This window comes from Nicotiana tabacum, chromosome 21 (assembly GCF_000715075.1).
Source record: "Nicotiana tabacum cultivar K326 chromosome 21, ASM71507v2, whole genome shotgun sequence".
Taxonomy (NCBI): Eukaryota; Viridiplantae; Streptophyta; class Magnoliopsida; order Solanales; family Solanaceae; genus Nicotiana; species Nicotiana tabacum.
This window is the reverse complement of record NC_134100.1, coordinates 27,695,335-27,767,423: the sequence shown is the minus strand read 5'-3', so window position 1 is coordinate 27,767,423 and position 72,089 is coordinate 27,695,335.

Here is a 72,089-nt window from a genome sequence, read left to right as displayed (position 1 = left end):
TAACATAAAATAATGCAAGATTCCCCCTTTAAATTAAATCTTGTCCCCCCTTTATATTAAATAACCATATCACAACCCACCCCATTTTATTTTGTCCCCCATGCTTCATATAAACAATTACAAAATGTACAATTCCTAAACTACCCCTCTGATCCTATTGCAAATTACTATTTTACCCCCGAAAGTACTATAAATTACCAAACTACCCATCAGCTATAACACATCAATTAATCAAACTTAACCAAAATATAGACAATATGATCAATTTCTAACAATGTTCAAACAACAATATGAACACGGATGAACATCATAACAACAATATCACATGAACACGATTTTAACATCATTTCAACAACAAATCACATGAACACAAATTGAACAACAAAGAACAACTAAAATTTGATTGAACAATATTTTAGCAACAAACAATCCTATTTTCGGATTCAACAACTACAACAAACAAGTATATTTAGATTTCTAACTTCAATCATATTGAACTTAAAATCAATTCTAACAACATTACAACAAACAATTCCTATATTAAACTTAAACAAGATTATGAGACAAATTCAAGAAATAATCATAAATGATAAACAAGAAATCAAACTATACAAAATTCGGATTCAAGACCATCCAAACAAAGTATGAACATGAATGAATCTATTTTAACACAACAAACATGACGGATTAAACGATTAAATCAATATATTTCATTTAACACAACTAAATTCTTTTAGACAAATAACAAGATCGACGTATAAACAATTATGAACTTAAGCTTGAACTTAACAATATTAACAATTTCTAACAATACATAAACTCATGAAACAAATTGAAGAAATAGTTAATTAAATTTCAATTTGAATCTAACAAACATCAAACTAACAAATATTCACTTAAACAATAATACAAACATGAAATGAATATGAAAACAACTAATTAAACTTCTATTTTGAAATCTGAAAATTAATTTAACAAAACAACATGAACACACTAGAAAATTATTTCAACGATGAATCAACGAACAAGACAAGGATTATCATTTAACGATTTTGGATCCGAAAAATATCCAACAAAAATATGAACAAAAATAAAACTTAGAACAACTAACCTAAGATGAACAACGACGAACTTTGATTGTAAACAAATCTGTCCGAGCCTCGACCAAAGCTGGAACGAAGGACGACGAAGACGAAGAAGAAGTAGAAGCAACCCGCAGCTACTGCCACGACGAGCAGCAGCAGCAGTCCGTCCAACACCTGCTGCGACGAGCAGCAGCAGCACGACATCGAGAAGCAGAAGCAGCGGCGGAGGAAGGAGGAGAAGCAGCGGCGACGAAGGAGCTTTGTCAACGGACTATGGTGAAGCAATGGCGTTTGGTCGACGTTGAACAGCAGCAGCAGTGGGGTGTCGAGCAGCAGCAGTGTTGACGCGTGCCAGCAGCAGCTGGAAGAAAACGAAGCAACAGTGGCATGACGACGATAGTCGTTTGGAGTGAAGAACGAAGAAGAGCAGCCGCTGCGTGTGTGCTTTTTCCGTTGTATATGTGTGTGTATGTGTTGACGTGTGTGTGTGGCATGAGGGTGATGGGGAAAGGGCAGCCATGGTTGAGCTTTTAAGTAATAATTAAGCATAAAATTGTATATTTGGACATTAAATGCTAAAAATGCAAACGATGCCTATTTTTGTAGTTTTTTAATTTTTGTAAAACAAATTTAATTACTAACAATTGTAGAATTAAATCCTACATGCAAAATGCGACATATTTTTGTATTTTTTATTAATTTAGCAAATAAACACGCATAGACAAATACAAATAATTATTCAAAATATCACAAAATTGCACACCAAAGAAAATCATTTTATTTTTGAATTTTTTAGGAGTAATTCTCATATAGGGCAAAAATCACGTGCTTACACCAGTCGAGTATTCAGATGACTCCGTATGAGGCTTTGTACGGGAGGCGGTGTAGATCTCTGGTTGGTTGGTTCGATCCCGGCGAGGCTAGACTATTGGGGACAGACTTGGTTCAAGATACTTTAGAGAAGGTGAAGGTGATTCAGGAGAGGCTTCGTATAGCGCAATCGCGTCAGAAGAGTTATGCGAACCTGAAGGTTCGAGATGTGTCCTATATGGTTGGTGAGAAGGTCTTGCTGAAGGTTTTGCCCATGAAGAGTGTTATGATGTTTGGGATGAAAGGCAAGTTGAGTCTGCGGTTCATTAGGCCTTTTGAGGTGCTTAGGAGGATTGGGGAGGTGGCTTATGAGCTTGCTTTCCCACCCAGCCTGTCGAGTGTGTATCCGGTATTTCATGTTTCTATGCTCCGGAAGTATATTGGGGATCCGTCTCATGTTTTGGACTTCAGCACGGTTTAGTTGGATGATGATTTGACCTTTGATGTGAAGCCAGTAGCTATTTTGGGTCGCCAGGTTTGGAAGTTGAGGTCAAAGGATATAACTTCAGTAAAAGTGCAGTGGAGAGGTCGACCCATGGAGGAGGCTACCTGGGAGACTGAGCGGGAGATACGGAGCAGATATCCTCATCTGTTTGAGGCTTCCGGTATGTTTCTTGACTTGTTCGAGGACGAACGTTTGTTTAAGTTGGGGAGGATGTGACAATCCGGCCAGTCGTCTCATGAGTTACCGCTCTGTTTCCCCTATTTCAGCTTCTTTACGCTTTGTTATCCGTGTTTTATGTGATTGGTTGATTAGTTCGAGTTCAGAGAGGATTTGGTAAGAAATGAGACACTTAGTCTCTTTTAAGAAAGTTTAAGTTGGAAAAAGTCAACCGGATGTCGACTTATGTGTTAGAAGGCTCGGAAGTGAGTTCTGATGGTTCGGTTAGCTTCGGGAGGTGATTTGTGACTTAGGAGCGCGATCGGAATGGGTTTTGGAGTTGTAGAGAAGATTTAGGCTTGAATTGGCGAAATTGATATTTTGGCAAATTATGGTTGATAGGCGAGATTTTGATAAAGGGGTCGAAATGGAATTTCGAGAGTTGCAGTAGCTTCGTTGTGTCATTTGGGATGTGTGTGTAAAATTTCAGGTCATAAAGACGAATTTTGATAGACCTTTTGATCGAAAGCATAATTTAAGAGTTCTTGGAGTTCTTAGGCTTGAATCCTATGTTAAATTAGTGATTTGATGTTGTTGTAAGCGTTCCAAAGTGTTGAACAAGTTTGAACGATGTCATGGGATGTGTTGGTACAATTAGTTTGAAGTTTCGGGGGTCCCGGGTAGGTTTGGGGATGTTTTAGGCCGAAAATCATAGCTGTAGCAGGTCCAGGACGGTTGCAAGCCCCGGAACTCACCCACGCGATCCGCACAAAAATGAGTGTGCCTGCGGTGAGTGCTTGCAGACCTCACAAAAGCGGGCGCGGCCGCGGTAGCCGTCGTCCGGACCGCACAAAAGTGGGCGCGGCCGCGGTGAAAAACCTTCCCGCTGGTCCAACTTCGGAAGCTCATATCTTTTGATCTACAAGGAATTTTGAGGTGATTTAAAAACGAAAGTTGTAGCCCTTCATGTCTAGTTTCCGAAAGGTAAAGATATTGCAATTTGGACATTTGTAGAAAACGTTATGGCCAAAATACTAAATCCTGTCACTGCAGAGGAAGGCCTGTGCGGCCGCGGTCATTTATGCGCGGACCGCACTGGCTTGTGCGGATCGCGGTTGATTTGGTGCGGCCCGCGGTAGCTGAAATATGAGGGGTACCTGTGAGCACGTGATTTTTGTTTCGTGGAAACTACTCCAAAAGAAATCGGAAAAGAAATAAAACAAGTTACCCCCGGGTACAATTTTGAGGATTTATGTGACATTTTGATAATTGTTCTGTCCGTAAATGCTCGCCTCGCTATAGTTAGAAAATACAAAAATACATGCTGCAGGCATTTAGGAATAATTGGTGCATTTAGGAATTAGTTAATTATACTTTGGTTGTTTAAAAGCGAAAATCACAAAATACGCATTTTTGTTGTCATCGTAATTTTATTAAAATGTTTTAATTCGTGTGATATTTGTTTTTAGGTATTAATTAATATTTGTATGTTTAATTTTGGTTTTTAGGAATTTTGTCTAGTTGTAAAGAAGGAAAATACCAGATTTGGGCCAAAATTTAAATGAAAATCAGGCCCAAACTAATTTGCAATGACCTAGTCCAAACCAGGTCTTCTGAGAGACGCCCCAAATGATGCCGTATTGGCATCATCCTTCTGAGCCATTGATTTATTCAGAGGAACGGCCCGGATCAGGCCAATCACTTACCCAAACGACGCCGTATAGGGCTGTCTAATCTCAACCGTTAACCCAATCCTATCCAATGGCCTCGGGCCATTCCCATATGCCCGACCCGTTTAACCCCGGACCAGCCCGACCTCCTTTTAGGTGGAACGACACCGTTCCTCATTAAGTGAAAGATCCTGGCCCTCGATCTCACTTCATCCAATAGCCAGGATCTAACCACCCACTACGTATATAAACTCAAACTCTTACCCCACGCCCCCATCCGAACACCCCCCTTCATCGTACCAAACCCAAACCCAAACCCAGACCTCCCAAACCCTAGCCGCCCTAAGCTTCCTTCGCCTGAAACCCGGCGGCATCTACGCCGCCGGTCACCCCTCTAACACCATAGCACCTCCTTCACTCCCTGAACCCAAATCTGTTACCCCCTAACCTTGAATCATCCCCCTTCATCTTGAATCTTGATTTGAAGACTCGATCCCAACCCCGATCTACACCAACCCACCCCGGATTCATACCAGTCATTATCCTGCCCTCACTCGTGACCAAACCAAGCTTGGTTTGGTCCGAATCTACCCACAAATCCTCGAGCCCCAAATCGGACTGTTCGAACCCTAGAACACAAGAATTTTTGGAATCCGGCCAGATTAAACGGAGGGTTGGGATCTAATAGACCTTAATCGAAGTGTTCTCGGTTGAGAACACCTCGATTAAGGTTTGTTCGGCCTCAAATGGGCAAATCCAGTCAAAGTTGGGGTCGTTTGTTGTTGAGCTTTCAGAGTGAGTTCCCTCTTTCCTTTCTCTTTTTGTTTAAATGTTGCTTGAGTTTGTCAGCATGTTTAGTCAGTTTGTTTGTTATTTCTATTTTTCTGTCAGTTGTTCTCCATCTTCGTAAGACCTTTTATTCGGTCGATTGTTATTCTGTTTATGTTTTGAATGCGTATGGTGATATACATGTTCGAGTTAATTAATGTCATCGAATAGATAATTCATATAGATTCCCTGTGTCGTGCAAAGTTGTTGAAGGCAGTTGATGCACCGTTCGTGTTGTTTGTTGGGTCAACTGATTATTCCATGTCATAATTAGTATAGTCGATTAGATAAATGATGTCGATTAGTTTCATAAGACTGAATGTACAAAAATTCTGATTTGTATAGCTTCATATGACTGATCGAATCATTGTCGTTTAGTTGATTGCTTGACATTATATGTGAATGGATTGTAGCTGCACTATAATAGCTAGAATTCAGTTTGGGGCAGCTTGAATTTGAACTTGCAGAAGTTCAAAATGTCCTACTGCTGCAGTGGGGTAATACAGTAATAATTAGGAGCTAACAGGGGTAGTTTGGGGTGTGAAAAGAGCATAAATGAGTAGTTTAAGATGGGCTGACAATAAGGTACTAAAATAGCATTAAACTAATACAATAGTGGGGAACCAAACTTGGTAGCATAGGGGTAATTAAAAGTTATAGGCTGCCCATGCCTTTGGGCAGAAAGCAAATGCTAAGGGGCTGTCAGGAGGATGGGCATTGGGCATTTTTTTAGTTTTAAGAAGTTATGGGCAGAATGTGAGGGCTGGGGTAAACAAGGCAGTAAGGCTGGCCTGTATTTAGCCTATAAATAGGTTCATTTGAGGGAAAAAAAGGGTTAGAGATCAAAGGTAAAAAAAGAGGTTAGACATAAAAGGATAAAAAGAAAAAGGCTGGAGATCAGAATTGAAGGTTAGAAAAAATCATATATTAAGGTGGAGAAAAAAGACTTTAGAGTTGAGAAGAAAGGAACAAGAGTGTTAAGGTTGTTTGACCCTCATTCCATGTTGAGCTTTACATCAAAGATCTTCAACCTTATCTTTGCCTTTGAGTGTTTAACAAAAGATCAGAAATCACTGCTTTTTGCACCTGTCTGTGTGCTGTTTGTATTACTGGATTTTCAATTTGGTAGTCCCCAGTTTTTCTATTATTTGAGTACTGTCCCATTAGGCTACTCCTGGGATTCTACTTTGGTTTTAAAAATCTGTCGCTACTGGTTATTCCTATTGGCTTCTTTAGGTTGTTGCTGTTTGGGTTGGCCTGAAATTGTGGTTGGATTTTCTTCTAAGTTTGCTGCTGGGTTTGTTTGGTTGCTGAGTGCTGCTTGTGTTGTTGCTGCACTGCTACTATCACTGCTGACATCTTTTCCTACTGTATCTTTGTTCTCCTACCAGGTACACAGTTTGAATCTGGTCATTGTAGCTTTTTTGGAAATGGAAATGAAATGAAATATTTGCTCAATCGCTCCTGGAATTCTATCTGTTTGAATTATGTCGCGTCAACAGTTGAATAGGCATCCAATGTATTAGTTTAATGTAATTCGAATGTTGATAAACTCTAGACTGCTTTTAGCTTGAGAACCTTTGAATGCATTCAATGTATTCCTGGAAGAATGTGGCTTCTGTGATTAACATGCTTGATTATGTGTAGTTCAGAGTAGTTGTGGAATCCCAGTAAGCTTTCATATGAGCTTAACTGGACTGTGTTTGAATTATTTTAATCTGTGATCACCTAGCTATAACTCTTATATAGTGAGCACTTGTTTAGTTAGTGCCCATTTCTGTTTTTTTTTTTTTTAAAAAAAAAAGAAAAAAGAAGGCAATAGATACATCTCGTTTTGGAAATAATATACGTCTTGTATGCGGAAAATCCACTTCATTTCCAGCCTTTTAAATGAAATTAGCGCCCATGTCTGAGTAGTGAAGTTTTTTGTGCAATTCGTTTATGGGTTTGCCATAGGCTCAAATCGCTCATCTCATTCTAAATGAAGCCTGTTTTGTGTTAAATCACTTGTGAAAGGTGTCCCATTTTATTCATTCAGTTATTGGGCCTGGTTAGTTGAAATTGAATTATAAGAACTAGGCCCTCTCACATATGACAATTAATTAGGACTGGCTTTTATTTTAGAGACGAGTTAAGTAGAAAATTATAGATTGCTTTAGGACTAGCCTTTAAATAATAAATGAGACGAGCCTCGCCAAATATAATGCAAAATTGCGGGGCCCTCGGTAAATAATTATAAATACTTAGAGTTCGGGATGGACTGTTTAGTGAATTTCACTGCCTTCCTAGAAGACAATAACGCGTTAGACTCTTTAGGCGCGATTTAATAATCTTACCTTCTTAAACTCGGGTGTGCATTTCATGCGACCCAAATCCAAATCCCAAAACATTGAATAAAAATGTGTTCCGTATTGCGGGTGCATTTCATGTGACGCAATCCAAAGACATGTTTTAAACGATGTTCACATTCCTTTAAAAATATAATGAAAGCGGTAAAGAGTTAAAATTTGCACATGAGCTCATAATTGTATAAAATCAGATAAACAAGCCGAATATGACAGTTGAGCGACCATGCTAGAACCACGGAACTCGGGAATGCCTAATACCTTCTCCCGGGTTAACAGAATTCCTTATCCGGATTTCTGGTTCGCGGACTGTTAAACAGAGTCATTCTTTTCCTCGATTCGGGATTAAATTGGTGACTTGGGACACCCTAAATATCCCAAGTGGCGACTCTGACATAAATAAACAAATCCCGTTTCGATTGTCCTCTAATTGGAAAAACTCCTTCACCCCCTCGAGAGGGCGGAAAAAGGAGGTGTGACAGCTCTGGCGACTCTGCTGGGGATAAGGAAACCCAGAACCACTGGTCTAGGGTTAGAAATCGAGCTTAGAATAAATTGTTATGTTTGTCTTTATCTGATTTCGTTACATGATTTGTGCTTAATGTGCTAACTAACTGCTTTTACCGCTTTGATATTTTGTGAACTGTATATAAATTGTGCCGAAACCCATCTTCTCTCTGAGTCTTCTGAATCATGAAGAAGGGTGTACTTCGTATGACTTCTTTTCTGTATAGTGTCAAATCCCAATTTAGAACGAGGTTCGGACAAGTTGCTAAGCCGGTGAAGCTTCTGTATTCCCGGTACGCTGCCCCCCGGCTCGAGCTGTCCGCTCGGGTAAGCCAGGTCTAGAGCAAACACCCAGGTTCTGAACCTAGTATAACAAAGCCACGTGCCGGATCCCTAGTAGGAACGCTTGTCTGCATCATGTGCATTTTTTGACTTAGGGGACTCAACACAGGGGTTGGGTCCGTCTAGGAATAGCAACCTGAAACATAAAAGACCATCCTGATGCATCTTACTCAACGCTGTGCATTTATTTGTTTTGGACTTGCATGACGACCGGCTTTGAATATGAAAAAAAAAATTATTAGTTTTGAGAAATAGCAGTGTATAGGTTAATCTTCTGTTTAAAAAATAACAATGTCCAAATAGCGTCGAAACTCTGACAAAATTTTGAGAAAAATATTTTACTTTTAATATAGTTTGTTTTATTCAAAAAAAAAGAGTCTATCATTTTTAGTTTGTCCGATCTGCAGAAATGAAAAAATGAGAAAAATAACTTGTTTTGTTATGGGAAAAGAGTCTTGATTTTTGTTTTAGTTTATTTGCCAACAGAAGCAAAAATAGGTTAAAAAGAAAAAAAAGAAAAAATATATATATAAAATAAAAAAATCAAGGTAATAGTTTTTTTTCCTTATTTTATTTATTTTTATTTTTATTTTTCTTAAAGTACTTCAAAATTGTTTGTTTAATTAGGCGAACTACGCCGGTTTGATTCTCACCGGATGTGAGATACGTAGGCAGCCCTAATCGGGTTCAACTTCCCCTTTTGCTAAGATAACCAAAAAAAACATTTCAAATGCTAATCTCATCAGAAATAAATCTAGTCAGGCTGTTTCGCCATAAATAACCAAGTACTCCCGAAAGGGACGCCGGAAGGCTTGAATTTGCACAGACGGCCATTTTTGTTGATTTTTTGATCGGTATACCCACACAGCCTTAAAATCTTCGTCCCTGAAGTGTTGAAAGGCCGTATCTGAAAACCGAGTCCTTCATCTTCAAAATTCAAAACAAAATCAAATATAGATAGTTCTGTTTTGAGTCTAATAAAAGTCTTCTTTCTTTAATTACCTTAATAAATGTGCAGGATGAGCACAAATCAAAATGAACCATTCTCAGTCTTTAGCGAGGTCCCTCTACAACTCCACATATGGTGGAACGATCTGGAAGCCGATAGTAAAGAGATAGTGGGAAGAGTATTGGGAGGTTTTGTCAATCTACTAAACATCAAGCCAAGGACAGATATCCTCGAAGCTCTAATACCGTTCTGGGACCCAACCCGCAATGTATTCCGTTTTGTTGACTTGGAACTTTCACCTACACTAGAGGAAGTCGCCGGATATGCGGGATTGAATGGGAAACTAAGAGGACAGTATTTACTTTCACCAAGGCCAGTATCTCCGCACGCGTTTTTGGATTTGCTAAGCATTAGTCGGAAGGTGCAAAATGATGATTTGTCAAGAGGATGTTGTGCTCTCCAATTCCTATATCAACGGTATGGTACTCCTCAGGGTTTTGAAGAACCAAACCTCGGACTAATTCATGTTGGGAACAGAAACAAGTGGGAAGCAAGACGTACTTTGGCATTCATCACGGCATTCCTGGGAATCGTGATTTGTCCCCGCAAAGATAAGAAAGTAGAGATAGCCCTTGTGGGGATGGCCGATGTTGCAATCAAAAGAACTGACAGCACTGTGGTTCCTTTGATTTTGTCTGAAATCTACCGAGATTTAACTATATGCCGAGAAGGAGGCAAGTTCTTCCAGGGATGCAATTTGTTACTCCAGTTGTGGATGCAAGAACACCTCTGTCACCGAGCAGGATACATGAACCACGGGTTGACCGAGAGGAACTGTATCACCGGTTTTGAGAAACGAATGACAGGCGTCGTATTCCCCGAAGGTGTCAAAGCATGGCTTACACGTTTGAGGTCAACAACAGCCGACCAAATTGAGTGGGCATTTGGGTGGTTGACCGATACGGAGGTAATATACATGGCGGCCGAGGAATGTCATATTCTTTTGATGGGACTTCGCAGCATCCAACCATATGCTCCTCATCGGGTATTGCGCCAGCTAGGAAGAGTTCAAGTAATTCCCACTGATGAAGATCTAAGCAAGCACGCCATTGAGCTGAGCCCAGGAGTCATACTTCCCGAAGGAAAGATTAGAAAGCTGTGGCACGAATGTAGATTCTTGGAGCCCAAGACTATGGTTCGAGAACTGGCTAAGGGTGAGGTAGACCCAAAGTACGATGTTTGGTTCGAGAGAAGGTTCCAGATTTGTCAGAGACCTGCTAAAAGAGCTCACGTCCAACAATTTACGGATGATTCGCAGGAGCAGTGGGGCTGGTTAAGGAGGGAGGAAGGCTACCGGGCTGAAATCGGGAAGCTAAAGCGACAAGTTGAAAGGATTATATTTGAGAACAACGTGCAAGTCGCCTCTGATCAGGGTGAAAAGAACAAATTAGCCAAAGAAAATCAGACACTGAAAGCCCGCATTTGCCAAGTCAGTAAGAGTAACAGCGACCGACAGGAACGTCGCTCCGACGAAAGATTGATAGCAGAGTTGAGAAATCAAGTCAGCAAAAGCCGAGAAGAATTAGAGAGATCGGAAGCTTGCATAGCAAGAATAAAGGTCAGATGGGCAAAAGGTACATTGGCCCGGAGGAAGCATCTGCAACAAGTCATAAGGGATTCTGAAATGAGCATCGGAATATTAAGGAAAACGAACTCCACTCTTCAGGAGCGGATCTTCAAACAAGCACGAGATGCCCAAGCTGACAGAAGGCGCTGTTACGATACGATGACCAGAATGGAAAGACAAATGGAGAAGTTCCAGGATCGACTCGCCGACAATGCTCAAGCACTGGGATTAAAGAACCGACGAATAGAGCAATTGTTCGTTGAGAGGGACAACATTCGAGGAAGGATTGATGATATTGGGCACTACATATACATGAGATGCCTAGCATGTGAGCAAATACCTCGGGATACCCTCTTTGCTTCCATCATGGGCTACGTCCACCGGATCATGAATGAGTTGAAGAGCTTGCAGAGAGGCCTTACACCAAAGTCTGCAGAAAGGTCGAACGATGCCTCGCGATCCCCTAAGTTGGAATTTTAATGTATCCCTAGTTCGAGTCTTGTTTGTTGGCTTTATTGTCTTCCCATATGTTGTTTTCTTTTTCTTTTCATCGAGTCAGATTAAGAACTTTGGAATCTGTACTATTGTTGTTCTTTGTTTGAGATAAGTAATTTGTAATAGCAAATTTTGGTGATGAATTGAATGATTCCAAAAGAATTTTTGTGCCTTTACTTTGTGGCAGAACTACGCCCGGTCTGATTCACGCAGGGACGTGATACGTAGGCAATCCACAAAAGATTCGACCGCCACTAAAAAGAAAGGAAAAAATAAAGAGAAAGAAAGAGAAAGAAAAGGAAAGAATAATGGAAAGAAATACAGGGGTTCCCAAAGCACTTTAAAGGTGCAAATAAGCAAGCCGGGATGACACATGCGTTTGAAGCAAAGCATGTTAGAAATGGTTAACTGCCTAGGAGCATTGCATCCCTAATGTGCTATTATCAAATCTGTTAAACTCTAACGCTAACAAGTTTGTTGTTTTCCACAAATACCAGACAGTTAGTTGTTAAAGCATTCTGGCAACACACCCTTATCAAACCAGATCCAAAGGACCAGTACCAACAAGCATGACTACTTCAGAAAATAATACCGAGGAAGAAAGACCGGTAAGCCAGTTGTTGAAAGAAGCGATGGAAAAAATAGAAAGGATGGGACTTTAGATGAATGCAATGCAGTTAGCTTTGGCCAAAGCACAAAAGAGCCCTGAACCACTAGGGCATATGTCGGAATACCCTCACTCTGGCCCTTCAACAAGCCTCCCGAATCACTGCTATCATCAGGAGAGAAGCCCCCATGATTCCCAAGCTCCACCACCCCATCAACCTCTCCCAACACCAAATGTTCCCACTTTTATGGGACCCACATCAGCCACCCTGCAAAGATCAACCAGCGAGCCGTTATTTCAAGCTCACGATACGCAATACTATCCCCCTGAACCCACATTCAATGCCCCAGAACCCCATACCTACAATCTGCACTTAGAGGTACCGGCGGAGATTGAAAAGCCGGTTAAGGTCCCAGAGCAAGATGAGGTAATGAGGAAGTTCAAAAGCCTGGAGCAATCCTTCAGGAGCCTGCATGGATTGGGCAACCAGGTCAGTGTGGCCTACAAGGATCTATGCCCTTTCCCGGACGTCCAACTCCCGGCTGGGTTCAAGATGCCTAAGTTTGATTTATATGAAGGGCACGGTGATCCCATGGCACATTTGCGGGGCTTTTGTAGCAAAATGAGAGGGGCAGGCGGCAAAGATGAGCTACTGATAGCTTATTTCGGTCAAAGCTTGAGTGGATCGGCATTGGAATGGTATACCAGGCAGGATTCCAGCAGATGGTACACTTGGGATGATCTAGCGCAGGCTTTCGCGGGTCACTTTCAATACAATCTCGAGATAGTCCCTGACCGTCTCACATTGCTGAGGACCGAAAAGAAACCTGGGGAAAGCTTTTGCGAGTTTGGTTTCCACTGGAGAGAACAGGCAGCCAGGGTTGATCTTCCCATGAGAGAGGGAGAAATGGTGGACTACTTCCTGCAAATGCTGGATCCAACTTACTTTGGTCACTTGGTGACGACGGTTGGAAAATCCTTCAATGAAGTAGTAAAGATAGGGGTTATGATCGAGGAGGGGCTGAGGTCTGATAAAATCCTGAATTACTCAGCACTCAAGGCAACGACCCAGGCTATTCAGAGCGGCATGGGAGGTGCGCTGGGGAGGAGGAAGAAAGAAGAAGTCGCCACGGTTGAGGCCGGCAGTTGGTCCAGGTCCGGCAAACCATACTACAACCAACCCAGACCCCACAGGCCAAATTACGCATATAGCCCGCCACAACACTACTATCCAACTCAAGAACCACACTTCTCCGTGCACCAAGCCCAAATATACACTCAGCCTCCGGTTCGCCCGCAATGGCGCGCGCCAGCCCCCCAAAACACATATGCACCACCACAAAACACATACCCTCCACCACAAAATGCCTACCCTCCACCAAGAGCATACAGGAACCCTCCAGGGGCGGGCTTTCGAGGAAGTCAAGCTGCTAGAAATGACAGGCTACAGAGACATAGAGCTTTTACTGAGTTGGGAGAGACCTATACCGCCGTGTTCCACAAATTGAGGCGGCTAGGTTTGGTGAGTCCTGTCGAGCCTAGAGAGCCAAACCCCCCACCCCAAAATTTGGACCGATCGATAAGCTGCGAGTACTGCTCAGGAATGCTGGGGCATGATACCGAAAAATGTTGGAGGCTGAGGCAGGCAATACAAGATCTTATTGATGCCAACAAAATCGAGGTCCAGGCGCTGGAGGCGCCCAACATCAACCAGAACCCATTGCCAGTACACCACGAAGCTCACATGATCGAGTTGGTATATGAGGTAGGAGAGCCAATGAAACCATCAGAGACAGTTATGACAATCCAAGCCGCTCCGAAAGAAGAATCGACCGGTGGAAGACCAGGGGTACAATTGCAGGAGGAAGGTGTAAAGCCGGTGGTGATATTGGGAAAGAGTTCGTCCACCGCAACAAAGAAACCAGAGCCAGCCAAATTGGTAATATCAGGGACATCACCCACACCCGTAGTTGTGTTGAAAAGGGTATGCAGGGAACTGGTCACCATAAAGCCGGTAGTCCAACTGCCAATGATTGATAGCAAGGCCGTGCCTTGGAAGTATGAAAAGACAGTGGTGATGTACAAGGGAAAACAAGTAGAGGAGGATAGTTGTGAGGCGCAGGGACTGACTCGATCAGGACGGTGTTTTGCTCCAATTGAGTTGAGAAGATCCAACCCAGCTGTGACAAAGAAACCTGTGTCAGAAGAAGAAGCTGAGGAATTCTTGAAAAAGATGAAAGTGCAGGATTACTCCATGGTCGAACAGTTAAAGAAAACACCGGCCCAGATCTCGCTGTTATCATTACTGATCCATTCGGATGAACATCGCCGGGCCCTGATGAAGATACTGAATGAAGCCCATGTGCCCAATGAAATTTCAGTGAACCACCTTGAAACAATTGCCAACAAAATTTTTGAGGTGAACAGGGTAACATTCTCTGATGATGATCTGCCAGTGGAAGGCACGGAACATAACAAAGCTCTCTACTTGACTGTCAAATGTGAAGATTCGGCAGTTACTCGGGCACTGGTGGATAACGGCTCAAGTGCCAATATTTGTCCACTATCCACCCTGAATCAACCGAAGATCGACCACGGTAGAATCCACAAGAACAGCATTTGCGTCCGAGGATTTGATGGAAATGGAACAGCCACCGTGGGGGATATTATACTTGAGTTGACCATCGGTCCAGTCCAGTTTTCCATGGAGTTCCAGGTATTAGATGCCGCGGTATCTTATAACCTTCTGTTGGGACGACCATGGATCCACGCGGCCAAAGCGGTGCCATCCACATTGCATCAAATGGTCAAGTTCGAATAGGACAGAGAGGCGCTATTGTGCCCTTCATAGAGACTAATGATGACAAAGGTCCCTGGGTTTACCAGATTTTTGATGCAGTGTCGGCAAACAAGATTCCTGAGGGTGAGATCATTCAGCACCCTAGGATAGCTTCCGCAACGGTCATGATGGTTTCAGAAATGCTGGGTAATGGGTTTGTGCTGGGAAAAGGCCTGGGGGCTGAGCTTCAGGGGATTGTCCAACCTATCTCCTTGCCCAAGAATTTGGAGACCTTTGGACTGGGTTCAAATCGACTGCGGCAGATGTAAAGCGAGCGCGGAAAATGAAGAAGAGAGTTTGGTTTCTTCCCAAACCAATATCGCGTCTCTCAAGATCCTTTATTAGAGCAAGTGCCAAGGGGTCACCGGTCCCAAAAATTCTCGGACCATTGATTGGGATGGACGGGGATTTGAATCAGAGTTTCGAAAGGTTGTTCGCTGATGTCAATATGGTAGAAGTTGGAGAGGGTTCCAGCAGAGCAGACATACAGTTTGTGGGGCCTGAGGCCAAAACCAGCAATTGGATGGTTACTGTCACACCTCCTTTTTGTGCGCCAGGCCCCGAAGGGTTAAATGCGCGAGTGGAGTTTTTCCAATTTAAGTGACAATATTCGAAATGGGATTATTTATTTAATTCAGAGTCGCCACTTGGGAAAGGTTTGGCTTTTGGTGTCCCAAGTCACCGATTTATCTTGAATCCCAAATCGAGGAAATTTTCGACTTTTCCAAATGAAGTCTGCGAACCAGAAATTCTAAGTAAGGAATTCTGTTGACCCGAGGGAAGGTGTTAGGCACCCTCGAATCCCGTGGTTCTAGCACGGTCGCTTAAATTGTTATAATGGCTAAATATCTGATTTAAATACAGGTTGTGACTTATGTGCTTTTATTAAGTTTAAACGCTTTTATTATTATCATTTATTTTATAGAATTACAACGTCGTGAAAATGCATCTCGAACCACGTCACAATCAATGCACCCGTAGTTGTTAACACATTTTGACTCCGTTGAGACTTGGATTTGGGTCACATCAATGTGCACCCGATTTTTAAGAATATAATTTACTTAAAGTCGCGCCTAAAGAATCTAAACGCGTTATTATCTTTGGGGAAGGCAGTGGAATTCACTAAACAGTCCGTCCCAAATTCTAAGTATTTATCATGATCAATTATTGAGGGCCCCGCAATTTGCATTTTTATTCGGCGAGGCTCGTCTCATTATTTTAGAAGGGTACCCTACAGTGGCTACATTTCTACTACGTTTATCTTTAAAGAGAAGGACGATGCCGAACTTTGCTTGTTTGAACAAATACAGACTGAATCCTTATTATGTTTGCCGAACCTAAACTTGTTTGATTACCTGATTGATTGTTCATGAGGTGAGGGTTACCTCATGCTTTGTCTTCATCGAGTGAATACGCTTATTAATTTGCTAAGTGAGATTGCAACAAACTAACAACATATATTGAGTTATGTTTAACGACCTCCAAGTTCTATTTTAACACTCTAACCTATTTGAAATTGATAAACGAAATCGGCTGTTTATTAGGAAAATTACTACTAAATGAACTCAAAATGACTATTAGTTTCTCTCAACAATCATCACATTATTTCGAAACAAAGAATGTATACCGAAACCCGATATCGAACTTATATTGGAGCACATAATCTGACAGTAAAGCTGGCCTTCATAGCCAAACTCTTAATGTGACTGCATGAGAGTTTGTTTGGGATACATTTACCCCGGACCTAGTACCACAGATTTGTCAATTCAGTGGTCTAGGAAAAATACATACAAGTGCTTACCATGACTCTATGTTATACAGTCATAACTAAACCAAACAAGTGTTATACTGAACTGAATGTATACTAAATCAAACATGCTGTCTATGTCATACTGTCATTACTGTTGAGCCATGCTATCTAACAGTTCATCTTAAACAGAATGTATGCTAGTTTATACAGAATATTTGCAGTTTGCAGTAAAAATACAGGCTCAACTAACATTCGAACTATCTTTTTACACCAATGCTATAACATAAACTGATATTCATTTCTTTATTTCTGCTTCAACTTCAAACTTTCAACAATACATGGTTCAAAGGTTGTGTACCTGGGAATATTTGCAATTGAAGAAGAGGGCAATCAGTAGAGTAACAATGAACAAATGCAGCAGCAGTAACAGCACTAACAGTAGCAGCAGGGCAGTATAGCAACAGCACTAAGAAACAGAAGAGTAGCAACCACAACTCACAAAACAATTGGAGTGAGATCAACCCCAACTAAACCAAACTTTCGAGTAGAACAAACAACAAATAAGCAGACTCAGTTGTGAGAAATCAGTGTTGCACAGAACAGGTCCAGATTTAGTGAAGTCAGAAACAAAAGGAAAGGAAGCAACTTCTGGTTTTGTCTGTCTGAGTTATCAGACAAAAATTCTTTTCCAGTTTTCTGTTTCCAAAAAATTTGAACTCTCAGATGTTCCCTCTTAGTATCTCTCTCTATCTCTGTGTGCTCTGTCTGTGTGTCTCTATCAGTGTGTATTCCAGCTCTCTCTTTCAAAGAATTCCTCACAGTCTATCTATTTTTCTTTTTCCCCTCTGATCCTCTCTATATCCTCTGATCCTCTCTCTCTATATCTCTCAATGTGCCCCTCTTATAAGCCCCAACACCACCCCTTTTAACAGCCTGTTTAATTAGGTATTAAAACCCCATCCTTCCCTGGCAGATTTAACTTTTCCATTTTATTAACTAAAAGCAAGTATGGGCAGTAGAATATGTCTGACAGCATGTGCTGTCAAACCATTTTAAAATTAAAAGCCCTTTTATGCAGGAAAACAGGTTGTGCACAAAACACATGAGGTGCACCAATACACATGCTGCGCACAAGTGCACATGCCCTCTGATTCAGAATTTAAGCACTACTGATCCAATTCAACAGCTATAAGTAAACAAAACTGGTTCTTAATTGATTCAACAAATGTTCAACAGAAGCAAATCGATTTACTTTGCTCAGACAGTTGAAACTAATTGACGACACATGTCGACTCGACTATATTAGCATTAACATACACAATCGTAGCCAAAAATCAGACATTCAAAAGTGTAGGACACATGACTCGACTTATACTAATTAAACAGAATTATACTTCAAGGAATCAGTTAGTCAGTACAAATTTGGAATACAACCAATACACAGGCCTTATCAGAATAGGAGGGGGGATTCAGACAAACACAGAGGTTCAAGTAAAGTGGACAAACAAAAGTCGATAAAATTTAAAACAAATATGAACAGACTCTTAAAACAAATCACACGGACTGAAACAAATAAAGGAAAGAAAGCAGACTCACCTTAAACTTGAAAAGTTAAAAGTTTGAACCCGGATTTGGACAGTCCTCTCTTAAGGCTGAATGGACTTTAATCGAAGTGTTTCTCAGATGAGAAACACTTCGATTAAGGTCCATTAGACCTTAATCTCTTAGGCTCGGACGGACATGGGTCAGTGATGAAGAGCTACAAAGTTCCAAAACTCAGATCCGGGATTCATGTTTCCCTGGTCAGATTCGGACCAAACCAAGTATGGTTTGGTCACGAGGAGGGTCTGGGGAGTGTCTGGTGTGAAGCTGGGGTTGGTTGGTGTAAACCGAGTTTTGACTCGAATCTTCAAATGAAGATTCGAGGACCTAGGGGATGATTCGAACTACATGGTTAACAGATCCATGTTCAGGATGGCAAGGGGGTTCTAGGGTGTTAAGGGGAAGGTCACCGGCGTTCATGCCGCCGGTTTTCATGGTGGGGGATACAGGGGCGGCTCTAGGGTTTGATGAGGATGAGGTTGAAGACGGAGGCTGGGTGTCGGATGGGGGGGGCAGGGTAAGGATCTGGGCTTATATAGTTAGTGGGTGAATTGATCTCAACCGTTAGATCAATCTAGATCTACGGTTTGGATCTGATGGTCTTAAGTGAAACGGTGTCGTTTCAAGTGTTGAGGGTTTGGGTTCGGTCCGGGTGTAAACGGGTCGGGTTCCTCAGTGGGTTGTGGGGAAGTGATCTTGGCCGTTGATCAATCTGAGATCAACGGCCCAGATCACACTGGACTAAAACGTCGTCGTTTGGACGTCCTGGGTATCAGGTGGTCTGGACCGGGCAGGCCTGGGTTTTGGGCTGTTTGTTTGGTCCAATTTTGTTAAAATTGGCCCAAGTCCGGAAGAAGAAAGGGACCTTTTCTTTTCTTTTTTTTTTATTATTATTTTTTTATTTCTTTTCCTTATTTAAAAACAAAACTAAACAAAAAATCAAAAATTAAATACACACTCATTACAATTATTCGCACACACACTAAAATATTTCAAAACAAGTAAAATCAAACAAAACAAAATCACGGACAAAGATGCCTGTTTATGCCTTTCTATTTAAACCATGTTACGGTTCAGATTATGCATGACACGTACACATTTTTTTTCAATTTTGTTTTAATAAAGTAAATAAATAAAAATGGGCCAAAGTCACAAATAAATCAACAAAGTGCCGCACAGAAATCTGGAAATTGTACAGCAGGGCCAATTATTATTTTTTATTTCTTTTTGGAGCGATTGTCGTGCGAAACAAAAATCACGTGCTCACAGCTGCCCCTCTTTGTTCGGAAACACGAAGAGTTTTCGTGCAAAGATAAAGTGAGCGTGTATGAGCGATTTTTGCCTATGGACCACTCCGTATGAAGCATGTTTTTTTTGAAAGATCTGACCGAATCTTGCTTCAAAGATTTCCTACATATTCTGGGCTAAACAGGAATCAGGTCAATGTAGTTCGAGAAGTTTTGGTAGTTGGGACTACCATGGGACTGCAATGCTTGCTGCTACTGCTGCTACTGTTGTCACTGCTACGTCACTGACCGCCTTATTACAACCAAACGAAAATTGGAAACTGAACTAACTACTTATATGCACGTCAACTGCTAGTTACAAGATTCCTATCTATGATTCTTTTACGACTTGATCTTGGGTCTTAGCTGATTCTGCTTGTAGACTCCGATCTGAATCTTGATGCTTGCGAGTTGCGGCGACTTGTTTAACCTCTGGGATACTGAGTGAGACGCGATTGGCAAGGTTCAGGCCCTTAATTAAACGTTGGAGTCAATCCTTCTTGCATTTACTCCGATATCTCGGGACATCTTCTCTTTTTTTTTCTTTTTTCTTTTTTGATTCCGAACTGGGATTCATCTCGTGGGTCATTTCAATCCATGTGGCTCGAGGTCAGACCTGCGGGAGAAAACAAACGAACGAAATTTTTTGCCCCAGTTTCACTAGGAAAATTTCGTTAATTATTCACCAGGAAGTTCGTAAAATTGATGAAAGAGGATATGCATGCTCAGTTCAGGGTTGGAGCCCTAATACCGACTAGCTGGGGAAAGGTTCAGTTTAAGGTTTAAAACCCTAACGCCGAACAAAGGAAGAATTCAGTTTAGGGTTTAAAACCCTAATGCTGACTAAAAGGAAAATTCAGTTTAGGGTTTTAAAACCCTAATGCTGGCTGAAAGGAAAAAGTTCAGTTTAGGGTTTAAAACCCTAATGCTGACTAAAAGGAGAATTCAGTTTAGGGTTTAAAACCCTAATGCTGATTGCATGAAAAAGCTCAGTTTAGAGTTTAAAACTCTAATGCTGGCTAAAAGGAAAAAGTTCAGTTTAGGGTTTAAAACCCTAATGCTGACTAAAAGGAAAATTCAGTTTAGGGTTTAAAACCCTAATGCTGATTGCATGAAAAAGCTCAGTTTAGAGTTTAAAACTCTAATGCTGGCTGAAAGGAAAAAGTTCAGTTTAGGGTTTAAAACCCTAATGCTGACTAAAAGGAAAATTCAGTTTAGGGTTTAAAACCCTAATGCTGATTGCATGGAAAAGCTCAGTTTAGAGTTTAAAACTCTAATGCTGGCTGAAAGGAAAAAGTTCAGTTTAGGGTTTAAAACCCTAATGCTGACTAAAAGGAAAATTCAGTTTAGGGTTTAAAACCCTAATGCTGATTGCATGAAAAAGCTCAGTTTAGAGTTTAAAACTCTAATGCTGGCGGGAAGGAAAAAGTTCAGTTTAGGGTTTAAAACCCTAATGCTGACTAAAAGGAAAATTCAGTTTAGGGTTTAAAACCCTAATGCTGATTGCATGAAAAAGCTCAGTTTAGAGTTTAAAACTCTAATGCTGGCGGGAAGGAAAAAGTTCAGTTTAGGGTTTAAAACCCTAATGCTGACTAAAAGGAAAATTCAGTTTAGGGTTTAAAACCCTAATGCTGATTGCATGAAAAAGCTCAGTTTAGAGTTTAAAACTCTAATGCTGGCGGGAAGGAAAAAGTTCAGTTTAGGGTTTAAAACCCTAATGCTGACTAAAAGGAAAATTCAGTTTAGGGTTTAAAACCCTAATGCTGATTGCATGAAAAAGCTCAGTTTAGAGTTTAAAACTCTAATGCTGGCGGGAAGGAAAAAGTTCAGTTTAGGGTTTAAAACCCTAATGCTGATTGCATGAAAAAGCTCAGTTTAGAGTTTAAAACTCTAATGCTGGCGGGAAGGAAAAAGTTCAGTTTAGGGTTTAAAACCCTAATGCTGACTAAAAGGAGAATTCAGTTTAGGGTTTAAAACCCTAATGTTGATTGCATGAAAAAGCTCAGTTTAGAGTTTTAAACTCTAATGCTGGCTGGAAGGAAAAGTTCAGTTTAGGGTTTAAAACCCTAATGCTGACTAAAAGGAAAATTCAGTTTAGGGTTTAAAACCCTAATGCTGATTGCATGAAAAAGCTCAGTTTAGAGTTTAAAACTCTAATGCTGGCGGGAAGGAAAAATTTCAGTTTAGGGTTTAAAACCCTAATGCTGACTAAAAGGAAAATTCAGTTTAGGGTTTAAAACCCTAATGCTGATTGCATGAAAAAGCTCAGTTTAGAGTTTAAAACTCTAATGCTGGCGGGAAGGAAAAAGTTCAGTTTAGGGTTTAAAACCCTAATGCTGACTAAAAGGAGAATTCAGTTTAGGGTTTAAAACCCTAATGTTGATTGCATGAAAAAGCTCAGTTTAGAGTTTTAAACTCTAATGCTGGCGGGAAGGAAAAAGTTCAGTTTAGGGTTTAAAACCCTAATGCTGACTAAAAGGAAAATTCAGTTTAGGGTTTAAAACCCTAATGCTGATTGCATGAAAAAGCTCAGTTTAGAGTTTAAAACTCTAATGCTGGCGGGAAGGAAAAAGTTCAGTTTAGGGTTTAAAACCCTAATGCTGACTAAAAGGAAAATTCAGTTTAGGGTTTAAAACCCTAATGCTGATTGCATGAAAAAGCTCAGTTTAGAGTTTAAAACTCTAATGCTGGCGGGAAGGAAAAAGTTCAGTTTAGGGTTTAAAACCCTAATGCTGACTAAAAGGAGAATTCAGTTTAGGGTTTAAAACCCTAATGTTGATTGCATGAAAAAGCTCAGTTTAGAGGGGGTTGTGGGTTATAGTGGTTGCGGTAAGGAGGCTGATTTCTGGAAGGTGGAGCTGGGCCTCGGTTGGCTTGTTGTGGTAGATGGTTATAAGGTTGGGCATTCATTACCATATAAGGCTGATGAGCATATGCCAAATTTGAGTGGGGGTAATAGTGTTATGGGGCTCTTTCCGGAAAATGGGGCCTGGGATGATGATACTCCCTTGCTTCAGAGGCTGCCATAGTCGCTTCTTCCTTCTTCTTCCCCCTTGTCGTTCCTCCAGACCCGCTTTGGACGGCCTGAGAGGTTGCTCTTATGGCTGCTTGACTCAAAATCCTTCCCGTTTTCAACCCATTTTCCACCATCTCTCCAATCTTGATCGCTTCCGCGAATGGCTTACCTATGGCCGACATCATGTTTTGGAAATAGTCAGACTCTTGAGCCTGGAGAAAGGTAGTGACCATTTCCACTTCATCCATGGGAGGCTTCACTCTCGACGCTTGTTCACGCCACTTAATAGCATACTCTCTAAAGCTTTCTGAAGGCTTCTTCTTCAAATTCGACAGAGAGTTGCGGTCTGGCGCAATGTCGATGTTATACTGGAATTGTTTTACAAAATCTCTGGCGAGATCATCCCATATATGCCATCGGGACATTTCCTGATCCATATACCATTCCGAAGCTATCCCTACTAGACTTTCCCCAAAGTATGCCATTAGCAGTTCTTCTTTTCCGTCGGCTCCCCGCAATTGGTTGCAGTATTTCTTAAGATGTGCAATGGGGTCACCGTGCCCATCGTATTTCTCAAACTTGGGGGTCTTGAAACCCGTTGGTAGGTGCACGTGAGGAAACATGCACAGGTCGGCGTAAGAGACGCTCTTTTGCCCGCTCAATCCTTGCATATTCTTCAGACTTTGTTCAAGGCTTCTCATCCTTTTGGCAATCTCATTTTATTCTGCAAATCTGGGGTTCTGATCCTGCCCGGGTGCAAGCTCGCACTGAGGCGGTAGAGGATTAGTATTGGTAGCGAACCTAGTTGGTTCCATTGAGAACGATGGGGCTTGGAATGTAAAAGATGATGAGTCAAAGCTTGGCTTGTATGTGGTAGGTTGTGCCGTAACCGGGCAAGGCGATGCAGTAAAGATGTTCATGCTTGCATCAGTGGCCGACATTCGGGGATGAGGTTTAGAAGGCGATCCAGCGGAGAAGGCTGAGGTGGCTGGGTACCCGAATGGGGTAGCAGGATAATTTATGGGGACATTAGAAGTCCCACTTGACCTGGAGAATAATTCAGGGAATCCGGGGACGACACTTGGCGGCTCTTTCCCATTGTTCCAGTCGTCCAGCATTTCCAACATGCGGAGCCGTAGGATTCTATTTTCCTCCGCAGTTGTGGATTCAGGTGTGAGGACGGCTGAGATTGAGCTCTCCTCAGAAACAGGGATCGTTTGCAATGGAATTTCTGAAGACATTTCCACACTTCCTTTCGACCTGGTGAAGTAAGTGTGAGTACTGCTTCTGGCCCTAACAACAGGTGGTTGAACACTTCTCCTTGACCTCGTGAAATATGAGTGCGAGGCCAGACTTTCACCAAACCAACCGTCTTTTCAAAAACCCTGGAAAAATGCTCAATGATAAACAATACAGCTGAGTATGAAGCCTACATTATGGGCATGCATATGGCAATCGATCAGGATGTCAAAAACTTACTGATTATGGGAGATTCTGACCTGATCATCCGGCAAGCTCAAGGCGAGTGGGAAACTCGGGATGTCAAACTTATCCCATACCGACAACATGTGGAGGACCTCAGCAAGCGCTTTACATCAATAGAGTTCAGGTATATTCCGAGGTGTCACAATGAACTGGCAGATGCACTTGCTACTTTGGCTTCAATGCTACCATACCCGGGCAACGCCCACGTCGATCCTTTGGAAATCCAAATCAAGGAAAGACACGGTTACTGCAGTGTAATCGAGGCGGGATCAAATACGCAGCCTTGGTACCATGACATCAAGAAATTCCTGAAGACACAAGAATACCCCGAGCACGCTACTGGAGATCAAAAAAGGACCATTAGGCGACATGCAAGTGGTTTCTTTCTGAGCGGCGAATTGTTGTATAAGAGGACCCCGGACCTCAATCTCCTAAGATGTGTCGATATCGAGGAAGCGAGAAAGATCATGCATGAAGTACACGCAGGTGTGTGCGGACCTCACATGAACGGGTATGTCTTAGCGAAGAAAATCCTTAGAGCAGGTTATTACTGGATGACCATGGAAAAGGATTGCTTTAGCTTCGTTCGGAAATGTCATCAGTGTCAGGTGCACGGTGATTTGATTCATGCACCTCCCACGGAACTGCATCCCATGTCTGCGCCTTGGCCATTTGTCGACTGGGGCATGGACGTCATTGGACCAATTGAACCAAAGGCCTCGAATGGACACAGGTTTATACTGGTTGCCATCGATTACTTCACAAAATGGGTACAAGCTGTCACTCTCAAGTCGGTCACTAAGAAAGCTGTAGTAGATTTTGTGCACTCAAATCTTATCTGTCGTCTCGGTATTCCTGCGACTATCATTACAGATAATGCAGCAAACTTGAACAGTCACTTGATGGGAGATGTATGCGAGCAGTTCAAGATAACGCATAGGAATTCTACTCCTTATCGGCCAAAGGCCAATGGTGCCGTGGAAGCAGCAAACAAAAACATCAAGAAGATTTTGAGGAAGACTATCCAAAGTTCGCGACAGTGGCATGAGCAGTTACCATTTGCACTATTAGGGTACCGCACTACGGTACGCACATCGGTGGGAGCGACTCCTTATCTTTTGATTATGGGACCGAGGCTGTAATACCGGCAGAGGTAGAAATTCCTTCGCTTCGAATCATTGTCGAAGCAGAAATCGAAGACAGCGAGTGGGTTAAGGCTCGACTGGAGCAATTGACGTTGATTGATGAAAAGCTAATGGCCGCAGTTTGTCACGGACAGTTATACCAACAAAGGATGGCCCGTGCTTACAACAAGAAAGTCCGACCCCGGAATTTCGAAGTAGGTCAGCTGGTACTGAGGCGTATTCTGCCGCATCATGAAGAAGCAAAAGGAAAGTTTGCCCCAAATTGGAAAGGCCCATACATCGTAAGGAAAATATTGCCAAGAGGAGCATTGTATTTAGGTGATATCGAAGGAAATGACCCCGACACAGCAGTAAATGCAGATGCAGTCAAGAGGTACTACGTCTAAATCATACTCCAGTGGTCCTGACACGTTTGAAAATGGCGAAGGTTTTATTCCCCACTACTCCCCAAACACTACCCAACCCTCTCTACAAAAAGAAAAAAAAAGAAGAAAAACAAAAAAAAAAAGAAAAAAAAACAAAAAAAAACAAAAACAAAATTTGATTGAGGCCTAAACTACGTTTGACTTGATTCCGAAAGGATACGTAGGCAGCCTCTCCCTGAGGTTCAGTCACACCAACAATAAAATCCCATCCACCCTGAAATTGAAACCGGGGCACATCGAGCAGTTGAGAAATTGGTATCACTACCTCTCCTTACCAAGCACAAGCCTTCAAATCAATTACCAAATATGGTAGGGAACCAATAAGCGTCACGAGTGGAGACCAGCACACCTTGAATTGAGAGAGATGAAATGAGAGAGTCTCGGCGGTGAAAACCTTCGGGCACCACGAGGCGACGGGAGTAGAGAAAACAAAATGAGAGAGCTTGTTTGGTAAAAACTCGCAAAGAGTGCTATCAAGCGATGACAGGAAGAGAAATGAGAGAGGTCAGCCAGCGAAAACCCGCAAAGGGCGCTGTTGGCCGAAAAGAATGACGCCACCCCAAGAAAGTTTCGGCAAAGTGCCACCGGTTTGGAATCACAAAGATCCGTTCTGGTTCAGGAAAATGCAAGCTCTTAGAAGGTCAGACGTCCATTCCAAAGAGCATGTCATGTCATTTAAAGCCAGCATTATCTTCCTCAGATAAGTCTTTCTCGTCCTGAAAAGGACACTCTGTTTTCTGATTTGTTTTCTCCTTTCTTTGTTTCCTTCAATCCCTTTTGTGTTTTAATCCCAAGTCCAGGACACACCGGAAAGGGCAGGTGGCAGGTTTGTTTGCACGGAATCCCGTCTCATGAAGGAAAGTGCCTCATCTCGTTGGTATGATTACCCAAGCATGATGAATCATGACGTTTGATGGTGTTTCAGAGTAAAGAGGAAAGAGAGAAATCTTGAAATCTTCCCCAGCAAGTCCGCCTTCGGACAAATCCCCAGCAGAGTCGTCAGAGCTGTCACACCTCCTTTTTGCGCGCCAGGCCCCGAAGGGTTAAATGTGCGAGTGGAGTTTTTCCAATTTAAGTGACAATATTCGAAATGGGATTATTTATTTAATTCAGAGTCGCCACTTGGGAAAGGTTTGGCTTTTGGTGTCCCAAGTCACCGGTTTATCTTGAATCCCAAATCGAGGAAATTTTCGACTTTTCCAAATGAAGTCTGCGAACCAGAAATTCTAAGTAAGGAATTCTGTTGACCCGAGGGAAGGTGTTAGGCACCCTCGAATCCCGTGGTTCTAGCACGGTCGCTTAAATTGTTATAATGGCTAAATATCTGATTTAAATACAGGTTGTGACTTATGTGCTTTTATTAAGTTTAAACGCTTTTATTATTATCATTTATTTTATAGAATTACAACGTCGTGAAAATGCATCTCGAACCACGTCACAATCAATGCACCCGTAGTTGTTAACACATTTTGACTCCGTTGAGACTTGGATTTGGGTCACATCAATGTGCACCCGATTTTTAAGAATATAATTTACTTAAAGTCGCGCCTAAAGAATCTAAACGCGTTATTATCTTTGGGGAAGGCAGTGGAATTCACTAAACAGTCCGTCCCAAATTCTAAGTATTTATCATGATCAATTATTGAGGGCCCCGCAATTTGCATTTTTATTCGGCGAGGCTCGTCTCATTATTTTAGAAGGGTACCCTACAGTGGCTACATTTCTACTACGTTTATCTTTAAAGAGAAGGATGATGCCGAACTTTGCTTGTTTGAACAAATACAGACTGAATCCTTATTATGTTTGCCGAACCTAAACTTGTTTGATTACCTGATTGATTGTTCATGAGGTGAGGGTTACCTCATGCTTTGTCTTCATCGAGTGAATACGCTTATTAATTTGCTAAGTGAGATTGCAACAAACTAACAACATATATTGAGTTATGTTTAACGACCTCCAAGTTCTATTTTAACACTCTAACCTATTTGAAATTGATAAACGAAATCGGCTGTTTATTAGGAAAATTACTACTAAATGAACTCAAAATGACTATTAGTTTCTCTCAACAATCATCACATTATTTCGAAACAAAGAATCTATACCGAAACCCGATATCGAACTTATATTGGAGCACATAATCTGACAGTAAAGCTGGCCTTCATAGCCAAACTCTTAATGTGACTGCATGAGAGTTTGTTTGGGATACATTTACCCCGGACCTAGTACCACAGATTTGTCAATTCAGTGGTCTAGGAAAAATACATACAAGTGCTTACCATGACTCTATGTTATACAGTCATAACTAAACCAAACAAGTGTTATACTGAAACTGAATGTATACTAAATCAAACATGTTGTCTATGTCATACTGTCATTACTGTTGAGCCATGCTATCTAACAGTTCATCTTAAACAGAATGTATGCTAGTTTATACAGAATATTTGCAGTTTGCAGTAAAAATACAGGCCCAACTAACATTCGAACTATCTTTTTACACCAATGCTATAACATAAACTGATATTCATTTCTCTATTTCTGCTTCAACTTCAAACTTTTAACAATACATGGTTCAAAGGTTGTGTACCTGGGAATATTTGCAATTGAAGAAGAGGGCAATCAGTAGAGTAACAATGAACAAATGCAGCAGCAGTAACAGCACTAACAGTAGCAGCAGGGTAGTATAGCAACAGCACCAAGAAACAGAAGAGTAGCAACCACAACTCACAAAACAATTGGAGTGAGATCAACCCCAACTAAACCAAACTTTCGAGTAGAACAAACAACAAACAAGCAGACTCAGTTGTGAGAAATCAGTGTTGCACAGAACAGGTCCAGATTTAGTGAAGTCAGAAACAAAAGGAAAGGAAGCAACTTCTGGTTTTGTCTGTCTGAGTTATCAGACAAAAATTCTTTTCCAGTTTTCTGATTCCAAAAAATTTGAACTCTCAGATGTTCCCTCTTAGTATCTCTCCCTATCTCTGTGTGCTCTGTCTGTGTGTCTCTATCAGTGTGTATTCCAGCTCTCTCTTTCAAAGAATTCCTCACAGTCTATCTATTTTTCTTTTTCCCCTCTGATCCTCTCTATATCCTCTAATCCTCTCTCTCTATATCTCTCAATGTGCCCCTCTTATAAGCCCCAACACCACCCCTTTTAACAGCCTGTTTTAGAATATCACCGTACCCTCCTATGTGCCTTCCATTTTTTAGCTCCACTTTAGCTAATTAGGTATTAAAACCCCATCCTTCCCTGGCAGATTTAACTTTTCCATTTTATTAACTAAAAGCAAGTATGGGCAGTAGAATATGTCTGACAGCATATGCTATCAAACCATTTTAAAATTAAAAGCCCTTTTATGCAGGAAAACAGGCTGTGCACAAAACACATGAGGTGCACCAATACACATGCTGCGCACAAGTGCACATGCCCTCTGATTCAGAATTTAAGCACTACTGATCCAATTCAACAGCTATAAGTAAACAAAACTGGTTCTTAATTGATTCAACAAATGTTCAACAGAAGCAAATCGATTTACTTTGCTCAGACAGTTGAAACTAATTGACGACACATGTCGACTCGACTATATTAGCATTAACATACACAATCGTAGCCAAAAATCAGACATTCAAAAGTATAGGACACATGACTCGACTTATACTGATTAAACAGAATTATACTTCGAGGAATCAGTTAGTCAGTACAAATTTGGAATACAACCAATACACAGGCCTTATCAGAATAGGAGGGGGGATTCAGACAAACACAGAGGTTCAAGTAAAGTGGACAAACAAAAGTCGATAAAATTTAAAAAAAATATGAACAGACTCTTAAAACAAATCACACGGACTGAAACAAATAAAGGAAAGAAAGCAGATTCACCTTAAACTTGAAAAGTTAAAAGTTTGAACCCGGATTTGGACAGTCCTCTCTTAAGGCTGAATGGACTTTAATCGAAGTGTTTCTCAGATGAGAAACACTTCGATTAAGGTCCATTAGACCTTAAACTCTTAGGCTCGGACGGACATGGGTCAGTGATGAAGAGCTACAAAGTTCCAAAACTCAGATCCGGGATTCATGTTTCCCTGGTCAGATTCGGACCAAACCAAGTATGGTTTGGTCACGAGGAGGGTCTGGGGAGTGTCTGGTGTGAAGCTGGGGTTGGTTGGTGTAAACTGGGTTTTGACTTGAATCTTCAAATGAAGATTCGAGGACCTAGGGGATGATTCGAACTACATGGTTAACAGATCCATGTTCAGGATGGCAAGGGGGTTCTAGGGTGTTAAGGGGAAGGTCACAGGCGTTCATGCCGCCGGTTTTCATGGTGGGGGATACAGGGGCGGCTCTAGGGTTTGATGAGGATGAGGTTGAAGACGGAGGCTGGGTGTCGGATGGGGGGGCAGGGTAAGGATCTGGGCTTATATAGTTAGTGGGTGGATTGATCTCAACCGTTAGATCAATCTAGATCTACGGTTTGGATCTGATGGTCTTAAGTGAAACGGTGTCGTTTTAAGTGTTGAGGGTTTGGGTTCGGTCCGGGTGTAAACGGGTCGGGTTCCTCAGTGGGTTGTGGGGAAGTGATCTTGGCCGTTGATCAATCTGAGATCAACGGCCCAGATCACACTGGACTAAAACGTCGTCGTTTGGACGTCCTGGGTATCAGGTGGTCTGGACCGGGCAGGCCTGGGTTTTGGGCTGTTTGTTTGGGCCAATTTTGTTAAAATTGGCCCAAGTCCGGAAGAAGAAAGGGACCTTTTCTTTTCTTTTCTTTTTTTATTATTATTTTTTTATTTCTTTTCCTTATTTAAAAACAAAACTAAACAAAAAATCAAAAATTAAATACACACTCAATACAATTATTCGCACACACACTAAAATATTTCAAAACAAGTAAAATCAAACAAAACAAAATCACGGACAAAGATGCATGTTTATGCCTTTCTATTTAAACCATGTTACGGTTCAGATTATGCATGACACGTACACATTTTTTTTCAATTTTGTTTTAATAAAGTAAATAAATAAAAATGGGCCAAAGTCACAAATAAATCAACAAAGTGCCGCACAGAAATCTGGAAATTGTACAGCAGGGCCAATTATTATTTTTTTATTTCTTTTTGGAGCGATTGTCGTGCGAAACAAAAATTACGTGCTCACAGTTACCCCCCTCCCTATCTGGGGGGAGTCCTGGTAGTAGGCTTTGATTTTTCTTTCTTGTTTTTCGGACTATTCCAGGGTGTAATCCAAATCTCATTTTATTTTGTACAAGTGTGAACCCTGTTATCCCGCATTTTTAATAAAATTCTCTTTTCTTGTGTCATTTTAATTTTGTTTTGTTATTTCCTCTTTCTGAACAGTTCTCTTTTTACTGGTTCTAACTACATGGCATGCACAACGGATCTTCGACCTAGTCTAGTAAATCAATCTGACTCCGACTTAATGATACCAGAGATCGATTGTGACGATGAGTTTGAATATGACAAGGATGAAGCCTTCAAAGAAATAAACCGAGAACTGTGCTAATTTGAAGAGAAACCCAAGCCTAATCTGAACGACACCGAGGCTGTAAATCTAGGGGATGCAGACAATGTCAGAGAAACCAAAATCAGCATCCACATTGAGCCAAACGTCAGGGAGGAATTAATCAAAACCCTCATGGAGTTCAAAGATGTTTTTGCATGGTCATATGATGATATGCCGGGATTAAACACCGATCTAGTGGTTCACAAACTGCCCACTAACCCAGCATACCCTCCGGTCAAGCAAAAGCTAAGGAAGTTTAAAACAGAGATGAGTGTGAAGATCAAAGAAGAGGTGACTAAGCAGCTGCAGGCGAAGGTTATTCGGGTCACTCATTATCCCGATTGGTTGGCCAATGTGGTACCAGTTCCAAAGAAGGATGGGAAAATCAGGGTATGCGTCGACTACCGCAATCTCAACAAAGCAAGTCCTAAGGATAATTTTCCATTTCCCAACATCCATATCCTGATCGATAATTGCGTCGGGCGCGAGATCGGATCCTTTGTGGACTGCTATGCAGGATATCATCAGATCTTAATGGACGAAGAAGATGCGGAAAAGACAGCTTTCATTACACCATGGGGAACTTACTGCTACCGGGTAATGCCCTTCGAACTGAAGAATGCTGGGGCAATGTACATGCGAGCAATGACTACTGTGTTTCACGACATGATACACAAAGAAATTGAAGTGTACGTAGATGATGTGATCATAAAGTCTTGGCGTCAGGAAGACCATGTAGCAGACCTAAGGAGATTTTTTCAAAGACTTCGAAGGTATGATATTAAGCTCAACCCGGCCAAATGCGCCTTTGGGGTTCCATCAGGAAAGCTGTTAGGATTCATCGTCAGTCGACGGGGTATTGAATTGGATCCATCCAAGATCAAATCCATCCAAGATTTACCACCGCCAAAGAACAAAACAGAGGTAATGAGTCTGTGGGGGAGACTAAATTACATCAGCAGGTTCATCGCTCAACTCACGGCGACTTGTGAACCCGTATTTCGGCTGCTGAAGAAAGATGTTGCGGTAGACTGGACGGCGGAGTGTCAAGAGGCTTTCGACCAGATCAAAGGGTATCTGTCCAATCCACATGTGTTGGTTCCACCTGAGCCAGGGAGGCCATTAATTCTTTATCTGACAGTCCTGGAGAATTTGTTTGGATGTGTGCTGGGGCAACACGACGTTACAAGAAGGAAGGAGCAGGCCATTTGTTATCTTAGCAAGAAGTTCACAGTGTATGAGGTCAAGTACACTCAACTCGAGAGGACATGTTGCGCCCTAACTTGGGTGGCTCAGAAGTTGAAGCACTACTTATCCTCGTATACTACTTATCTCATTTCACGTCTGGATCCATTAAAGTACATTTTCCAGAAACCTATGCCTACAGGGAGGTTAGCAAATTGGCAAATTTTGCTCACAGAGTTTGATATCGTCTATGTGACGAGGACGGCCATGAAAGCCGAAGCGCTGGCCGATCGCTTGGCTGAGAATCTCGTTGATGAAGAATACGAGCCTTTGAGGACATATTTCCCAAACAAGGAAGTAATGCACACATGTGAGCTAGAATTACCTGAGGAACCAAGCTGGAAGCTTTTCTTTGATGGAGCCGCAAACGCAAAAGGGGTTGGAATAGGAGCAGTACTCATTTCTGAAACAGGACGTCACTACCATGTTACAGCTCAGCTACGCTTCTATTGTACCAACAACATGGCAGAGTATGAAGCATGCATTTTGGGTCTGCGACTAGCTGCAGACATGGATGTCCAGGACGTTTTGGTCTTGGGAGACTCGGACCTCCTAGTACATCAGATTCAGGGTGAGTGGGAAACACGGGATTTGAAACTCATACCATATCGACAATGTTTGCACGATTTGAGCAAGCAATTTCGATCAGTGGAATTCAGACATATCCCGAGAGTTCATAATGAGGTTGTCGATGCATTGGCCACTTTAGCATCAATGTTACACTACCCCGACAAAATGTATGTTGACCCGTTGCACATTCAGGTTCGTGATCAGCATGCTTATTGCAATGCGGTACAGGAGGAAGTAGATGGCGAGCCATGGTTTTATGACATAAAGGAGTACCTCAAGATGGGGATATATCCGGAGCAGGCCACTGGAGACCAAAAAAGAGCCCTTCGGCGTTTGTCAAATGGTTTCTTCCTCAGTGGAGGAGTGTTGTATAGAAGAACCCCAGACTTTGGATTGCTAAGATGTATAGACGTCGGTCACGCCACGACGATTATGGCAGAAGTGCATGCTGGAGTTTGTGGGCCACATATGAGCGGATATGTATTGGCAAAGAAGATTCTTCGAGTAGGATACTATTGGCTCACTATGGAGCATGATTGTATCAATTTCGTGAGGAAATGCCATCAATGTCAGATACACGGAGATCTGATTCATTCTCCGCCAACAGAATTGCATACAATGTCAGCGCCATGGCCATTTGTTGCATGGGGCATGGATGTCATTGGGCCTATTGAGCCGGCAGCGGCCAATGGCCACAGGTTCATTCTGGTGACCATCGACTACTTCACCAAGTGGGTTGAAGCTAAAACTTTCAGGTCGGTAACCAAGAAGGCAGTGGTGGATTTTGTTCACTCCCGTATCATCTGCAGGTTTGGGGTCCCAAAAGTGATCATTACAGATAATGGTGCAAATCTTAACAGCAATTTGATGAGAGAGGTATGCCAACAGTTTAAGATTACACACCGCAATTCTACCCCATATCGTCCCAAGGAGAACGGAGCAGTTGAAGCCGCCAATAAGAACATCAAGAAGATACTGAGGAAGATGGTAGAAGGATCTAGACAATGGCACGAGAAACTACCCTTTGCTTTGTTGGGTTATCGCACTACAGTCTGGACTTCCATAGGTGCAACTCCTTATTTGTTGGTATACGGAACTGAAGCAGTAATACCGGCAGAGGTTGAAATTCCATCCCTCCGAATTATCGCTGAAGCCGGGATTGACGACGATGAATGGGTCAAAGCTCGACTGGAGCAGTTGATCTTAATAGATGAAAAAAAGATTGGTAGCAGTGTGTCATGGCCAGTTGTATCAGAAGAGAATGGCAAGAGCATACAATAAGAAGGTGCGCCCCAGAAAATTCGAAGTAGGGCAGCAAGTATTGAAACGGATCCTCCCACACCAGATCGAAGAAAAAGGCAAGTTCGCCCCAAATTGGCAAGGGCCTTATGTCGTGACCAGGGTGTTGTCCAACGGTGCTTTATGTCTAACAGATATCGAAGGAAGATGCGTCGACATGGCTATCAATTTTGATGCAGTCAAAAGATATTATGCGTAATTTCTTTGATTATGATAGTTATTGGTTCGTTTGTTTGTATTTGGTACTTATTGGATAATGAAATGACATAGGCAATTCTTTCTTCTATCCAGACACTTTTGACCTTTGCTCCCCCTTTTTTGAGCCTTATTTATTCTTTCGTACCCCTCTTTTGGAATCACTAATGGGAAAATATATGAAAAAAAAAAGAAATTAAAAGAAAAATAAAAACAAGATAAAGATCATAAGAAAAAGGAATTGTAGGAACTACGTTTGACCTGATTCCTCAAAGAGGATACGTAGGCGCCTCACGGCTCAGTCATAGTGCACCGTAGTGTGCATAGTGTGCATAATGTGCATAGCTCAACATAGTGTAAATATAAAAAATTCCCCAAGCAAGAAAACCGGGGCAGGAGTTATGTTTTTAAATCTTCAAAAAAGGTTTGATTCCAAGAGTTGTAACATTTCACCCCTCAAAGTCACGTTAAATATTTGACAGCCTTTCCCTTTTTAACCCACACAAAATCAACATCGATGTCCAAAAAAGACCTCCCGATCAATATCCGAAAGGTGCCAAATCAAGCCAATAGAAGCCGAGAATAATACACTGATCCCCAACAAAGAAAGGGATCATAAACTGGAAATGAATTGATGGCCAAAAAAGAATCTCCGAAATAGAGAGTCATGTTGGCAGCACCCCAATTCCCCGTTGAAGGGCAAAATGAGAGAGTCTTATCGGTGAAAACCTTCACAGGCACCATAAGGCGACGAAAGATGAGAGAAATAAAATGAGAGAGTCTCATCGGTGAAAACCTTTACAGGCACCATAAGGCGACGGGAGCTGAGAGAAAAGAGAGAGTCTTATTAGTGAAAACCTCTCGAAGGGCACTATAAGACGACAAGATACATTGGCAAAAAGGATCCGTATTTGCGAAGAGGTGGACACCTATTTATCCCCAGCAAGTAAGGCCATCAAGCAGATTGATTGATACAAATAGCCTGGGTCAGGTAATCCGTAATACACGACATGATCATAGGGACCAGTCATACCATCCAGATAAGTTCTTTCCTTTTCTTCTTCCCCCCAGCATTTGTTCAGAAAGATTTTTCTCTTTTCTATCTTTTACGTTTCTTTGTCTAAAAAGACTTTTCCAGAAATTCATTTTGAGAAGGACCTTTCAGAGTTTACTACCAGGGGCCAAAATGGTACAAAGCAAAATGCGAAGGGCACAGGCCAAAGCCAAGGCAATAGGACGAAAGGCGTTCGTTGCAAAACCAAATGACAAACTAGCTTAGAAAGATAAGGGGAACATGAAGAAAACGACGGTTGAAGGACTTGTGGACCAAGTTCCAAAAAGATCCCCAGCAAGAACTGCAATAAATCACAGACCAAGGTCCAAGGTGGTCAAACACCACGGAAAGGGAAAAGGAAGAAAAGGGAATTAATCCGCAGCAAGATAACCCTAACCATCCTATCCTCAACAACGTTATCCCCAGGTGATAACATGTTATGCCCTGCAGGGCTGTGAGAAAATAAACGCTTAAGGGAGTAGTTTTGAAGTTGAAGGAGACTCCCACAGCATGTTGTGAAACAAAAGAGCGGGGAAGGGATAAATGGAAAACCATCCCCAGCAGAAATTTATCCCCAGCAAACATATCATCCCCAGCAAGCAACTTTATCCCCAGCCAGTGTTGGGAGCACAGAGCAAGGGAAAGGGAAGGGAAAATCATTCCCCAGCGGGAGTGACACAACCACTCACCATGTTAAAACTGACAAAATTGTCTTTGATTCTACAGGAAAATAAAGATTGATGATGGCAGAAGGACACGCCACAAGGAAGGTCACCAAAACCGGGGTAAAAAATTTTCTGCCATTGTCAAAATTTTCTCGGAGGAACGAGGAAACAAACTCAAATATTTTCATGTCTTAGTTAAATAGGCGCCCACCTGTATAATGAGAGGAATATTTTCATGTCTTAGTTAAATAGGCGCCCACCTGTATAATGAGAGGAATATTTTCATGTCTTAATTAAATAGGCGCCCACCTGTATAATGAGAGGAATATTTTCATGTCTTAGTTAAATAGGCACCCACCTGTATAATGAGAGGAATATTTTCATGTCTTAGTTAAATAGGCGCCCACCTGTATAATGAGAGGAATATTTTCATGTCTTAGTTAAATAGGCGTCCACCTGTATAATGAGAGGAATATTTTCATGTCTTAGTTAAATAGGCGCCCACCTGTATAATGAGAGGAATATTTTCATGTCTTAGTTAAATAGGCGCCCACCTGTATAATGAGAGGAATATTTTCATGTCTTAGTTAAATAGGCGTCCACCTGTATAATGAGAGGAATATTTTCATGTCTTAGTTTAATAGGCGTCCACCTGTATAATGAGAGGAATATTTTCATGTCTTAGTTAAATAGGCGCCCACTTGTATAATGAGCAGAATATTTTCATGTCTTAGTTAAATAGGCGCCCACTTGTATAATGAGCAGAATATTTTCATGTCTTAGTTAAATAGGCGCCCACCTGTATAATGAGAGGAATATTTTCATGTCTTAGTTAAATAGGCGTCCACCTGTATAATGAGAGGAATATTTTCATGTCTTAGTTAAATAGGCGCCCACCTGTATAATGAGAGGAATATTTTCATGTCTTAGTTAAATAGGCGCCCACCTGTATAATGAGAGGAATATTTTCATGTCTTAGTTAAATAGGCGCCCACCTGTATAATGAGAGGAATATTTTCATGTCTTAGTTAAATAGGCGCCCACCTGTATAATGAGAGGAATATTTTCATGTCTTAGTTAAATAGGCGCCCACCTGTATAATGAGAGGAATATTTTCATGTCTTAGTTAAATAGGCGCCCACCTGTATAATGAGAGGAATATTTTCATGTCTTAGTTAAATAGGCGCCCACCTGTATAATGAGAGGAATATTTTCATGTCTTAGTTAAATAGGCGCCCACCTGTATAATGAGAGGAATATTTTCATGTCTTAGTTAATTCTGGTCTTGAAATCAGTAACCCCTCCGGAAGGCAGAAGGTTACAACAAGAATCCCCAGCAGGAAACAATAAAAATCCCCAGCACCGGGAAGCAGAAGGTTGCAACGAGAGGTCCCAGCACAAATTCAAGCGCATGAGTCAAAAGGAAGAAAAGACGCGTCTTGAAAGAAACGGCCTGTGAAGCTTAATCCCTAGAGGAACCGCCGAAAAGCTTAATCCCCAGCGGACCGAACAAAATGATGAAAGCTGGTATTCAGAAAAGCAAAAGGCCAGTGTCATCCCCAAATTCTCGGAAGAAAAGCACCGGAAGAAACACAAGCCGACAAGAAAGCAAGGCAACAAGAACAAGTTGAAGATAGATAAGATCTTATGATCCGTAGTCTAGCCTAGCTTTTTGGTTTCTTTTAAGTACGGTGTAACAAGGAGATCGATAAGCAGTGGTAATGGCATGCAACAGCAGTAACATTGCAGTCCCGTGGTAGTCCCAGCTACCAAAACTTCCCGAACTAAATTAACCTGATTCCCCTTTAGCCAGGGATATGTAGGAAACCTATGAAGCAAAGGTTCGGTTAAATCTTTTTCAAAAAATGCTTCACACGGAATATTCCAACGGGCAAAAATTGCTCGTATCAGCTCACTTTATCTTTGCACGAAAACTCTTTGTGTTTTCGGACAAAGAAGGGCAGCTGTGAGCACGTGATTTTTGTTTCGTGGAAACTACTCCAAAAGAAATCGGAAAAGAAATAAAACAAGTTACCCCCGGGTACAATTTTGAGGATTTATGTGACATTTTGATAATTGTTCTGTCCGTAAATGCTCGCCTCGCTATAGTTAGAAAATACAAAAATACATGTTGCAGGCATTTAGGAATAATTGGTGCATTTAGGAATTAGTATAATATACTTTGGTTGTTTAAAAGCGAAAATCACAAAATACGCATTTTTATTGTCATCGTAATTTTATTAAAATGTTTTAATTCGTGTGATATTTGTTGTTAGGTATTAATTAATATTTGTATGTTTAATTTTGGTTTTTTCGAATTTTGTCTAGTTGTAAAGAAGGAAAATACCGGATTTGGGCCAAAATTTAAATGAAAATCAGGCCCAAACCAATTTGCAACGACCCAGTCCAAACCAGGTCTTCTGAGAGACGCCCCAAATGACGCAGTATTGGCATCACCCTTCTGAGTCATTGATTGATTCAGAGGAACGGCCCGGATCAGGCCAATCACTTACCCAAACGACGTCGTATAGGGCTTCTAATCTCAACCGTTAACCCAATCCCATCCAACGGCCTCAGGCCATTCCCATATGCCCGACCCGTTTAACCCCGGACCAGCCCGACCTCCTTTTAGGTGGAACGACACCGTTCCTCATTAAGTGAAAGATCCTGGCCCTCGATCTCACTTCATCCAACGGCCAGGATCTAACCACCCACTACGTATATAAACTCAAACCCTTAACCCACGCCCCCATCCGAACACCCCTCCCCCCTTCATCGTCCCAAACCCGAACCCAAACCCAGACCTCCCAAACCCTAGCCGCCCTAAGCTTCCTTCGCCTGAAACCCGGCGGCATCTACGCTGCCGGTCACCCCTCTAACACCATAGCACCTCATTCACTCCCTGAACTCAAATCTGTTACCCTCTTGCCTCGAATCATCCCCCTTCATCTCGAATTTTGATTTGAAGACTCGAGCCCAACCCCGATCTACACCAACCCACCCCGGATTCATACCAGCCACTATCCTGCCCTCACTCGTGACCAAACCAAGCTTGGTTTGGTCCGAATCTACCCACAAATCCTCGAGCCCCAAATCGGACTGTTCGAACCCTAGAACACAAGAATTTTGGAATCCGGCCAGATTAAACAGAGGGTTGGGGTCTAATAGACCTTAATCGAAGTGTTCTCGGTTGAGAACACCTCGATTAAGGTCTGTTCGGCCTCAAATGGGCAAATCCAGTCAAAGCTGGGGTCATTTGTTGTTGAGCTTTCAGTGTGAGTTCCCTCTTTCCTTTCTTTTTTTGTTTAAATGTTGCTTGAGTTTGTCAGCATGTTTAGTCAGTTTGTTTGTTATTTCTATTTTTCTGTCAGTTGTTCTCCATCTTCGTAAGACCTTTTATTCGGTCGATTGTTATTCTGTTTATGTTTTGAATGCATATGGTGATATACATGTTCGAGTTAATTAATGTCGTCGAATAGATAATTCATATAGATTCCCTGTGTCGTGCAAAGTTGTTGAAGGCAGTTGATGCCCCGTTTGTGTTGTTTGTTGGGTCGACTGATTATTCCATGTCATTATTAGTATAGTCGATTAGATAAATGATGTCGATTAGTTTCATAAGACTGAATGTACAAAAATTCTTATTTGTATAGCTTCATATGACTGATCGAATCATTGTCGTTTAGTTGATTGCTTGACATTATGTGTGAATGGATTGTAGCTGCACTATAATAGCTAGAATTCAGTTTGGGGCAGCTTGAATTTGAACTTGCAGAAGTTCAAAATGTCCTTCTGCTGCAGTGGGGTAATACAGTAATAATTAGGAGCTAACAGGGGTAGTTTGGGGTGTGAAAAGAGCAGAAATGAGTAGTTTAAGATGGGCTGACAATAGGGTACTAAAATAGCATTAAACTAATACAATAGTGGGGAACCAAACTTGGTAGCATGGGGGTAATTAAAAGTTATAGGCTGCCCATGCCTTTGGGCAGAAAGCACATGCTAAGGGGATGTCAGGAGGATAGGCATTGGGCATTTTTTTAGTTTTAAGGAGTTATGGGCAGAATGTGAGGGCTGGGGTAAACAAGGCAGTAAGGCTAGCCTGTATTTAGCCTATAAATAGGTTCATTTGAGAGAAGAAAAGGGTTAGAGATCAAAGGTGAAAAAAGAGGTTAGACATAAAAGGATAAAAAGAAAAAGGCTGGAGATCAGAATTGAAGGTTAGAAAAAATCAGATATTAAGGTGGAGAAAAAAGACTTTAGAGTTGAGAAGAAAGGAACAAGAGTGTTAAGGTTGTTTGACCCTCATTCCAGGTTGAGCTTTACGTCAAAGAGCTTCAACCTTATCTTTGCCTTTGAGTGTTTAACAAAAGATTAGAAATCACTGCTTCTTGCACCTGTCTGTGTGTTGTTTGTATTACTGGATTTTCAGTTTGGTAGTCCCCAATTTTTCTATTATTTGAGTACTGTCCCATTAGGCTACTCCTGGGATTCTACTTTGGTTTTAAAAATTTGTCGCTACTGGTTATTCCTATTGGCTTCTTTGGGTTGTTGCTGTTTGGGTTGGCCTGAAATTGTGGTTGGATTTTCTTCTAAGTTTGTTGCTGGGTTTGTTTGGTTGCTGAGTGTTGCTTGTGTTGTTGCTGCACTGCTGCTATCACTGCTGACATCTTTTCCTACTGTATCTTTGTTCTCCTACCAGGTACACAGTTCGAATCTGGTCATTGTAGCTTTTTTTGGAAATGGAAATGAAATGAAATATTTGCTCAATCGCTCCTGGAATTCTATCTATTTGAATTATGTCGCGTCAACAGTTGAATAGGCATCCAATGTATTAGTTTAATGTAATTCGAATGCTGATAAACTCTAGACTGCTTTTAGCTTGAGAACCTTTGAATCCATTCAATGTATTCCTGGAAGAATGTGGCTTCTGTGATTAACATGTTTAATTATGTGTAGTTCAGAGTAGTTGTGGAATCCCAGTAAGCTTTCATATGAGCTTAACTGGACTGTGTTTGAATTGTTTTAATCTGTGATCACCTAGCTATAACTCTTATATAGTGAGCACTTGTTTAGTTAGTGCTCATTTCTGTTTTTTTTTTAAAAGAAAAAAGAAAAAAGAAGGCAATAGATACATCTCGTTTTTGGAAATAATATACGTCTTGTATGCAGAAAATCCACTTCATTTCCAGCCTTTTAAATGAAATTAGCGCCCAGGTCTGAGTAGTGAAGTTTTTTTTGTGCAATTCGTTTATGGGTTTGCCATAGGCTCAAATCGCTCATCTCATTCTAAATGAAGCTTGTTTTGTGTTAAATCACTTGTGAAAGGTGTCCCGTTTTATTCATTCAGTTATTGGGCCTGGTTAGTTGAAATTGAATTATAAGAACTAGGCCCTCTTACATATGACAATTAATTAGGACTGGCTTTTATTTAGAGACGAGTTAAGTAGAAAATTATAGATTGCTTTAGGACTAGCCTTTAAATAATAAATGAGACGAGCCTCGCCAAATATAATGCAAAATTGCGGGGCCCTCGGTAAATGTTTATAAATACTTAGAGTTCGGGATGGACTGTTTATTGAATTTCACTGCCTTCCCCAAAGACAATAACGCATTAGACTCTTTAGGCGCGATTTAATAATCTTACCTTCTTAAACTTGGGTGTGCATTTCATGCAACCCAAATCCAAATCCCAAAATATTGAATAAAAATGTGTTCCGGATTGCGGGTGCATTTCATGTTACGCAATCCAAAGACATATTTTAAACGATGTTCACATTCCTTTAAAAATATAATAAAAGCGGTAAAGAGTTAAAATTTGCACATGAGCTCATAATTGTATAAAATCAGATAAACAAGCCGAATATGACAGTTGAGCGACCGTGCTAGAACCACGGAACTCGGGAATGCCTAACACCTTCTCCCGGTTAACAGAATTCCTTATCCGGATTTCTGGTTCGCAGACTGTAATACAGAGTCATTCTTTTCCTCGATTCGGGATTAAATTGGTGACTTGGGACACCCTAAATCTGCCAAGTGGCGACTCTGATATAAATAAACAAATCCCGTTTCGATTGTCCTTTAATTGGAAAAACTCATTCACCCCTCGCGGGGGCGGAAAAGGAGGTGTGACAGTTAGGGGTGGGCATATTTCGGTCGGAACCGAAAAAATCGACCGAACCGAATTTTTTTTTATTTCGGTTTTGGTTATTCGGTTTGTTCGGTCGGTTTCGGTTTAAAATTTTAAAATTTCAGTTTTTCGGTTCGGTTTTCGGTTATTAAGTTTTTAAATTCGGTTAACCGAAAAACCGAATTATTAGTATATATGTTATTTAAGTTATATATAGGCTAAGCCCATAGGTAATAAATTAATACTATTAGGTCTAATCTATCAAAGAATCAACCCAATTAAGTAAGTCCATCAACTTTCCAATCTCAAAGACTTTCCCTCTATTAAAACTTCCATAGCATATGTGATAGATACCGGGAGAATTTCACACAGAGTTGTAATTTACACTATGTTTGAATTTTATAATCCATAATAGTGTGCAAAGTTTAATCTATTTTTTTTCTATAAACACAATATTTCCAACAATTTCGAAGTTTTGAGAAAAATCAACAAATTCACCGGTCGTATTATTACATAGAAGGAGTCCGATATGATATTATTCAAACCGAAAACCGAACCGAAATAACCGAACCGAAATTAGAAAACCGAACTGAACCGAACTTATTTTAGTTCGGTTTCGGTTACTACTTTTACAAAACCGAAAACCGATTAACCGAACCGAATTTCTTCAAACCAAACCGAACCGACCGAATGCCCACCCCTAGTGACAGTACCTATAAATATGAGGTTTTGGGTTTTATTTAATATTTTGACCTAGAGAGCTCGGATTTTGGCGATTTTTCGAAGGTTTTTCATGAAATTCATCGGGGTAAGTGATTTTAACTCATATTTGGCTAGAATACATGAATCTATCACTGAATTCATCATTTAATTCGTGATTTGGGATGGAATTTGGGAAGAAAATTGTGAAACCTTTCAAAAATATAAAATGATGATTTGAAGGATCAAATGATATCGGAATTGGATAATTTTGGTATGGTTAGATTCGTGAGGGTATGAGGATTCTGAAAATGCAAATTTTACCCGATTCCGAGATGTGGGCCCGGGGCTCGGGTTTTGTTAATTTCGGGATTTTTGATATTTTTCGAATGTTTTCGCTTGGGCTTTGTTCCCTTAGCATATTGTGATGTATTCGTTCTGATTTTGGATAGATTCGACTCGCATGGAGGCCAATTCGAGGGGCAAAGGCATCGCGAGCTAGAGAATTAGCTAGTTCGAGGTGAGTAATAGTTGTAAATGATGTCCTGAGGGTTTGAAACCCCGGATTGCACATCGTAGTGCTATATTGAGGCAAACTACGCGTTGGATGATGAGCGTGGGGTCTTTCACTACTGGGGATTGTGACTTGGTCCATCCCGATTGATGATTTTACCGAATATTTGACTGAAATTCATTTGTTATCATCATGATTTGGGTCGATTTCCATATTTGGGCTTCGTGCCAATTATTTGAACCCTTCGGGGATTTTTATCACTGTTTCCTCACTGCTTGACTTATTATTTGAACTCAGTCCTGTTGATATCTACTGTTTTACAAACTCAGCCACTTTTACTCAGATTTGAAACTTAAATGATATTTCTACATCATGTTTTGGGCTGAGAACTACTGTTTTACTAATGCCCAAGGGGTTTATAATGATTTCTGGACTGAGTGAGGCCGAGGGCCATATGTGAGGATATGCTGAGTGATATGAGGTCGAGGGCCTAAGTTACTATTTATGCCATGCGGTGGCTTGAGTGATGTGAGGACGAGTGATATGAGGCTGAGGGCCTGAGATACTTTATATGCCATGTGGTGGCTTGAGTGATGTGAGGATATGCTGAGTGATGATGCCACGAGGTGGCTTGATATAGCGCTTGGGCCGTAAGGGGGCCCTCCGGAGTCTGCACACCCACAGTGAGAGCGGGTACCCATTGTTCTGAGTGATTGATACTATGCCCGAGGGGCTGATATGAGTGATTGTGAGGTAGCCCGAAGGGCTGATACTATTCTAAGAGTGAGCCCGAGGGGCTGATACTGTTCTGAGTGATTGATACTGAGCCCGAGGGGCTGATACTGTACTGAGAGTGAGCCTGAGGGGCTGATACTATGCTGAGCGATTGATACTGTGCTCGAGGGGCGGATTTCTACTTGTTATTTACCTGTTAAATTATCGGTTTTACTTGTTTTAAAAGGAATATCCTTTGATTTCTTCACTGATTTACTGCTTTAAGTGATTTTTACTGCTTGATATGGAATTTCTTTGTGCCTTTACGTGTTTTCATACTTTCAACCATTATTTATAATTATTACTCACTGAGTCGAAGTACTCACATTACTCCCTGCACCATGTGTGCAGATTCAGGCATAATAGCAGAGTCCGCACCTGAGCGCCGATTCCGTCCAGTCTAGGCGGTGATTTGGAGTTACGAGGTAGTTGTTGACGTCCGCAGCCCCTTGTCTCTCTTATCCTCTATCATTTATGTTTTCTTCAGACTGTTGTATCGGATTCCGTACTTTGTAGACCTATAGCAGATTCTGTAGTAGCTCATGACTTGTGACACCCCGGTTTGGGCTGTGTCAGGATGGTTCTTGCGGTTATTATCGTTAAATTCTGCGATTTATGAGTATTATATTATATGTTATTACTGTTTATAATGATTAACTATTTAAAAGAGGTGTTCCGTTTTGGTCTGGCTAGCCTTGTCTTCACGAGAGGCGCCATCACGACCGGGTTTGGGGGTTGGGTCGTGACACCTATATATATATCTTTTATTTTATTCTTAATTATTGTTCTTGTACAATATTAAAGTTTTAAAGAAAAAGTTTACATATTTTTCAAACATAATTTTTTTCATTTATGCCATATAACTTCCAAGTTTGTGATTTTATTTTTGTAAAGGCAAGAACGAGTATCTCCAAATTTGAGAAAGAGTTGGAATTGAGAAGCATTATGATCTCAACAGGTAGAATCAATAAAATTCTGGTAGAACTTGCCCCAAATGTCTATCAAGGCGAATTCTAGACAACACTATTTTTAGAATAAAATTAGGCTTTCTTTGACACCCTTTTTAGCCTATCTATTTTAAACCACAATTATTTATATTTTACCTTTTAGCACCCAACTTTGAGCCAAAAAAAAGAAATATGGATAAACCAAATTTTATTGATACACCATATTGGTTTATCCTACAAAAAGATCGATACTACTCCTTCCGATTATAGTTGAGAAAAACTGATTATTAAAGCAAGCGATGAAGGAATACTTGTGGAGCAAATGTTCTATTTCACTCTAAAAAGGGGAAAAAGAAAAAGAAAACAACGTGTATATATCTATAGAATAAATTCTTGGTTCAAGAAGCTTGAACTTAAGGAATCTATTGAGAGAAATGATGACTTAAGTGATATTAATTATGGAATTGGAGACCAGGACCTTTAGCTCAATCTCTAGAGTTATTTTCTTTGTGTTGAGTTGTACATAGTTACTTTGGTAAAATAATCAACTTTCATAATAAAGCTGGATGGAACAAAGTCACTACCAATATATCCCTTTACCTTGCCAGCATTAAGCCTATCATTACAAGCCTGAAAAAGCCCTAAATTAATTTTAGAAATTAGTGTTGATTCTATAATAGTGGAGATTGACATGAAGGGTAAGCTTATGGACAAAATTTGAGAAACTCGAAATTGTGATCATAATGTTATCAATCTCAAATGGTTCATCAAAAGAAGAGTTGAAAGTTTTTGGCAATCAAAAGCAGAAGCAGAAACAAGGTATAGATTTGGCGACTTGAAAAACTTATAGGTTTTGAATTTTACGTGAAATTTTATTTTTTTACTTTTCTACTTTACAAGAAACAACAATTATTAATAAAATTACTGCCTCGAGGACGAGCAAAGATTCAAGTACGGGTGAGTTTGATGACTATAAAATATTCATATATTATATACTTAAAAATAAATTATTTTAAATAATATATATATATATATATATATAATATATGTCAATTATCTGTATTTTCTAATAGTATTTTGCAGGAAAAAAAAATATCATGATAAAGCAAATAAAGAAATAAAAAGAGACCACGAGGCATCATGGAAAAAGAACCACGAGGCATCGTGGCACCTTATGAGATTTGATTTCTATAAAAAGGATGTCATATTTGTGTTGAAAGGAGGGGAAGATCATACGTGCCTAATTAGCAACTTTTCTCTAGCTTTAGTCTTTACTTCTTTCTTTATCTCTTGCACTTTCCTCTTGTAGTTTTTGAATTTTCTAAGAGTGTTGATAGTATTTTAAGAATATCTTTCTTTGTGAGATTTGAAGACTCCATAATGGAGTAATCTCTTTTGTTGGGATAGTTGATGAAGCTCGATATCGTTATAATATTAATCTCAATTTTACTACATGCTTGACCTGAAACGTTCTAATTATATTTCGATATTGTGCTGGAATATTAGTTTTAATTAATTATTATCACTTCTATCTATTTATTCTCTAAAGTTACTTGTATGTCAATTTTGTAATCCTTACGAAGCAAAATTATATACGATAACTATTGGATAAAATAATAGAGTGGGAGTAATTCTTTTTAAGCTATCATTCCGAGTCTGTAATCTTGCTTACTTCCATTCTAATTCTCACGGAGGAGTTGTAGTTGGAAAGATTATTGATTTTTAGTAAAAAGTAATCGCAAGAGGTTTTTGCTATCTTTTAGCACAATTCAGGCAAGAAAATTATTTCAGTTTAATCGTCACGAGTCATATATCAATTGATTTACATAACCTCATGGAATGTTTTTAATTGATTATTTCTTAGTGAGCAAAATATAATTGTATTAGCAATAAACAGTTATTCCTAAGAGAAATACATGTAGAAGCTAAGATTTTATTATTATCACGCTATCGAGTGAAATCAAAGATTCCCAGCTCTCTTTAAATATAAATCTTCCGAAAGTTATTTTATTTCAACTTAAGCAATTTAAATTTTCAACAAACAAAATGTCATCAATTTGATTCTCTCAAATAGTAGTAAGAATATTATATGTTTGTAGCTAGATTCTCCAATCTCTGTGGGACGATATCATAAACTATACTATAATTTGACAGAGTACGAGTAGCAAGATCTTATACGCATTGGACTCGTCAGTATTAATGTCCCTTTTGCCTAGGGACACTGCGTTTCATGCCCGCAGGTCCCGATAGACAGGTCGAGAGCCCTCTAAATAGGCTAGCAGCTCGGCAAAAGATGTTGGTGCGCTCCATTTGCTTCGGAGTTGCTTTTTTGGTTAGTATGATTTAGACGTGTACTGTTCGGTATGTCGGGACTTTGTCCCGATCTTTATAAAAATTATGTATTCTTAAAGGCTTGTAGACATATGTCATGTACGTAAAAGATTGTATGACCTTGTCAGCCTATGTTCAGTGTACGAGGGGTTATTTTGGCCTTATAGGCCCGTATGTATTATGTATAAACTGGTATCACATGTTGTACTTTTGTGACGACCCGGCTAGTCGTCTCATGAGTTACCACTCCATTTCCCCCATTTCTGCTTTTGTATGCTCTGTTATCCGTGTTTTATGTGATCGAGTGGATTAATTGGTGTTCGGAGTGGATTTGGTAAGAAATGAGACACTTAGTCTCTTTTAAGAAGGTTTAAGTTGGAAAAGTCAACCGGATATTGACTTATGTGTTAGAGAACTCGGATGTGAGTTTCGATGATTCTGTTAGCTTCGGGAGGTGATTTATGACTTAGGAGTGTGATCGGAATTGGTTTTGGAGGTCCGGAGTAGAATTTGACTTGAATTGGCGAAGTTGATATTTTGACGATTTTCGGTTAATAGGCGAGATTTTGATATAGGAGTCAGAATGGAATTCCGAGAGTTGAAATAGCTTCATTATGTCATTTGGGATGTGTGCGCAAAATTTCAGGTCATTCGGATATGGTTTGTTTGGGTTTTTGATCGAAAGCGTTTTTCGGAAGATTTCTCAAAAATTAGGCTTGAATCCGATGTGTTTCGGGTAATTTGATGTTGTTTGAGGTGTTTTGATGATGGGAACAAGTTTGAATAAGGTATTGGGTTATGTTTGTGCTTTTGGTTTAGGTCCCGGGGCCTCGGGTGATTTTTTTTTTTGGCAATCCGCTAGGCAAGGCCTAGGGCTAGTTTTTTATTAACAAGAGAAAAGAAAAATACAACAATTAGGAAGAGTACAAATAAGGGGGACAATAGCACCGGTATTGTTACCCATATGCCTTGGCTATATAATCACTCCTCTGCGCCTCACATTGCCTTATGATGGCAGCCTCATGTAGAGGATTCATGGGGTAGCTGCCGGCAAAGTCTCACGAGGGCATATAATCTCATAGCCTTGAGGATATTTTCCAAAGGCATAGAACCAAGGCAACACTAACCGGACTAAACCTTACCTTACTATTCCTATTGAAGCTTTAAGTAGCCTCACCTACTAGCATGCATGTAAAAAATAAGAGCTGGAAATTACCAAATATTCAATGATCATCACAGAGTTTATAACATACTCTGTGATGATATTACAAATGAGAATACTAATATAATGGTAGAATAAAATGATGAAGGAATTAAAATGTTGTCCCTTCTTGTCCGAACTTGTAATTTCTTCAATTTGTAACTCTTTTTCATCACAATCTCAATTCTTCAAGATGTATTCAAAATTCATGATTTCTTTTTTGAACGATTGGACTTTGTAGATGTAGTTGGGGCGGCCTTCTTTTGTTTGGCAACTCTCATTGGGAGTAGCCTAACATTTAAAAAATCACTAACCTTGTTGTCCCAACTATTTTTCCTTGTATGAGATTTCCTATTTTTTCCGTTATGCATAGGTGACAAATCACCTTTTCTTGCTGCCTCTGCCCTGCATTGATTTAGAATATCATCTTCTTCACCTTCTTCATATGTATCTCAGCCCACAAGCACCTGATTTTGCAAGTCTTGAACATGTTCTTGAATTACCACACTGTTTCCATCCTGTTTATTAACCAACGCTGCCTTGTTTTTGTGTTGTAATATGCTTTGCATTTTGTTCCTGCTATAATTCACTCGACCAGTGCTTAAAGCAGTAAGATTTAATGAGCTAGCAGGCTTTGAGCTTACCATTGCATCCAATAGTTTTCTTTCCACTGGTGTAATAGTAGGAGTGGTTGTCACAATTTGTTGTTGCCCAGAAATTGATGTTACTGTTGATGTGCGATCAGCAGTAGGTTTAATAACTGGATCATTTTGATTAAGCTGCTGCTCCATTGCATCGAAGATTGGATTATTTGTTACAATATGCTGCTGCCCAGATTTTATTGTAGCAGCTGTTTGATCAGTTTCAGCTGGGACTAACTGCTTTGTATGTGTTGTTGCAGTTCGCTTCAAGCTTCCATATGGAGAATTTCTGGGCAAAAATATTGGAGCGTTGATGTTCAATTTGCTCCTATGACTTGCTGTTGGTCCCTCATCATATTTTGCCATTGCTAGACAGTCAAGATCTTCACCTGCACTCTCTTGATCGACCTCCTGATCAGCTTCTTCAGATGAAAACCCTGCATGACCATCCCCCCAATCCTCGTATATCGTCATCCTCTTCACGTTGTTGTAACCAAAATTTAGATTTGATCACTTTTGCTTGGATAAATTCATCATTGTTTCCACTTGACAGAAAAAGCTGCCCAGCTTCACCTTCAAAGTCGTCGTAGGTTTCAACTGATTGTGATGGAACATCAAATACAGAGGTATTTAATGTGACCAAAGCACCATTAGTTGCATGGTTCTTGGCATTGGTTGCTCGAGCATCAGGACGTTTAGCATTAGCTGCAGCTTGCAAAGCACCAGTACCAACCTTGTCCTTGCCAAATTGTGCAGATACCTCACCTCGATCAACAGCATCCTTTGGGCCTGATACTTGCGGAACATTAGACTGTTTCTGTTGTGTATTAACCTGTCTAGTAACTGAAGGGGACTTAGAAGCAGTCCTGAATTGACCAACACCTTCAGCACATTCTACTATTGCTTTGTCCACTGGTTTAACAGGTGCAACAGCAGTTCCCTGAGCTAGAGTCCCCTGCTCAAATCCCTGCTCCCTTTCAGCTTGAGCATTTGGAAATTTAGCCTCTACATTGACAGTTTGCTTTTCAGGATTAGTAGCATCTTGCAATGCCCCTGTTACAGTTTCCATTATGTTAGCTTGACCATTAACAACCTTTGATCTTGTTCGATTATCATCAGAAAATCCTTCAGCAGATCTCTATTGGCCAGCATTAGCCTTATTTAATTCTCCATTAGCTGTTTCAGTCACATTACAGTTGCCAACTTCTTTTGCAACATCGTCCACCGACTGGCCAGATCTGTTGGCATTAAGGAAGTCCCTGGCATCTCCTTTTAATTTATCAACACTGGACATGTCATTGACCAAATTTTCGGCGTCGTCGATCTTATTCTTTAAAAGCAGTCGACACATCTCCTCTACGTGGCCTTGCCGTTTACAATAGATACAATAACCCGGGAGGTTATCATATATTACTTCTTGTAACACCTCGACAATCTTTCCAGATGCATTATCAACATGCTGCAAATGTATACGCGTTGGCAGTTTGTCTAAGAGATCGAGAATAACCTTAACTCTAGCAGTGCTAGGTCGAGATTTCACCTGTGTTGCTTTGTCGATAGCGATTGGTTTACCCACTGCATTAGCTATTGACAACAGTGATTATCGAGTAAATAATTCTGGAGACAAGTTTGGTAATGAAATCCAAACTGCAGCCTTTGATGTTTCTTCATTAGGATTGTATCCAACTGTCCAAGGGAAGACCCTATACTGATGTTGTTCGCCACTATGCGAAAAAGAATTTACTGCTCGGGCTAGTTCGTTGACAAAATCCTCTGGTTGATCCAATCTTAACAGTAGTTGACGTGGGGCAAGATGGCCAATCAAGCAATGGCCTTTTATGCTTAGTATTTTTGGCAGTAAGCTTCTTAGAACCTGCAAATCTGGCGCTCTTGGAGATAACTTCAGCACAACTGCTTGATGCAATCCTTCTTCAACAGCAAAAGTTTGTCTTTCCTCCATTGTGAATTGAATTGTAGGTTCCCCATGAACAATTTGGACAGGTTTTAAGACCAGTTTTGTGGAGATTGAAGCAGAATTATTTGTAAGTAATTGAGAGGCGTAAGTTTGTTGAATCTTGTTGTTGGGGATATGCTCACTACGATTTGGATTGGGCTCTCCCACAGCTGGAAGCTGGGGAGAGACGATGGCAGCCATGGCTGCTCAAAACACAAATCCTGCGATCTACAGTAAACTTCACATTAATTCATGAAGATTTTCAAGGCTCCATTGGCGTGAAGAAGCAGATGAATTTAATAAAATTTCTGCGTGCTACAGTAATTGTTACAGTAATCGCGAAATGAAAATTAAGATCTGGAAAAACTGGCTATTGATTTGAGGATGAAACCAACTGGGGATTGTTTGCAAAGAGAAGAGGGTTCTTTTGAGACCAATTTGGTGAATTTCCACTGCCGGAATATGGATTTATGGTCGGTGAACTGTTGCGTCGCTACTATTCATCGCAGCTAGAGAGAGAAAGAAAAAAAGCCAAATGAGTTCTCGGGGTGATTTTGGATGGTTAACGGGATGATTTTTGGACTTGAGTGATTGCAGAATTTCTGCTACTTCTGGTGTTTTCGCACCTGCAATTTGGGGACCGCAGATGCAGCATCGCAGGTGCGAAGGATTTTCCGCAGATGCGGATTTGAGGAGAGAGGTCAGGAACAGCAGATGCGGCAGTGTACCGCAGATGCGATTTTGGCACGTTAAATGAATTCCGCAGATGCGGAGAAATGACCGCAGAAGCGGTACCTTAGAAGCAGGCTTTGGGGTCGCAGATGCGAAAACCCCAAGGCAGAATGTTTTAATTCATTTCATCCGTGATTTTTAAGCTCATTTACTCTATAGTTGGTCTTTTTGAGAGCCTTTTGAAGGAAATAGAAGAGGGATTCAAGGAGAAACGTTTGGAGGTAAGGATTTCGGACCAAAAACTCGAATCTATTGTGAAATCCACCTAGAAAATCATTAAACTTAAGCTAAAAATGGAAGAACTAGGGCTTGGGATTTTGAGCTTGTGAATTGAGGTTTGGAGGACCATTTGGGGTCGGATTGGAGAACTTTTGATATATATGAACTCGTGGGGTGATAAGGAATCTAACGATGTGAAAATTTGTGACGTATTCGTTCTGATTTTGGATAGATTTGACACGTGTGGAGGCCGATTCGAGGGGCAAAGGCATCGCGAGCTAGAGTTGTAGCCGGTTCGAGGTGAGTAATGATTGTAAATGATATCCTGAGGGTTTGAAACCCCGGACTGCACATCGTAGTACTATATTGAGGTGAGACACGCGCTTGATGATGAGCGTGGAGTCGTTTACTATTGGGGATTGTGACTTGGTCCATCCCGATTAATGATTTTACCGCGTATTTGACTGAAACTTGTTTGTTATCATCATGGTTTGGGCTGATTGCCATATTTGGGCTTCGTGCCAACTATTTGAACCCTCCGGGGATTTTTATCACTATTTCCTCACTGTATTGATTTATTACTTGAACTCAGTCCTGTTGTTTTTCCACTGTTCTACAACTCAGCCACTTTTACTCAGTTTTGAGACATAAATGATATTTCTAAACGATGTTTTGGGCTGAGCACTATTGTTTTACAAATGCCTGAGGGGCTTGTGATGATTTTCTGACTGAGTGCGGCCGAGGGCCATATGTGAGGATACACTGAGTGATATGAGGACGAGGGCCTAAGATACATTTACACGCCATGAGGTGGATTGAGTGATGTGAGGCCGATAGCCGAGAGATGATGCCACGAGATGGCTTGATATTGCGCTTGGGCCGTAAGGGGCCCCTCCGGAGTCTGCACACCCCCAGTGAGCGCGGGTACCCATTGTGTTCTGAGAGTGAGTCCGAGGGGCTGATACTGTTCTGAGAGTGAGCCCGAGGGGCTGATACTGATCTGAGAGTGAGCCCCGGGGGCTGATATTATTCTGAGAGTGAGCCCGAGGGGCTTGTATTGTTCTGAGTTGTTTCCCAAGGGGCGGATTTCTATTTGTTAATTACCTGCCGAATTACTTGTTTTACTGGTTGAAAAAGGAAAATTTACTTGATATTTTATTGATTTACTGTTTTAAGTGATTTTACTGCTTCGGTATAGATTGCTTTGTGTTTTCACGTGATTTCTTGCTTTCAGCCATTATTTATGTTTATTACTCACTGAGTTGGAGTACTTACTTTACTCCCTGCACCCCTGTGTGCAGATTCAGGCGTAGTAGGTCCCGCTCATGAGTGCTGATTTATTCTAGTCCAGGCGGTGTTTCGGAGACTACGAGATAGTTGTTGGAGTCCGCAGCCCCCGTGTCTCCCTTATCTTATTACTTTTATGTCCTTCAAACAATTGTACCACATATTATATTTAGTAGACTCGTATCGGGATCTTTAGTTGCTCATGACTTGTGATATCCCGGTTTGGGCTGTGTCGGGATGGTTTCTTCTATTGTTATCTATATTTCCGCAAATTATTGCTATTAAATCATGCTTTAAACTGTTTTATGATAATTAACTGCTTAAAGAAGTGTACTGTGTTGGACTAGCTGACCTTGTCTTCACAAGAGGTGCCATCACGACTGGGTTCGGGGTTTGGGTCATGACAAGTTGGTATTAGAGCCTAGGTTACTTAGGTCTCACGAGTCATGAGCAGGTTTAGTAGAGTCTTGCGGATCGGTACAGAGACGTCTGTATATATCCTCGAGAGGCTACAGAACCTTTAGGAAAAACTTCACATTCTTGAAATCCTTGTCGTGCGAACTTGTTATTCTGAGTGCTGAACTTCTGTTATTCTATTCTCTCACAGATGGTGAGGACGCAAGCTACCGGACGAGGTGGATGACCACCAGTGCCACCAGTTGAGACCACTAGAGGCCGTGGACGCGATCGTGGTCATGGAAAAGGCAGAGCAGCGAGGGCAGCACTAGTGGATCCACCAGCTGCCCTAGCTCAGGATCAGGCTCCAGCAACACCAGTTCAGGCACCAACTGTGCCCATCGTGATTCTGGGTCTTCAGGAGGCCTTGGCACAGATCTTATCAGTTTGCACTGGCCTGGCTTAGGCAGTTTCATCCACTACAGCAGCAGCTACTTCACAAGCCGGGGGAGGTAATCAGACCCCCGCTGCTCGCACACCTGAGCAGGTAGTGCAGGGACTTTAGATGCTGGGGGCACCTCCAGCCCAGCCGGTTGCACCAGCTTAGGAGTTCATGGTACCAGTTATGACGGATGATGAGTAACGTCGTCTTGAAAGGTTTGGTAGACTCTAGCTTCCGTCATTCAGTGGTGTTGAGAGTGAGGATGCCCAGGCTTTTCTAGATAAGTGCCAGTGGATGCTCCGTACAGCAGGGATTCTTGAGACTAGTGGTGTGGCATTTACCACCTTTCAGTTTTCTAGGGCTGCCTTTACTTGGCGGGAGGCGTATGAGAGGCGTAAGCCTTTGGGAGCAGCGCCCCTCACTTGGCAGGAGTTCTCCGTTCTCTTCCTGGAGAAGTATGTGCCGTAGTCTCGCAAAGAGGAGCTGCGTACACAGTTTGAGTGGTTGAGGCAGGGGGATATGACTATGTCACAATATGAGTCGAGGTTTTCTGAGTTGGCTCGTCTTGCCGTTTAGATGGTTCTAACAGATCGTGAGAGGATCAGGAGATTTGTTGATGGCCTTAACTATCATCTCCGTATTCTTATGACTAGAAATAGGGTGTTGGGTGCTACGTTCGAGGAGGTGGTTGATATCGCTCGCGAGATTGAGACTGTTCGCCGTCAGGAGCGAGAGGAGAGGGAGGCCAAGAGGCCTCGAGGATCAGGCAGTTACAGTGGTGCTCATTCGAGGGGCCAATTCCAGCATGGTAGAGGTCGTTCTTTCAGGCCTGCTCAGTCAGCCCGTCCAGAGTATCACGGGGCATCTTCAAGTCGTGGTTATCATGGGTCTCAGCAGGGCCAGCCTTCACTCAGCGCCCTCCCAGCTCAGAGTTCATCTCGTACCCCGTCAGCTAAGGGTTCTTCTATGCCGAGTGCATCAGCTAGTCACTTCGGTGCAAGGGGTTCCCTTTAGTCCTCTCTCCAGCACCTGGGAGTTGTTTTGAGTGTGGAGAGTTTGGGCATGTATGGAGGCAATGTCCTCGTCGTATTGCTAATTTGTCTCAGTAGAGGGGTCAACCCTCGACTTCTGCTCCAGTTATTTCACCACCCGCCCAGCCAGCTAGGGGTGGAGGTCAAGCAACCAGGGGTCTCCCTAGAGGGGGAGGTCGATCATGGCGTGGTCAGGCCCATTTCTATGCACTCCCAGGTAGACCTGACGCCATTGCTTCAGATGCTATCATTACAGGTATTGTTTCAGTCTGCCACAGAGATACCTCTGTATTATTTGATCCCAGCTCCACCTTTTCTTATGTGTCATCATACTTTGCTCGTTATTTAGGTATGCCCCATGAGTTTCTTGCTTTACATGTTCATGTATCTACCCCGGTGGGCGATACTGTTGTTGTAGACCATGTGTACCGGTCATGTGTAGTGACTATTGGGGGTCTGGAGACCCGAATGGATCTATTGCTATTGAGCATGGTGGATTTTGATGTCATTTTGGGCATGGATTGGTTATCTCCATGTCGTGTTATTCTACACTGTCATGCTAAGACAGTCACTTTGGTTATGTCGAGTGTGCTGCGGATCGAGTGGCGTGGTGTGTCTGATTTTGTTCCTAGGAGAGTGGTCTCTTTCTTGAAGACCCAACGTATGGTTGGGAAGGGTTGTCTTTCATATCTAGCGTTTGTGAGAGATGTTGGAGCTGAGACTCCCAATATTGATTCTATTCCAGTTGTGAGGGATTTTCCCGATGTGTTTCCTGCAGACCTGTCGAGCATGCCACCGGACAGAGATATTGATTTTGGTATTGACCTGGTGCCAGGCACTCAGCCCATTTCTATTCCAATATATCGTATGGAACCAACGGAGTTGAAGGAATTGAAAGAACAACTTCAGGAACTCCTAGTTAAGGGGTTCATTCGGCCTAGTGTGTCACCTTGGAGTGCGCCAGTCCTGTTTGTGAAGAAGAAGGATGGCACCATGAGAATGTGCATTGAACAAGGTAACAATTAAGAACAAGTATCCTTTGCCTCGAATTGATGATTTGTTTGACCAGCTTCAGGGAGCAAGAGTGTTCTCCAAGATTGATCTTCGTTCGGGCTATCACCGGTTGAAGATCAGGGATTCGGATATTCTTAAGACTGCTTTCAGGATCAGATATGGTCATTATGAGTTCCTTATGATCTCTTTCAGGCCAACCAATGCCCCATCAGCGTTCATGCATTTGATGAATATCGTGTTCCGGCCTTATCTTGATTCATTCATTATAGTCTTCATTGATGATATTCTGGTGTACTATCGTAGCCAGGAGGAGCACGCGGAGCATTTGAGAGTTGTGTTGCAGAGATTGAGAGAGGAGAGGCTTTATGAAAGTTCTCCAAGTGTAAGTTTTGGCTCAGTTCAGTGGCTTTCTTGGGGCACGTGGTGTCCAGCGAGGGTATTCAGATTGATCCGAAGAAGATTAAGGCGGTTCAGAGTTGGCCTAGACCGTCCTCAGCCACAGAGATTCGTAGCTTTCTTGGGTTGGCAGGCTATTATCGCCGGTTTGTTCAGGGATTCTCATCTATCGCAACGCCCTTGACTAAGTTGACTTAGAAGGGTGTTTCATTTGTATGGTCGAACGAGTGTGAGGAGAGCTTTCAGAAGCTCAAGACAGTTTTGACCACAGCTCCAGTGTTGGTTTCACCATTAGCTTCAGGTTCATATACTGTGTATTGTGATGCTTCGAGAGTTGGGATTGGTTGTGTATTGATGCAGGAGGGTAGAGTTATTGCTTATGCTTCTCGTCAGCTAAAGCCCCATGAGAAGAACTTCCTTGTTCATGATTTGGAGTTGGCTGCCATAGTTCATGCATTGAAGATTTGGAGGCATTACTTGTATGGCGTATCGTGTGAGGTATTCACCGATCATCGCAGTCTTCAGCATTTGTTCAAGCAAAAGGATCTTAATTTGAGGCAGCGGAGATGGTTGGAGTTGCTTAAGGATTATGATATCACTATATTGTACCATCCGGGAAAGGCTAATGTGGTGGACGATGCTTTGAGCCGAAAGGCAGTGAGCATGGGGAGTTTGGCATATATTCCAGTTAGGGAGAGACCTCTTGCAGTTGATGTTCAGTCCTTGGCCAATCGGTTCGTGAGGTTGGATATTTCAGAGCTTAGTCGGGTGTTGGCGCGTGTGGTTTCTTGGTCTTCCTTGTATGATCGCATCAGAGAGCGCCAGTATGATGATCCGTATTTGCTTGTCCTTAAGGATAGAGTTCAGCATGATGATGCTAGAGATGTGACCATTGGTGATGATGGGGTGTTGAGGATGCAGGGCTGGATTTGTGTGCCCAATATGGATGGGCTTAGAGAGTTGATTCTGGAAGAGGCCTATAGCTCATGGTATTCCATTCATCGGGGTGTCGCGAAGATGTATCAGTATTTGAGGCAGCACTATTAGTGGAGAAGAATGAAGAAAGATATTGTGGGATTTATAGCTCGGTGTCTCAATTGTCAGCAGGTGAAATATGAGCATCAGAGACCGGGTGGCTTGCTTCAGCAGATGGTTATTCCTGAGTGGAAGTGGAAGAGGATCACTATAGACTTCGTTGTTGGACTTCCATAGACTTTGAAAAGTTCGATGCTATTTGGGTTATTATGGATCGGCTGACCAAGTCCGCGCACTTCATTCCTATGTGTACTACTTATTCTTCAGAGCGGTTAGCAGAGTTATACATTCGGGAGATTGTTCGGCTGCATGGTGTTCCAGTTTCTATCATTTCAGATCGGGGTACTCAGTTTACATAGCAGTTTTGGAGAGCCGTGCAGAGAGAGTTGGGTACTCAGGTGGAGTTGAGCACAGCTTTTCATCCTCAGACGGACGGGCAGTCCGAGCGTACTATTCAGATATTGGAGGACATGTTGCGTGCTTGTGCTATTGATTTCGGAGGTTCATGGGATGAGTTTCTACTGCTTACAGAGTTTGCCTACAACAACAAATACCAGTCGAGTATTCAGATGGCTCCATATAAGGCTTTGTATGGGAGGCGGTGTAGATCTCAAGTTGGTTGGTTCGAGCCCGGTGAGGCTAGGCTATTAGGGACAGATTTGGTTAAGGACTCCTTAGAGAAGGTGAAGCTGATTCAGGAGAGGCTTCGTACAGCGCAGTCGAGGCAGAAGAGTTATGCGGACTGGAAGGTTTGAGATGTGTCCTACATGGTTGGAGAGAAGGTTCTGTTGAAGGTTTCACCCATGAAGGGTGTTATGAGATTTGGGAAGAAAGGGAAATTGAGTCCTCGGTTCATTGGTCCTTTTGAGGTGCTTCGGAGGATTGGGGAGGTAGCTTATGGGAGACCGAGCGGGATATGCGGAGCAGATATTCTCACCTATTCGATACTTCAAGTATGTTTTTTGACTCGTTCGAGGACGAACGTTTGTTTAAGTTGGGGAGGATGTGATGACCCGGCCAGTCGTCTTATGACTTACCGCTCTGTTTCCCCCATTTCTGCTTCTTAATGCTCCATTATCCGTGTTTTATGTGACCGAGCGGATTAATTGGTGTTCGGAGTGGATTTGGTAAGAAATGAGACATTTAGTCTCTTTTAAGAAGGTTTAAGTTGGAAAAGTCAACCGGATATTGACTTATGTGTTAGAGGGCTCGGATGTGAGTTCCGATGATTCTGTTAGCTTCGGGAGGTGATTTATGACTTAGGAGTGTGATCGGAATTGGTTTTGGAGGTCTGGAGTAGAATTTGACTTGAATTGGCGAAGTTGATATTTTGACGATTTTCGGTTAATAGACGAGATTTTGATATAAGAGTCGGAATGGAATTCCGAGAGTTGAAATAGCTTCATTATGTCATTTGGGATGTGTGTGCAAAATTTCAGGTCATTCGGATGTGGTTTGGTTGGGTTTTTGATCGAAAGCATATTTTGGAAGATTTCTCAAAAATTAGGCTTGAATCCGATGTGTTTCGGGTAATTTGATGTTGTTTGAGGTGTTTTGATGATGGGAACAAGTTTGAATAAGGTATTGGGTTATGTTTGTGCTTTTGATTGAGGTCCCAGGGGCCTCGGGGTGATTTCGGATGGTTAACGGGAAGATTTTTGGACTTGAGTGATTGTAGAATTTCTGCTGCTTCTGGTGTTTTCGCACCTGCGGTTTGGGGACTGCAGGTGCGAAGGATTTTCCGCAGATGCGGATTTGAGGAGAGAGGTCAGGAACCGCAGATGCGGAATGAGAATCGCACCTGCGGAGTCACAGATGCGGCAGTGTACCGCAGATGCGATTTTGGCTCGTTAAGTGAATTCCGCAGATGCAGAGAAATGACCGCAGAAGCGGTACCGCAGAAGCAGGCTTTGGGGTCGCAGACGCAAAAACCCCTGGGCAGAATGTTTTAATTCATTTCATCCGTGATTTTTAAGCTCATTTACTCTATAGTTAGTCTTTTTAAGAGCTTTTTGAAGGAAATCGAAGAGGGATTCAAGGAGAAACGTTTGGAGGTAAGGATTTTGGACCAAAAACTCGAACTATTGTGAAATCCACCTAGAAAATCATGAAACGTAAGCTAAAAATAGAAGAACTAGGGCTTAGGATTTTGAGCTTTTGAATTGGGATTTGGAGGACCATTTGGGGTCGGATTGGAGAACTTTTGATATGTATAAACTCGTGGGGTGATAAGGAATCTAACGATGTGAAAATTTCTAAGTTTCGGGAAGCGGGCCCAGGGCTCGGGTTTTGCTAATTTTGGGGTTTTTGATATTTTCGATTGTTTTCGCTTGGGCTTTGTTCCCTTAGCATATTGTGACGTATTCATTCAGATTTTGGATAGATTCGACGCGCGTGGAGGCCGATTCGAGGGGCAAAGGCGTCGCGAGCTAGAGTTGTAGCCGGTTTGAGGTGAGTAATGATTATAAATGATGCCCTGAGGGTTTGAAACCCCGGATTGCATATCGTAGTGTTATATTAAGGTGAGACACACGCTTGATGATGAGCGTGGAGTCGTTTACTATTGGGAATTATGACTTGGTCCGTCTCGATTGATGATTTTACCGCGTATTTGACTGAAACTTGTTTGTTATCATCATGGTTTGGGATGATTGCCATATTTGGGCTTCTTGCCAACTATTTGAACCCTCCGGGGAATTTTATCACTATTTCCTCACTGTATTGATTTATTACTTGAACTCAGTTCTGTTGTTTTTCCACTGTTCTACAACTCAGCCACTTTTACTCAGTTTTGAGACATAAATGATATTTCTAAACGATGTTTTGGGCTGAGCACTATTGTTTTACAAATGCCTGAGGGGCTTGTGATGATTTTCTGACTGAGTGCGGCCGAGGGCCATATGTGAGGATACACTGAGTGATATGAGGACGAGGGCCTAAGATACATTTACACGCCATGAGGTGGATTGAGTGATGTGAGGCCGATAGCCGAGAGATGATGCCACGAGATGGCTTGATATTGCGCTTGGGCCGTAAGGGGCCCCTCTGGAGTCTGCACACACCCAGTGAGCGCGGGTACCCATTGTGTTCTGAGAGTGAACCCGAGGGGCTGATACTGTTCTGAGAGTGAGCCCGAGGGGCTGATACTGATCTGAGAGTGAGCCCCAGGGGCTGATATTATTCTGAGAGTGAGCCCGAGGGGCTGATATTATTCTGAGAGTGAGCCCGAGGGGCTGGTACTATTCTGAGTTGTTTCCCGAGGGGCGGATTTCTATTTGTTAATTACCTGCCGAATTACTTGTTTTACTGGTTGAAAAAGGAAAATTTACTTGATATTTCACTAATTTACTATTTTAAGTGATTTTACTGTTTCGGTATAGATTGCTTTGTGTTTTCACGTGATTTCTTGCTTTCAGCCATTATTTATGTTTATTACTCACTGAGTTGGAGTACTCACTTTACTCCCTGCACCTCTGTGTGCAGATTCAGGCGTAGTAGGTCCCGCTCCTGAGTGTTGATTTCCTCCAGTCTAGGCGGTGTTTTGGAGACTACGAGGTAGCTGTTGGCGTCCGCAGCCCCCGTGTCTCCCTTATCTTGTTACTTTTATGTCCTTCAAACAGTTGTACCAGATATTGTATTTAGTAGACTCGTATCGGGATCCTTAGTTGCTCATGACTTGTGACACCCCGGTTTGGGCTGTGTTGGGATGGTTTCTTCTATTGTTATCTATATTTCCACAGATTATTGCTATTAAATCATGTTTTAAACCGTTTTATGATAATTAACTGCTTAAAGAAGTGTACTGTGTTGGACTAGCTGGCCTTGTCTTCACGAAAGGCGCCATCACGACCGGGTTTGGGATTTGGGTCGTGACAATTTTACTTAACTCACGGTAGCCTTATAGCTCAGTTATCTATGATAGTATGACATAAAGGATATGTTATATTGGTCCTCGGTTGGGTAAGGTATCGGGTTCCCGTCATGGCCCATCGGTTTGGGTCGTGACATCGCAGGTGCGTGTTTTGGCTGGGTTGGTGATAGATCGCAAGTGCGAGGGTTTTACCACATATGCAATCCCGCATATGCGTTTAGGTTTTCCGCAAAAGCGGAGTTAAGCTGGGCAAGTTCGTGGTCGAAGATGTGGACGGGGATCCCATTTATGAAAGCGCAGGTGCGAAATTTTTCAGTAGAAGAGAACTCGCAGATGCGGAAGAGAAGAGGCTTCAGGAGAACCGCAGATGCATAATTTGGCCGCACCTGCAAAACTGCAAATGCGGTTAAGTGAGACGCATGTGCGGATTGACTGGTAGATCTTATACATCGAAGGGTTTGGCACTTTTCTCATTTTTGGAGTTGTGGAGTTCCGCTAAGAGCGATATTTGGAGCACTTTTCACCATAATTGAAGATTCATCACTTTTATTGATAAATATTAATTACCCATTAATTTTTACACCTAGTTTATGTGATTTTGAAGTGAAATTTAGCAATTTTAGACTATGTTGTTGAAAAGTGAGATTTGATGGTTTGAGGATCGATTTATCGTTGGAATTGGATGAATTTGGTGTGGATGAACTCGTAATTGAATGGGTGTTCAGAATTTATGAATTTTGTCGGGTTCCGAGGTGCGGGCCCGGAGTTGACTTTTTGACTTTCGTTAAAGGTCTTAGCTTTATCATATGGAATCGATTCCTATAGCTTATATTGATTATATTAAAGTTGTTTGTGGGTAGTTTCGAGTCATTCGGAGGCCGATACGCGTGGGAAGGGCTTTTTGGAATATTGAGTTACGCGTTTTGAAGTAAGTAATATTTCTAAAATTAGAATTGAGGGTATTTATCTCTAGAAAATATATTATTTGTATTGTGTTGGGGTGACGCACATGTTAGGTGACAGGCATGTGGGCACGCACCATTATAATCATGAACCGGGTTGGCTTGTTGTACTGTATTGCTATCAAATCTCGTTTTATCAGTGTAATCCCTACTTGTTAAAGTAGTTGAGTTGTGATTCATGTTAGAAATTATGTTTAGGCTATGTGCTTATTTGGTTGAGACCTGATGAGGCTATTTTTACTGTTTTGAGTTATCTACTTTAACTATAATTATATACTCATTCATGATTCTTCATTTGCATATTATATCTCAATTTCTAGCCATTATTTATTGTTACATCACATGCTATTATTGTTGGGCTGAGTGGTGCGAGATTGTGAGCCCTTGAGACTTGAGAGATTGATGACTGAAGTGGCCTTAGAACCGTGTTGAGAGTGTTATTGTGGATCGGATTGCGCGCAACAGCAAGCCAAATTGGCTTTACTATTATGTGGATTGGGTTGCACGCCGCAACAGGTCTTATTGGCCTTTTTTATTAGCGCTTGGGTAGGATCCGCCCCTCTGAATCTGACATACCAGCAGTGAGCGCAGGCACAGTGATATATATACATGTACTTTGGTGAGGGGTATTGATTCCAGACACCCGTACAATGCTGAATGATTGTATGGGTATGTGATAAGTGGGCACTAGATACAGACAGTTTAAGTATACTGAGAGTGATAGTACTTTGGAATATCACCGTGAAATCATTCACTTGACATGCATACTTAACATGTAGGCATAGAGATATAACATTCGTCATGCTAGCTATAATTGACATGTTCCTATCAGTGTTGAGCTTTAATTGTTGAACTTGAAAGCATGTCTAAATTTCTGTAGCATGAACGAGCCGATTATGATAATTCCTTTGGGTTATTTATTGTTATTGTCATCATTATATCTATGTTGTCATTGTATTGGTTCTGACTGTATTCATCTGAGCTCGTCACCAAGGTTAGTTCTGTTACTTATTGAATACATAGGGTCAGTTATACTCATACTGCACTCTGCACTTCGTGTGCGGATCCAGGTATATCCGGGCATGGTGATTGCTAGATCCGTGCTAGTACCAGTGCTTGGAAATTTCAATGTAGCTGCTATGACATCCGCAGACCTTGAATCTCTTTTCCTTTATTTTTTTCCAGTATTGTTGTATTACTCATATAGTTGTACTAAGTATTTGCTTATGTTTTGATACTCAGTAGTGCTCATGCACTCATTGACACCAAATTTTGGGGTGGTTGTAGCGGTGTTTCAGTTATTTGTTTTAGATATTTATGTTATTTCCGTTGTTGAGTTTATTAAACCATGTTTATTCAAAATTTAAGTTAATATGTGATTGTTGGCTTGCCTGGATATTAGTGTTAGGCGCCATCGCGGCCTCGATGGGAGTTGAGTCATGACACGAATCCTCCGCCGTCGCGGTGCCGGTGGAAGATGCGTCACACAGCCGATGACAATTTTGGAGAATCAAAGCATCATAGCTCCTACCTGATCATGTTTCTTTGGACATATAGGATGTGAATATTGTTCTAAACTTTGATTACCACTTGATAATTAGTAATATCTCCATAAATACTGAATGCAGATTCTAGGCTTGTGCATTATCCTCCATCTCTTATTGCTACCGCAACAATCCTTTTTGTCATCAATGAGATTAAGCCTCGGAATGCAATGAAATACAATAATCAGCTTTTGGGTGTTCTTAATGTCAGAAAGACCTGTACTTTTTCACCTTGAAGTTTTAATCTCTTGAAGTATATACTCCTCTGTCCTTTTTATTTATAGTTATGATTTTGACATATTCATTAATAAAAATTATTTCATATTATTGATTGCAAGGGTTATTTTACTAAATCACCTTTTATCTCTCCTCAGACCTTTTTTTTTGTTGAATTGGTAAGACTTTTATAAATAAACTTATAGACCGTTTGTTGGAGCAAGAAGCTCCTTCTGGGTTTCCTAAATCGACAATTATTTTAGATCAAATTTGTTTGGCTAAAGCAACAAATAAAACTGACAGAAGGAAGTAGTATCTGAATCTTGACAACCATTTTTCTTAAGAACGTAACCTACATGTACATACAGTGTAAAGATTCTTCCGCATCAATGCAATTTAATTTGTGATGGCAAGTTGGTAACCTTTTATAAAGTTATTAACTCATGCTTATCATAGAGATACATATATACGTTTTTAAGTGACTTAATTGTGTAAATATCTTTTATGCCATCAGTATATAGATTAAACTCTTATTTGATTAGCGCGTAACATAAGTTGTTGATCTTAAAACAGGACAGCCTTGATGAATGCAATAAGCGAAAATGTCAATCATCTTTATCTCTACTAAAACAAATCCTAATTTCTCATAGTTTTCATAAATTACTAGACCACACTTACGTTCAATTTGCACTACATTACTAGTGTAACATCAGAAACTATTGTTCATAACATCCAAACTCGATCAAACTAAAGAAACAATACGAGTATATTCTTCTGTTCTCTCAACTAATTCAACTTAATCGTCAGGAAAAAGGTGTAAAGACTAACCAAACAGTAATGAACATATCAGATTCAGAAAAATATTTACCAGCAAAAGACACAAAAGCCCAGCCGAATACTAGCAGAAGAGGTACTCCAGATTTCCCAACACATGATAAGAACTTGGATAACAAAAGTACCACTGTTCAGACATTCTGAGGCTATTACCTTCAAATAACCTTCTTGGCAGACTCAGTTGCGAGGCAAAGAAGGCGACAGCATTCCCTAATAGAGTAAAGATAGACTTCTAGTGTAGCAAAAAAGCAGCTAAAAGAATAGCTTTAGCATGCAGGTCCTAATCCGAAGTACTCTTGCATTCTGCTTGTGAAACACTTCCACAAGCCTGTATAGAAACCACCTTACAAGATAATATTCCGCTTACTAAATACATCCGCCTAATTGAGTACTCTACTCGACGACTGTGACGATCCGGCCGGTCGTCTTAAGAATTTACGCCCCGATCCCCTGTTATCTGCTTTCCCCGTGTTTATTTCTGCTATTTTGAATTGCCGGGATGTTCGGGTTTGAGTTTCGGAGAGTTTTGGGACACTTAGTCCCTAAATGAGAGCTTAAGTGTTGGAAAGTTGACCGTAGTCAGAACAGTGTGAAGACGGCCTCGGAATGAAAATCTGATTGTTCCGTTAACTCCATTGGGTGATTTCAAGCTTAGGGGTGTGTTCGGATTGTGTTTTGGAGGTCCGTAGCTAATTTAGGCTTGAAATGCCAAAAGGTCGAATTTTGAAGTTTCCGGTTCGATAGTGAGATTTTTATCCGAGGGTCAGAATGAAATTCCGAAAGTTGGAGTAGCTCCGTAGTGTTGAATGTGATGTGTGTGCAAAATTTTAGATCATTCGGACGAGGTTTGATAGACTTTTTTATCAAAAGCGTATTTCTAGAGTTTTGGAATTCTTAGGCTTGAATCCGTGATTGATTCGTCGTTTCGATATTGTTTTAGGTGTTTTAAGAATTGGTACAAGTTTGGACAGTGGCATTAGACTTGTTGGTGCTTTTGGTTGAGGTCCCGGGGGCCTCGGGATGATTTCGGATGGTTGACGAAAGGATTTTTGGAGTTTGGAGTTGCAACTTCAGCTGCTAATTTTCTGTCATAACCGCACCTGGAAGTATGGGACTGTAGGTGCGGCACTGCAGAAGCGGCTCAGTGGTCGTAGAAGCGGAAATGAGGAAGGGGGCCAGGAACCGCAGAAGCGGCATAAGGAACCGCACCTGCGTGACCGCAGATGCGGATTTTGGGTCGTAGGTGCGAGACGGAGTTTTTAAGTGAGAACCGCAGAAGCAGTTCCCCGACCGTAGAAGCGGTATCGCAGATGCGATTGTTGGACCGCAGATGCGGGATTTCTGGGCAGAAAATAGGAAGTTTCGAGGGTTTAGTTTCAAAAGTTGGAAATTTGATTTGGAGCTCGGGAGAGGGCGATTTTGAGAGGAAACTGAAGAGGAGATCAGTGGGTAGCAATTCTTTAACCCTTTCTAGTTATATTCCATCAAGCTATAGTTAGCTTCATCATTTAATTTCGGATTGGAGATGAAAATTGGGGAAAAGTTGGAAGAAGTTCTTAGACCTAAAATTCGACTTTTGATTGGGAATTTGACCTTAGATTTTGATAATTTTGGTATGTATGAACTCGTGAGAGTATGAGAATTCTGAAAATATAGATTTTACCCGATTCCGAGATGTGGGCTCGAGGGGCATTTTGGTCAATTTACCTAATTTCACGTATTAGCTTAGAATTTAATTGTAGAATTAGTTACTTGAAGTGTTATTTACATTATGCAATTGAATTGAATAAATTTGGGCCATTTGGAGTCGAATACTCGTGGCAAGAACGCGATTTCGAGTTGATTTTAAGTTGGTTCGAGGTAAGTGGCTTGCCTAACCTTATGTGGGGGACCTTCCCTTAGGATTTTGTTTGGTAATTGAAATTCCTTGTACGTAAGGTGACGAGTGTGTACTTGTGCTAATTGTTGGAAATCCGATTTTCATTCAAGTAATTACTAGTATGTTTCCTTTCCTGTTTTATTACTTGCACTATTAAGCATGTTGTTAACTTAGGAAAGCATGTCTAAGTGACTTAATTGCTTTACTTGTTCAAACTGCCTTACCTGAACTCTGTGCAGCATGCTAGGCTAGAATTACTTGTTTGCCTTAATATGAAATTTGTCGTTTCTGAATATTTTCCTGTTGTTGCTGTGTATTTACATTGGGACTACGGATGTGAGATTCCGGTAGCTCCCCCCTTGTCAGTTTATTTTGGGACTACGGATGTGGGATTTCGGTAGATCCCCCTGCACAGTTATATGGAACTACGGGAATGCACCCGGTAGATTCCCCCCAATACTGGGTGTTTACATTTGGGACTATGGAATGGGATTCCGGTAGATCCTCGCGCACTATGAGTTGGACTACGGGACGGGATCCCAGGAGATCCATTGGATATGTATATTTGGGACTACAAGACGGTATCCTGGGAGATCCCCAATTGTTATTTTGGTGTTATACCATATTTCTTTTTGTGTTTACCTTTTCTCTGTAATAGTTGTTGTTGCCCATTTATATCTTGTGTTACTTTTATTGTTGTACTTATTTATACTGTTCCGTTCTACACTGTTGAATGTAGGGCCCTGACCTTTATCGTCACTACCCGATCGAGGTTAGGCTTGGCACTTACTGAGTACCGCTGTGGTGCACTCATGCCCTTTCTGTGCATGTTTTTCATGTGCAGATCCAGGTACTGTGACTCAATCCTATCACCCTTGAGGCGAGGCGACTGCTCCAGCGACTTCAAGGTATATCTGCCATGTCCGCAGACCGAGGAGCCTCTTTCTATTCTCGCTTTTAAGTACTAGCCCTTCTGTATTTCTGTTCTTGTTAGACATTCTGGAGTTAGACACTGTTAGATATTCAAAGGCTTGTGGTTTCATGAGATTCCGGGTTTTGGGAAAGTGTATTAGTTTTTGAGAAGTTGTATTGTATATGCCGAGCGCCATTTTAAATACTGTTTCATTGGGTTATTTTGGATTTTAATTATTTCTTCCGCAAGTTTCGTTTATTTTTTGCATTTGTTAGGCTTACCTAGTCGTAGAGACTAGGTGTTGTCATGACAGTTCACGGAGGGTGAACTGGGGTGGTGACAAGTTGGTATCAGAGCTCTAGGTTCATAGGAGTCATGAATCACAAGCTGGTTTATTAGAGTCTCGTTATCGGTATAGAGACGTCTGTACTTATCTACGAGAGGCTATGTAACTGTTAGGAAAATTCTACTTCATTTGATTTCCTTGTCGTGCGATATTTTGATATCACAATTCTAAACTTCTGTCTTTTATTCTCTCATAGATGGTGACGAAATGCACTACCCGAGATGACCAGGCACCCGCGCCCCTACTGCACCAGTCAGAGGACGGGGTCGGGGTAGAGGCTGAGGACGTGCACGTGGTACAACCAGAGCACCTGCGCGAGCTGCCGCCGAGGTACTACAAGCAGTTCCAGTTGGAGTCTAGCCACTACTACTACTACTCCAGCACTTCAGGAGACTCTGGCGCAGTTCATGAGCATGTACACCACTTTGGCTCAGGCATGGTTTCTTCCCCTTGCCGCAGCTACGTCTCAGGCCGAGGGAGGAGCACAGACTCCCACCGCCCGCACTCCTGAGCAACGAGTGCATGTCGAGCAAGTCCCTAATATTATTCTTGTATAGCCTGTAGTCCGAGATCAGCCCGAGGATAGGGCAGCGGCTTCCAAGGATGAGAAGTTGAGGCTTGAGAAGTTCAAGAAGTACAAGCCTCTTGTATTCAGTGGTCTAGCATCGGATGATGCTCTGGGATTTCTAGATGTGTGTTACCGCATTCTCAGTACCATGGGTATATCAGGATGGAGCGGGGTTTCCTTCACTACCTTCTAGCTTCGAGGAGCCACCTATGAGTGGTGGCGCACCTATGAGTTAGACAGTCTGGATGAGGCTGCTTTACTGACTTGGGCTCAGTTTTCAGATCTGTTCCTGAGAGAGTATGTTCCTCAGAGCCTCAGGGATGCATGGCGAGCAGAGTTTGAGCACTTGCGCCAGGGTTCTATGACTATCTCAGAGTATGCCAGTCTGTTACACTAGTTTGGCTAGACATGCCCCAGCCTTGGTTTCTACTGTTCGCGAGAGGGTTTGCCAGTTTATTGTGGGGCTTATTCCCAGCATCAGGTCTAGCATTGCTGAGTTGGATATGGACATTTCTTATCAGCATGTGGTGATCATTGCTAGGAGGATTGAGGGTATGCATGCTAGGGAGAGAGAGGAGAGGGAGGCCAAGAGGTCTCGAGAGTCGGGCCATTTCTCTGGTGCCCGTGCCCCAGCAGCAGGTCGTCATGGTAGGGGTTATATGAGTCGCTTTGTTCATTCAGCTCTTCTAGCAGCCAGTGGTATTCCAGCTCCTCCTAGACCTCAGGAGCCTTGTTATTCACCTCCGGTATCTAGCGCACCTCCTGTGCGGGGTGCTTTCAGAGGTCAGTCCAGCAGACCTGGCCCGAGCAATCACAGCTACCACATCCTCCCAGAGCTTGTTTTGAGTGTGGTGACATATACCATATGGTGAGGGATTGTCCTAGACTTGGGAGGGGTGCACCTCTACAGACTTCTTAGCCACAGCGTGCCCCGTAGTGTTCTCAGGCCATGGTTACAGCTCCAGTTGCAACCCTACCTGCTCAGCTAGCTAGAGATGGAGGTCGGGAAGGTAGAGGTTGCCCTAGAGGGGGAGGCCAGGCCAAATATTATGACTTTCCTGCCTGTACCGAGGTTGTTGCCTCTGATTCTGTCATCACAGGTATTATACTAGTTTGTCACAGAGATGCATCGGTTCTATTCGATCCAGGCTCCATTTATTCTTATGTGCCTTCTTTTTTTGCTCTGCATTTAGGTGTATCTCGGGATTCTTTGAGTTCCCCTATTTATGTTTCTACTCATGTGGGAGATTCTCTTGTTGTGGACTGCATTAGTCGGTTGTGTTTGGTTGCTCTTAGTGGTTTTGAGACCAGAGCTGATTTATTGTTTCTCAGCATGGTAGATTTTGACATTATCTTAGGCATGGACTGGTTGTCTCCCCATTATGCTATCCTTGATTGTCATGCCAAAACCGTAACGCTGGCTATGCCAGGTGTACTACGTGTTGAGTGGAGGGATACTTTAGATCACACTCCCAGTAGAGTTATTTCTTTTACTAATGCTCAGCGTATGGTTGAGAAAGATTGTGACGCGTATTTAGCCTATGTGAGAGATTTCAGTATTGATACTCATTTAGTTGATTCAGTTCCAGTAGTACGGTATTTTCCCAATGTGTTTCCAGCTGACCTTCCAGGCATGCCGCCTGATAGAGATATTGATTTTGGCATTGATCTATTGCCGGGCACTCAGCCCATTTCCATTCCTTCGTATTGTATGGCTCCTCCTGAGTTTAAGGAGTTGAAGGATCAGTTACAGGAATTGCTTGATAAGGGTTTTATTCGGCCTAGTGTTTCACCTTGGGTGCTCCTATTTTGTTTGTGAAGAAAAAGAATGGTTCATGCGTATGTGTATTGATTATCGCCAGTTGAACAAGGTTACATTGAAGAACCGTTATCCTTTGCCTCGTATTGATGATCTGTTTGACTAGCTTCAGGGTGCACGGGTGTTTTCTAAGATTTACTTTAGGTTACCATCAGTCGAAGATTCGGGAGCCAGATATCCCGAAAACTGCTTTCAGGACTTGGTACGGTCATTATGAGTTCCTTGTTATGTCATTTGGGCTGACCAATGCCCCAAGAGCCTTATGCATTTGATGCACAGTGTATTCCGGCCGCATCTTGACTCATTCGTCATTGTCATTATTGATGATATTCTGGTGTATTCCCGAAGTCGGGAAGATCATGATCAGCACCTAAGGATTGTGCTTCAAACTATGAGGGAAAAGAAGTTATATGCTAAGTTCTCGAAATATGAGTTTTGGTTGGATTCAGTGGCATTCTTAAGCCACGTGGTATCGAGTGAGGGTATTCAGGTAGATCCGAAGAAAACAGAGGTCGTGCAGAGTTGACCCAGACCATCCTCAGCTACAAAGATCCGCAGTTTCCTTGGATTGACGGGTTACTACTGCCGTTTTGTTGAGGAGTTTTCATCGATTGCAGCCCCTATGACTAGACTGACCCAGAAGGGTGCTCCGTTCCAGTGGACGGAAGAGTGTGAGGTGAGCTTTCAGAAGCTCAAGACAGCTTTGACTACAGCCCCAATTTTGATACTGCCTACAGGTTCGGGGTCTTATATGGTCTATTGTGTGCCTCGAGGATTAGCCTCGGAGCGGTGTTGATGCAGGACGGTAGGGTGATTGCCTACGCATCCAGACAGCTGAAGGTACATGATAAGAATTATCCGGTCCATGACCTTGAGTTAGCCGCCATATTTCACGCCCTGAAGATCTGGCGCCATTATTTATACGGTGTGCCTTGTGAGATTTATACTGATCATCGGAGCTTGCAGCACCTGTTCAAGCAAAAGGATCTAAATTTGCGCCAGGGGAGGTGGTTAGAGTTGCTGAAGGACTATGATATCACTATTTTGTATCACCCGGGCAAGTCCAATGTGGTGGCCAATGCTTTGAGTCACCGGGCGGAGAGTTTGGGGAGTTTAGCTTATTTTCCAGCATTAGAGAGGCCTATGGCGATGGATGTTCAGGCCTTAGCCAGCCAGTTTGTAAGATTGGATCTTTCGGAGTCCAGACGGGTTCTAGCTTGCTTGGTTTCTCGGTCTTCCTTATTTAATCGTATCAGGGAGCGGCAATATGATGACCCTCATTTGCTTGTCCTCAAGGACAAGGTTCAGCACGGTGATGCCAAAGATGTGACTATTGGTGATGATAGGGTATTGAGGATGTAGGGTCGGATTTGTGTA